Genomic DNA, 72089 nt, shown 5'->3' on the forward strand with positions numbered 1-72089 from the left:
TTCCATTGCAAACATTGCCAGTCTATCATACTTTAAGGCATATTCAGTCACTGACAAACTTCCCGGAAATAGCTTGCTGAACTCTTCAGCTTTTGCAGCTGTGATGGAATCATTATAGTACTTTTCGTTGAACAGAGTCTGAAACTCTTCCCAACTAAAGGCATTAACATTTCTACTCTTGGATATCACTTCCCACAAAATTTATGCATCCTCTCGAAACATATATGTGGTACAAGCCACCCTCTCATTACCAGACACCCTCATAGAGTCTAGGATGGTGGTAACCATGCTCATCCACTGCTCGGCCTTTGCCGGATCTGCACTACCCTAAAAAACTGGAGGGTTCTATTTCATGAACCTTTCATAAAGAGGTTCCCATTTATTCCTAGCCTCTTGTAGCTGCTCAACTATTGGCACTGCTATAGGTGGTGCCTCTAGCAAAATGTTCGCTGCAGGAACCTTTGTTGTCTAAGGAGGCATATTTCTTCTTCCCGCCTCATTACCTTGGCTTGCAAATCAACAAGCAACTGCTGGCAGTTTTCAGGAGCTGACTGAGGGGTCTGACCTTGGTCATTATCCTGAACTTGTCTATCATTCTGGTCCTGATCTTCCTTGCCAGCCGATGAATCTACCTGTCTTGGAAGCATACTTTCAACTTATACCTTGCTGCAATAATCAATACGACCAGTTAGGTAGTGATAACTAAACCTTTTGCCGTCTCACGGTCCAAGATCAAGTAGAAACTCATTCCCGTTCAATAGTGAAGGTATTAATTGTTAACACTTAGCAGTTAACAATTAATGATGCTAATAAGCATGTTCTTGCAATATCAGTGCTAATAAGCACATTCTTGCTCATCATGCAGCAGTCAAGGGCCAGCCCAATCAATGTATCTCATGCTTACAGGTAAAGCATTTATATTCTATTTAACCAGCCAAACACATAACCACATAAATAGTTAGTGAACTTTGACTCGAGCTTGTCTTCAGTGGCGAGTGTACATGCCCAACCTGTCTACAGGAACCCTAAACCTTGGCACGCTATGATACCAAGTTGTAATGCTCTAGTTAGCCAGGAACGTCACACTGTGTACTTTAAATAGTGATTAACTCGCTAAACGAGTCATTAGGCCATAAACGTGCATCTAAATGTTATTAATGGGCCAGGGTTAAAATCTCGATCAAAAGGAATGGATATATTTTATTTAAAATGTTAAACTATGCATGAGATCCCATAAAAGTGTTTACAAAGTTTTTTACAATACAAAATGGTCATTACAATTCAAAAGTTACAATCCCGTCGACCTAAGCAGTAAAAATAGGGTTAAACCCTAGTTCCCCTGAGAAACACCTTGGCGTTGGTGGTCAAGCAGTTATGTGTACATGTCACCACCTAAGCTCTCCACTCAAGTCTAGGTATGCTTCTCTTTCCCTTTACGTGCACCACATAGCACCCGTGAGCCAAGGCTCAGCAAGAAAACTAATTACTACATGTATACAAGTATTAATAAATCATGAAATAATTATGGGCTTGCAGCCCTAATCAGATGATGACTGTCAAGTCATTCTAGGGTCCAGTGCCTTGAAAAGATTACTAATAAGACATCCTGGGGTCCGGCGCTCTGAATAGATGACTCATAAGACATCCTGGGGCCTGCTCCCTAAGTCATGTGACCATCAAGTCACCTGAGCCTTTTAGCCCTGGCTTTGAGTAACTAGCCATAGACTAGCCAAGCCCTTTAGTTTTCTTCGACCAATAAGTCAGACGAGCATATAATGCTCTTGTTGATTAGATCTAATCATATCGACCATTGTTCAATGTGCTATTGTGGCACTTTACTCATAAGTCAATTCTAGATGACCAGCGCTCAATAGTATTGCCGATCCTGATTGATAAGTCAAAGCTTCATGACCAGCAATTAACACCATTGCCATTTCAAACTAATAAGTTAGTGCGTTGCTCAGATAAACAATGCATTCAAGCATTCATAATGAAACAAATATCCAAATATAGAGAAATCAACATGCTTCAACAATAATCATGCATGTCACATAATGGGTGCAATTTTCTTACCTGAGACTTGAGCGTAAAATAAGTTAAGAACGACCCTTGAGAATGATCCCAACTTTAGGCCCTTAGCGGTCATGTAATCATAACCAAATATGATATCCCATCAATAAAATGAGTAATAAAAGATCCCCATACCAAGTCTTAGCCCCCGGGACCTCGAATCCTACCAAACGGTTAGTAGATTTGATCCTGAGCCTTAAGGTTCGAAAACTTGCGCTTAAAGCTAAGTAAAATCAAGCTTGGATCAACAAGAATAGGAAGGCTGCGACCTACCTCCAAGGGCTGCGGCGCGCCTCCCAAACAGACAAGCCCTCCTGTCTAGGTGCTAGGGCATGACTAGCCCTTGAGGGTCGCGGTGCGCCTGTCAGATAGAGCCTAGTGAAAGCTTTGGGGTTCACTCAAGTCACGACACCCATGAACTTGGTCGCGACTTGACCTTGTGAACCCAGCTCCCCTGCATTTTCTCAATTCAAACTCAGCCAAAAACACAACCCAACAATCCCAATATCAAAACCAAACCCAAACAAAACATAACCACCAATTCAGCCATAAAACCCAAGCTTAGAAACACTCAATACACCATCAGATACCAAATTCTAAGATCAAACTCCCAATGTTATAAACAACCTTAAAAATAGAGTAAAACTAGTCACAAACAAAATTGAATACAAACCTCAGCTATAAACTGAATAACTTCAGTTGCTGTAACCGAATCTTAAAATCTTAAGCCTCAAATCCTCAAGCTTTAATCTACTAGATTTGCCATAAAAACTAAACCGACCGAGAGAGAAATGAAGTGGACGAGAGAGAAGAGAGAGAAGCTCTATTTTTGTTGCCTTGGTTCCTTCAACAACCTATCTTGGTTAAGTCATCGAATGTTGACGGTCAGAACTCGTCAACTATGTCAAGTTAGAAAAATCAAAGTGCAGTGCTTATGAATGAAGAACGTCAAAAATATAAACAGAAACTTAGAAAATAGTTGCAGAAGAAAAATGGGAAAAAGAACTTGTATTTCTCTTTTTTGTCCAGCTACATTGTTTTTTCCAACCCCTTTCCATGTGGAAATGGGGTTCCTTTTATAGTGGGCTCTAATGGCCTCTGATACATTATCGTCCAGGGGACTAGATGGTACATAAGTACATTGTCAAGAGAGTGGTCTCAGGGGTAGTGGTATTGGCTCCAATACATGGTCAGATTTTGTGGGGATGTCTCCACTACTTATTTAGTACGAGTGTCAGAGGAGTAGCACCAGGATTAGTGGTGCTGGTGGTGGTGTCGACTCTGACATCTGGTTAAAAGCATACAAGCCATGTCCCCTCTCCTATTTGGATCAGACATAGGAGGTCTTAAAGGTCGTACCCCGTATGAGCTCCGTACTTGTACGATCTTTTTGAATTATACTTGGTCTTTTACCTCTAAATTTTGGAGTCTCTGTAGGTCCTCATAGGAGACACCATCTTGAAGTGCGAGGTGTGAGATACCTGATGCATGTATGGGTCATGGCACATGATGGGGCTCTTGGGCCCTTGGTGCAAGACAGGACCCTTGTCGCGACACGCCCGAAGAACCTCAAGGCTACCCATGAGATGTGGGTGATAGGTGTGCGAGACGGGTCTCGCGAGGGATGCTTGCATGAGGCGTGGCATCGTTGGGTGCACTGAGGGGTGGCATGCGTGAGACGGATCTCGTGAGGGATACTTGGGCGAGGCGTGGCCTTGCTGGGTGAGCGGAGGGATGGCAGACGTGAGACGGTTCTCGCGAGGGATGCTTGCGCGAGGCGTGGCCTCACTGGGTGTGCGAGGGATGGCAAGCGCAAGACGGGTCTCGCGAGGGATACTTGCTTAAGGCGTGGCCTCGCTGGTGCACCGAGAGGTGGCAGGTGCAAGACGGGCCTCGCCAGAGGCCCTTGTGCGAGGCCTGGCCTCGGTGGGTGCGCTGAGAGGTGGGAGGTGCGAGATGGATCTCACGAGAGGCCTTTGTGCGAGGCGCATGGGTGCTAGGCACGCCGAGAGGCTCTGTCAAGGTTCATGGTTGCTAGGCACGTCGAGAGGCTCTATCAAGGTGCATGGGTGCTAGGCACGCTGAGTATTTAGGTGGCCAAAGGGCTTTGCGGCACATACATGTATTTAGGCTGTTATGGGACTTTAGCATGTGTTTTGGACCTTTTACAAGCATTGATTTTTGAGCATCTACATCCAATATCCTAAAATGACAAAAATTCCCCTAGGCCAATCTAATCCTTCAAAGCCACCCAAGGGATATTTTTTCCTTTCCACCTACCCCGTTAATCAAAATTAACGTCCTCCAATTCCTGTTACTCCCAATATCCTCAAATACTTACCAAATCATATCCCATTACCCGCTCAATCCAGGTAATATACTAAGCACCAAATTACCCCTGGGCTCACCTCGAGCCCGGTAATTAACCCCTTATGACAAAACCGCTAACTTGCTTCCTAAGATCGTCTCATGCCAAATAGCTCAAATATAATCATATAATAATGTGATCTCATCATATATCGCATACATGCACAAAAATATAAAAATTTAGCCATATAATAATACAGTGCACATATATATGCATATAATCATATAATAACGAATTAAATCAATTATGTCTCTCCTGGCCCCCTAATCCAGACACTAAGCCACATTAGGGAATTTGGGACATTACATCGGCCACTTCTAAATTATGGACCCTAAGAAATAAATTTACTAACATATTAATTCCTCGTGACTCCACTAAAGACTCAGAATTGCACTCTTGCATTCATTAAATGCTTTAAAACCAATATAGATACGTTATTTGTTATCCATTGCAAAACCATAATTGTCACTCAATCCTTTATATACGGTCTACAATGAGATGGGACTAAAATACCGTTTTACCCCTCATTGTATTTTATCCATAAAACACTTAGTTCCTTGTAAATGATATTTTAGTAAAATAATATTAATTACTGAAATGAGACTACTATCATTTAGCACCTCGAACCAAACTATAAAGAAACCATCACTTTACTTCTTCATCAAAAGCTACAGATGTTCATATCTATGACTAACACTTCCACTCAATCATATTACCAAGTTCCCAAGATGAAAGTATGGGCTAGTCCGCAGGGTATGCTAGTAACGAACAAGTCAAAGAAATGAAATAATACAATCAGTTAGATTACTAACCACTTAGAACTGAGATTGAATTGACCTATGGTCATCTATATGATATGACTAGAATAGATAATAACGATATGTTTACTTATCCTATCTATTGTCAATATCGGTCCAGTCCAATGTAACAAATATATCCGATCATATCTACTTTGTTAATGTTTTGGAAAAAAACATAACACTACAATGTGTAAGTAGATTATATCGTGGATTGGCAAGTCAGTGTAAATCTTGTGCACTGACTAATCTTAGGACTAGCTTATTTTTGAACATATAATCATATTTATATTCCACTGTCATTTCTTCACTATAAATATGATTAGCTATAAGCTCGAGATTTAATAGAAGTTCATATTAAACAAATAATCATGAAAATAAAACATGTGAGCAAAGTGAATGACCAAGTCAAAAATGATTTTTATTCTTTGTTTGATAATAAAATGAGATTACAAAGAAATTGGGTTTTAATTAGGACATAAAACCCCAATAGTTTTGTCCCCCATTTATTGGTTCATTAATTAGAGCTACTCAAGATTTTCATTTTACCATTCTAATTATCTCTTGATCCTTAAGTATAATTAATTCACTAGCGAATAATTAATCTATAATCAAATTATAGATTTGAGCTCAATAACTATTCAATTACAGATTAACTCTTAAGGGAACCAATATTCGATCCATTAGGAAAGTATGGATTCAATTATTGTAAATGATGTTCCTAGCCATTCATGATATTGAATCTCCAAAACAAAAGTCATTAGCCTCATTATACTAAGAAACGTTAACGAGTGAATCAATAGATCAAATAAACAGAATCAGAAGTTCATGAATACTCAGGATTTATACTGATCTTGAAATGATCATCTATTATGATAAGAATTAAATCTTTATGTCAAAAGACAAGTTTATAAAGATAATTACTTCTCACCGGTCATGTCATATATCATCTCTATTATATACATCACATTTTCTAACATGTTTATTCACATCAGTAATATGAATCTAGATCACTTGCATCTCGTATGCTTAGTACACCGCACTACTAACCATTCCTTAAAGACTCATTACTTAGTATTTTACTTACTATTTTATTCATTATATATGATCCTAATTATCTCGTACTAATAAAAGATCATATTCTCATGAATGAATAATGAATTTTCTTGATATTAATATATAATTAATTCAAACAATAATTTTAATATTCAAATATAATAAAATTGTACTGTTATTTAAATCAATAAAATGTCTTTACACACTTTTAGCGCATTAATCCTAACAATCTCCCACTTTCCTTTAAAGCAAGTGAGAAATATCCATTAATCCCATGTTGTATACATGACCCATAAACGACTTTGGAGGAAAACTCTTAGTAAACGGGTCTGCCAGGTTCTGTTCCGACACTATCTTCATAATAGTCACATCGCCTCTGTGTACAATCTCTCTAACAAAATTATATTTTCTTTCTATATGCTTTCTTGTCTTGTGGCTTTTAGGTTCCTTAGAATTAGCTAGTGCTCCACTATTGTCATAGTACAGGATTATTAGCTTATCCATATTTGAAACTACTTCCAAATATGTGTAGAACTTCCTCAACCAGACCCCTTCCATTGCTGCTTCAAAAGTAACTATATACTCGGCTTCCATGGTTGACTATTCTATACTAGATTTTTTAATACTTCTACATACTACGAGTCCTCCACCAAGAGTGACTACTGACCCAGAAGTTAGCTTATGATTGTGTTTGTCGAATTGGAAATTAGAATCAGTGTATCTAGTAGAGCTTAACTTACCCCCTGAATACACAAGCATATATTCTCTCATTCTCGTAAGATACTTGAGGATGTGCAATCTAGTTCTAAAACTCGATTTGATAGATAACCACTCACAATCCCTACGGCATAACATATGTCAGGCCTACTACACAACATAGTATACATAAGACTCCCAACTACTGCAGCATAGGGATAGTTTCTCATGTCCTCTTCCTTCTGAGGTGTCTTCAGACATTGCTCTTTGGAAAGAGTAATTCCATGTATGCTCGGTCACTGACCTTTCTTGGAATTCTCCATAGAGAACCTTTCAAACACCTTATCTATATAATTAGCTTGAGAAAGTGCCAAGAGCTTTTTCTTCGTATCCTTTAGGATTTGGATTCCCAGAACATAGCTCGCCTCGCCCAAATCTTTCGTTTGGAACTTTTTGGCTAACCACTTCTTTAAGTTTAACAGTGTCTCTACATTGTTGCCTATGAGGAGAATGTCATCCACATAAAGAACTAGGAAAACCACCACTTTTTGTAACGCCCTAGATAACCAAGACCGTTATAATGTGTGTTTAAAATAGTGCAAGACTTGCTAATCAAGTCATTTAAATAAAAATGTGAATCTAAAGTCATGAACAGGTTAGGATTAAAAGATTTTGGTCATAACTAGGACGTTTTCATTAAAAGATTTTAGTACATGGAATCCCAAAATAGGGTTTAAAGGACATATTTACAAAATTTCCAAAAGTTATAAATAATCAAGGCCACTCTAATGGAAAAATACACATTTTAGGTTTCCATCCCTATACAATCCCTCGATCGTGGCGGCCGAGCAGTTGACAATGTACACCTCGCCCCAGAGCTCTCCAACCCATGGTTGAACCATCTCACCCTTTCCTTTACCTGCACCACGTAGCACCTGTGAGCCGAGGCCCAACAAGGAAGTCATAACATCATAGCATAATCAATATCGATAACCAAATAATTCATAAAACATTAACCAGATATTCAGCAGTCCATAGCATTCACATAATCAGTGATAACAATTTGACAAATCAAAAATCTATCATCCAAGTATTCAATATGTCGTAATCATCAGATTAACAATAGTAGACATATCATACAATATTCAGGATTGACGCCCTTAGGCCGCACCCTCTGTTTAACCCACTATCTTTGGCTCACTTAGGCCGAACCTAACATTTAACCTACTGACTCTGGCTTGCTTAGGCCAAGCTCAGTGAATATTTAATTAACCTCAACTACCAGTGCCCGAGCTGCGTCCTGTGCGCAAATATATGTTTTGGCACTCTTAGGTTGTTTATTTCATGCTCACATGGCATAACACATTCATACAACATTGTATACAAATATAGGGAATCATAGTCCCAACACAGCCACACAAACGAGTGCAATTTTCTTACCTTTAATTCCGAGCGGAGAATGCGAAATGATTCCGAGCACAGTCCTTAGCCTCAAGCCTTCACGAAAAACCTAGTCACATGGCCATAGATATCTACCAACTAGCCATAAAAATAAAATATCTAGGAAATGAAAACAAGCCTCTAGGACCTCCAACTCTACTAAACCGGTTAGTAGAAATTATCCCAAGCACCTAGGATTAAATCCCCGAACCTAACCAGTTCTAGAAATAATTCTAACGCAAAAATTCCCAAGCAGGTCGCGACTTTCCCCAAGTCAGAGAGCATCCCATGCCAGAAGGGCCATACGCACCACGGTGCCCCCTGGCCATGTTGCGGCGCGCCCTTCGAACCCAGAGAAAACATGTGTTTTCTCCTCCTTCTCCCAGCCAAGAATACTCAAGTTCTACCCATAATTTTCCCCTCAATTTAACACTAAACCAACTATGAATTTGAACCCATAGTCACATATTTTCATCCTATAATTCCCAATAATATAAACAGAAACCAACACCTGAATTAAGCCACAAAAATTACAGTAATAACAATGGAGATTTCTACTCAACTCATTAATCAAAACAGAACCAACCCACACTTATAATTCCATCCAAATTCAGCCAGAACTTTAAAGATGATGCTCTAAAATCTTACCTCAATTTGTAGCTCAATTTCCCAGCTGAATTTTAACCCAAGTTCCATCTTGAATTTCCCTTCCAAAACCCCAACTTCCTTCAGCAATTCCAGCCTTCCTTTTCCTTCAATTTCCTTCAACCCAAGCTTAGTTTGTACCTCTTTTTGGCCCTTAGCTTCACAATTCATCAAGGAGAGAGAGAGAGAGAGAGAGAGGAATACGTGAAAGAGAAGGGGCAGGGAGGTTCTACTCCTTTCTGTTTTATTCCTAACTAAATCTGAATATATCCCTTTTGGAAAAGACCAAATTGCCCTCACACATAACATTTAATTCTTTAGTCAAACTAAGGGTAAACTAGTCATTTGCTCCCCATTCCCGCTAATTCCTCAAGTGTTCCTATCATTTACTAATTAATCCCATCATCAAATTAACTTTCAATTATTTACCCAAATGTCTAATAATCCCCGATATATTTTCTAAGTTCCCAAAAATACCGCTAGGCTCCCCCAATAATTCCCCAGGACTGTCTCGAGCCATATGCTAGATATATATCCACATAATCATGTGGTCTCAACAATTTATCACACATAATTACATTTATGCCCTCAACGGCCAAAATTACAAATATGCCCTTAAAAGCTACATAGGGCCCACATGCATATTTAATACTCATAAACATGCATTTAATCATTTTCATATAATCGTAAAATCATTCATGCCACATAATCATGCATTTTATCATATATTCACATAAATACCAATTATGCCCTCTGGCACACTAATCAAGGCCCTTAACACTTATTAGCAATTTTGGGTCGTTACACCTATCCCCTCCTTATAACAATTTCGTCCTCAAAATTTATTCGAACACATCAGGTATTAAATCCCATACCTCTAACCATAATTCTAGAGCACAACTCTTTACCTTGTATCCTTCAATAACACTCTTACTACAGTGCAATCTTGCTTCGTAAGGTCTCATCTTATGACTATAATTGCATTCACCCTTCCTTGCACAATAACTCTACTGAATCCCCAGGGTCCGCTTATCTCATCAGTGGTCATTTTTCCATCTTTTCATTGGCGCCAGTAATACTCATAAGCCACCACCCATACAGGGGTAAGGCTAGCTTGTAGGCCCTAAGCCTAAACCTTGGTACAATCTCAGAACTCTTATCGAATCGGGAGCCAAAACTCCCCTTTCTTCCCTAGAATATCATACTCTTTCTTGTCTGCAATACTTGGAGAAATACAGGTCTCTCATCATGGAACTTCGTGTTGCAAAGTATACAACTTGCGAACTCTTATGTCCTTTCAAATTGGCAGATACTTCTGCCTTAAGAATTCCAACAACTTCATTGGTCTTCCCCCCGAAGCAATACTGAACCATAGTACCCACTGCCTTTCATTTCTTTACTTAGAACTTGTACCCCTTGCATTCCATCTCACCATATCTTATGTCGTGTCACCTTAGCTGTAATCCAACATTCATCACTGTGACTATTTCATCAAGGGACTATACTTTCCCTAATATCCCACACATTTGCACATTCAATACATAGTTCCTTAGAACCACCATTAATTCTTTAGATTGTCACTCTATCTGTAGATAGCTACTGATTTTAGGTTCCAACCTTATTCCCCTCGTTCTATAATTTCTTTCTAGAACTTGAAAAATTAAAGGGTCTCAACCCGACACTATCAATTACCATGCCACATCACATATTCACATGAACTAAAATGTGTTAACTCAATCTATTGAGTTGCAACCTTCCATGTTACAGGTGTTGTGAGTTGGGATAGAATACCATGCTCCAACATGAAATCTTCGAATTCTAAATCCAAATCTTCACCGCCTTGATATGATCGAAGTGTTTAAGAGTCTTACCTAATTTCTTCTCAACCTCAACTTTGAATTCTTGAAACTTACCAAAGGTTTCAGATTTCCTCAACATTAGATAAGTATGACAATATCTTGAGTAATCTTCAATAAAAATGACGAAGTAGTCATACCCACCTCTTGCTTGTTTATTGATTAGACCACAGACATTGTATTGTACAAGCTCAAAAATTTCTTTAACTCTATTTCATTTTGCTGAGAAAGGACATTAGTTAATTTTTCCTTCTAGATAAGAATTACAAACTGGAAGAGTTCCAACTCTTAGCTCTCTCAAAGGTCCATCTTTTGTTAATTAATTTATCCTGTCTAGTCCTATATGACCAAGTCTAAGATGCCAAAGATATGTGTCATCCTCATTTGAAACTGTTTTTCTTTTGTTTCCTTGCGATTTTGCTACTTTTAATAATTTTGAGTTATTTAGCTTTTGTTCAATAAATGAAAGGTTAAAGTTCGAATATTAATTTTCATGTCTCAAGAAAAAAATAAGAATAATCAAATTATAAATAAAATATTTTATAGTGAATACATGCAATGCAATTCAAAAATACTAAAAGAAAAAAACTAAAACATTGTTCAAACAACAATAAAGTTTTCTTTTAATAAGAACTAAAGAACTTTAAAATAAAAGGACTTTCTTCAACGCTTTCTTGAACTAGACACTTTCTCTCTCTTATTTCTAGTCTTTTTGTCTCCATCTACAAGTTCCTCTTGATTGCTCAAGTGTCTGTAAGGAATAACAAAAATATGATTAGTGGTTTCTAAATAAAAGATTCAAAATGATACATTATAATCCACTATTAAGCTTAAGGTAAAGGTAAATCATATTTACCTTTTTCACGGATGTGGTCTTGTCTGTATATCCTCGTAGAAAACATCTAACATATCATGGGCATATTCAATATCTTTGAACTTTTTCCTCGTCTTTTATTCCATGGTGCTAAAAATATAAAATCTTGCCATGTGATTTGATCTCATCCAATAAGCATATTTTTCATGTTCCTCTTTCTTTGAATCCCATGAAGGCATAGGAGGAGCTCGCCTTTTATTAAAATATGTTTTAGATATTTGGCCAAAAAAACAAATAAAGTTGAATTTATCCATCCTCATAACCATCTTTAGTAAGTTTAACTTTGCTTATATGATCATCAATCATTTGATGCATGACTGGGCACATAATGGGAAAGTGATTGGGTGGCAACATTTTATGACTGAAAATAAAAAAAAATACAATAATATTACTATTTGAAAAATATCAATTATTTGGAAAGTATATATGATGCATGAATGCAATCAATTAAAACACATAAATTAACATTTACTATTCCACGATAAAACTACCCAGCAAATATAGTGCCGCCTTATGGTTGTTCAAATTTAATTCAAATAGCTTATAATAAAATCTTATCTTCAGTAATTAAAACTTTAAATAAATCTTTATTTTCTGTTTTAAAAATAAAGTACCGCTGGTTTGTTCAAGGTGTAATTATCCATTGCATAAGCTTAATAGCATCTTTGTAAGTGTAACCCATTATTTTGAAATTCATGACTTAACTTAGAGAGTGCCACTACAAGAAAAAATGCTTTTAATAACACCAAAAATGTGTTATCAAAACATACCATAACAGTTTTTGATGTGTTAAGACCGACTATGTTATCGTAGGTCAGGGTACTTTACATAACACTTTATCATTGTTATACAAATGTGTTATTATACTGTCAATGATAACACACTTTCTGTGTTATTTTAATAAATAGATAAGTGTTTAATTATATTATTTATAGTCGATTATATAACATTTCAATACCGTGGAACACATTTTTTGTGTTATACTACACTTTTGTATAACACTTTTTTGTGTTATACTACACTTTAGTATAACACTTTTTTGTGTTTTATAATGAAGTTTGCATAACAAATTCTTTACTTATAAAAAGTGTTATTGTAATAGATATTATAACACATTTTTCATATTATTTTAATATTTAAATTAGTTTAAATTCTCATTATATATTCATTTATATAACACTAATTTATTCTATTATATTTTTATTTTTTATTTATATAATTAAAATTAGCTTTCTAATATATACTAGCATCATCAAATGAACTTGATTTTCAAATAACAAAAAGTAAAAACATTCAACATTGTATTAACAATCCACAAATTAGTTTAAAACATTCAACACAACAGTGTACATAAATAATGCTCTCTCTTTAACTCCAACCTCTACAACTCACTGAACTCTCTGTTTCTCTATTCTTTTTCTCTTAGTGCTCTCTAAATCTGTGTACATAAATAATGATGAAAGGTTCACTTATATTGCTTAGCAATGATAGCCACAATCAATTGCTTAGCATCTGACTCGGGTACACCTTTACCAATGATAGCCTGAAATCGAACGGTTGGCTGCTTTAGTGCAGACATTGAAGAGGCAACAACACTGAAAATGAGAAATAAATAATGCATGTTCATTAAAAAGTACTTGTGTAGGAGTTCAAAATACCAATTGTTAATGAGCATAACAAGTACCCACCTCCTAAGTGAAGCAAAGTTGATAAAGACATCAACACTAGGGTGTGTGGCACAAGCTGCTTCAATGCTACATTTATTCAATTTATGACTGTCTAAGAATCAAATCAAAGCAAATAAAGATGTATGAAACATGAAACAGAAACAAAATTTTAGTTTGTCCCCAGAATGTTGTGTAAGCAAACTAGAAGGATAGTTTTAGGCATAACCATATAAAATTCTTATCAGTTACATAAATGCAGATAGGAGGAGAACACAATATCTGAATGCTAACATGATAAGGATCTGCAAGATAATATCTAAACAAAAACTAGAAGGTTCTTCAGATCAGCAACACATAGTTTTTCTTCAATATTCTTCAACAATAGCTTAACCCAATCATTGCTTACAAAGGCCTGTAAATATTTTGAGCTGAACTTAGTGCCTCAATTTGTAAATCTCTTCAGTTTAAGAAACAATTAAAATAACTAAGACATAGAGAGATGACCTTGTATGTGTTAAATATAATCTCCCTGAACTTTACCTTATCTTTCAGAATTTTCTGCTTCTCGTAACCGCATTTCTTGGCCAACTACAAAGTTGTTTCTACACCTTCAGCACCAGTGTTCATAGGCAGCACCATGTCATATCCGAGCATTTCTGTTAGACGCTCAGCAAATATTGGAAATTTATCATTATGGAATGCTCGAGAGCTAAGGGTGGGCCTTTATGCTTGTTCTTGTAATGCTTTCATGATTTTTGGATGACAATGTCCCTTCAGAAAGAAGTTATGAAATCAAAACCCATAAAAGCTCATATGAAAGCACAAACGGGCACTGGTCATTCATATAAATTCGATTGAATTGAATATCAGTAAATTTCCTGCCTTACATCTTCTATGAATTTTCATTTCCTTCACATAGAGAAAAAAGAGCAATTGTCACAGTAATATGCAAGTTGGAAAATGGAAAATCATTGAAAAGAAAAAAAGAAAGAAAATTGAAATATGAATAGATAAAAAGCTGCATCAGTGGCTCAGATAGAAACAAATTCAGTCATCAAGTAACAAATATATACATGAAAACACAATTTCCCAACATTTTCTACCTGATTAACTGCAGAATAAGCAGAGAGAAAGTCTAGATACCATTTGCCTTCAGGATCCCATATACATGATCCCTTTGCCTGAGAGAACACAACTGGTATTGGGTGATAGCTGCATTTCAACAGCTAAAAACTCTTAGACAAGTACTGTATTAGCATTTAGAAACTGCTGCTCATTAGGTTGCTCTAGCAGAAGAAATTCAATACAAGGAAAACTATACACGAGATAATGAAAGTGCAAACTTCAGAACATCAAAATGACACAAGTTGAAGAACATCAAAAGTAAAGTTTCTCTCTCTATCTCTCTCTCTCCTCAAAGAAAGATTTGGCACTCGTACAAATAAAAATTACAAAAAATCATATATTTGTCATCACTTGCCAAAGTGAATATCTTAAACATAAGAGAATTACCTCACTTCATCCAGCAACTAAGTGGCTATTCATTTACTTCTGTTGACAGGAGACACCAAATTGCTCTAATGCCACAGACAGCCGGCACTACTACCTCCTCGCAAACAACTGTGCTACCAAGGTCTCCATCCAACAGGTTAGTATTACTAGCAGAATGAGATCTTTTCACTGTCTCACTCTGAAAACTAATATCCCCAATATGGAGGATGGTTGGTTTGGTTCTTTGTTCTGTTGTGTTAATAGCATCAATATCTGCTGAATTTGAGATGACTTTGAATGCATTCTCTATTGGTTCGGCAATTAGGCATCCAACTACCTTATTGGATAGAATGAACAGTAAGACCTGCAAGAATAGTAAAATAAGTCTAATTTCATGTTTAAACAAAACAACTCTAATTGCACATATCACTGACATTGAAGATTTCTTAAAAAAAAATCAGAGAGAATCCAAGTGCATTATCATGAACTTCATGAAATAACTTCTAGACATCTTTATGATTTATGATATGGAATGAAAAGTGCATCTCCCATGGTAGCAACACCATTGGTTGCAAAAAGTAGACAATTTATTTTAAAATATTAGCTTTTTTAAAAAAAATAAAATAAAGGGTTGGCAAGGTTGCCCAGCAGAGGCAACGTTGGTACGCAATCTTCATATAAATATTATTTATGGACCCACTGAAACCTTGCAACTGCAGTGGTTCTACCGCTGCATATGTTCTAAGAATCCAAGTGCATTTGACATAAAAATAAAGTAAAAAGACTATTCTAAACAGACAGTAAAAGTGGGAGGATATCACTACAAAACTTAAGGAAAATAAATCCACTTTCAAGCTCAATCCCCATCATATTCATAGATTGCACAACCTGCAAGCCATAATGTTTCATTCAAAAAATGTCACCTTTTATTAAATGAATTAAATACCCCTTAAACTCACTATTCCCTACAATTACATAAACATTTATTTGACCTGAATGAAAAATAGATATTCAATCCAGACCTTCTTCTTTTGGGCAGTAGAATCACTATCCAACACCATAACAATCCGACCACCTTCAATGGTAGGCATCTGAATAACCCTTTCAGTAGACCAACCCTACAAAAATTAAATATCAATAATATTGATATATGCAATAATCAAATTACCACAACAAGCGCATTTCAAAATAAATTTCAAAGACTTATACCTTAAACCGAATTCCATGGGTATAGTTCTTATGAAATTCCTTATGAGCCTTCTCATCACTTTCATCCCCAGGAGAATACTTAAAACCACATGTGGAACAACTATGAAAGTTAAAATCAGACTGACCCAAATCTAAATGGTACTGGGCATAACTTCTCTTGTTTTTCACCATATCAATGAAAACAAATGTCAGTGGTGAAACAACAATGTTTAACTTACAGAATTCCCCAAAACTCAAAACTAAAATGCAAATCAACAATTCCAATTTCACTTTCTGTAGCTTTACTTATATATACATCCATATATAATATATATAGAATAACATATATAAATTGGTTTTTAATTTTCATTCTCTTCTTGTATTTCTATTGGGAAATATTTTCAAACACCTTGAGTGCATGAGAAATAAAATACTGACTACCCAGCCAAAAATGTCTCAGAATTACAAAGATCAATCATAAATGGATCTAGCAAAAAAAAAAAAAAAAAAACAGTAGTAAATTAACTACATTCATAGAAGCTTAGTTTCATAAAATTGAAATCAAACTCTACAATAAAAACAAGACAGACCCCAAAAAGACAAGAAAAGAATGAAAATTAAAATGAAATCAAACTACATTCATAGAAGCCTAGTTTCATAATATTGAAATCAAACTCTATCAAAGATTGGTATGACAATCATACGAACAGAGGAAATGATCTACATAGAATTTTTATGAAATTTCAGGACTGATTTGCATGTGACATTGCTACAACTATCACTAAATACAAGAATTGACACATACTTTAGTACCTATTTTTATTAATAATATACAAATTTGCATATCAACCATAACCAAATTACTTCTTTTACTAACTACAATAAAACCAATTTGTGCATTCAAAAAAAAAAAGACAGATTGTTCTACATACATTTCCATATTCATGCATAGTGTGGGATCACATAGCCAAAGCATCTAAAAGTAAATAAATATAAACATGCCAGCATACAGCTACAACTCAAATGAAGTTAACAACCTGCCGAACTTGTACAGCTTCCAACAACTTTTCCTCAGGAAGAAAATTACAATAACCCTGCAACCACAATAGATAATGATGATAAGGAGAAAGGATAAATCATCTCCAGAAACATATGAACAGCCACCAAAACTAATCATGATTCAAATGTGGGTGCATTTAACTAACAAAAGTATCAATCTTTTCTTTTCTTGTCTTGGTAAGACAGGAGAAGGAAATAAGATTGATGAAGTTCGCAAGTGGAATTTGAGTTCGCCTCGAAAAGAATATTCTACTTTTCTATAGCGTTTTCTGCAATTATATAGTATACTATTATACCCACTCTCTTCATAATAAGTATCTATCAAGTTTAGGCACATACATGAAATCCCATATCTAAGACCATCATATATGTCTCAAGTGACCTATTGTCTACAAAATATGCACATAAAATATGATAGGAAAAGAAAGATAATGATATTCTAATCACAAATTAACCTCAATTTTTGTTTTTGATCTCAACAGTAGTAAGTTAATATTCATGACCTTAAAGCAGCATACTAATCATGGTGTTGCAAACTTGAGTGTAAAACTTACAGTATGAACAAATCAAAAAAATTCTAAAAATCAAATCCCCAACAAGCTACTATGTAGGAAAAAAATCCTACTACTAGATGATAATCCATCACAACATATATAATCAATACAATCAATTTATGAAGAGATTAAAATAGTTGATAAGTGTCCTGCTAAGAAGAAATGCAATGAGTTAGAACAAGCTAATCTGCAGTACGAGTCTACCTCGATCATTAATATTGCATCATCTGTGCTTGCTAGCAAAAAGTCCAACTTGGAGGCTTCCATCTCCTTTGTTATTGGATTGATGATAAACTTATCTCCTACAAGGCCAATCCGAACTCCAACAATAGTCTTTGCATTTGGCACTTCCGATAAAGCGCTGTGGAATTTATATAATCAGGCTAAAAAAATATGCTAGTCTATCAAATTCTAAATGTGATATCGAAGTGGCAGTGCATGATAATTAAAAAATTAAAAATTAAAAAAAAAGATGAAAAAAAAATATACTGTTATTCCTGCAGCTGTGATTGCCAAAGCATCTTGAGAATGCAAACCATCATAACTCAAAACCTACATGCATAGGAAGATCATGAAATTTCTAGGAAGTGTGAAGCATAAATGTAGAAAGACAACTCTAACGTACTGACCTGTTCAGAAAATAAAAGTGTTACTCAATTATCAACACATAAAAAGCATAGGACAGTAGGATGTAGCCAGCCATGAGGCTTTTCTTAGAGATTTAATACCTAGTTTGTTTGTGTAATCTGTTCCCTTTTTTCTTTCTTTGTATTAAATTAAGTACTTGTAATAATACATGTTGTGTGCCTATATTTGTTGCAATTACTAAAAGTAAATGCTAACGCACCCAAGAAAGTATCTGAGTTTCATGGTAGAAGCCTTTCAGCATTGTTGGACGCAAAGGCCTATCAATCAATCTACATATCAGAACCTGCTTGCAACAGCAAAAAAGAAAATAAAAATTGTTGTACAAATAATCATAGGACAAGTGAGTAAAGTAAAGGACAAAATTCCTTGAAAAAAAACAACAAACCAAACTACAAAACCTCATAGTTTATGTTACACCATTTCCTCATAACAAATATTAGAAAAGGGAGATCAGAGCAAAGAGTAAGGCTTCCTTCCTATTATAGACTGGAACATCACAAATACTTTAAGCGACATGAAGGTAAATGCCCATAGTAACCACATAAATCAAGAAAGTTTAAATATGTTCCGTTTTAATTGAATATTTTTTAAGATTTTAAACACTTGTATCAAAGATAGAAAGATACAAAATGTCTAAAAATATACATCACACTAAAGAAAATTACATCAGAAAACTCCAATCCCTGACTAGATCAGTAAACAAAATATCTTTAAACTCTTTTGCATCAAATAACCAAATACCTACCTAATTGAACTAGCAATTCAAGAACTTAGATAAAAAAAATGATTTTCAAATGTAATAAGTAATCAATGTGTGCTCTTTACAATATATATATACACATATGTGCCTAAATGTATATATATGTGTGTGTGTGTGTGAATATGATGAACTTTTAGGTTCACAAAAACCAAGACCCAATTAAAAAATGAAACAAGAAGGTTTTGAAACTCAAAAAAGAAACAGGAAACTATTACCTCATGATCTTTTGTCCTTCCTTCTCTTTTGAAAAACCCTCCGTTGTAACAGTAATACCATGAGCATGAAAGTCTCACTCAACTCAAGAAACAAGTGGACAAATAAAAAGATGTGGGTAGAAGAAAAACAGAACAGATACCTATTTCATCAGGAAGCTCACCTCCACCAATCTGGAAAGAATCCGAATCAACAAAAGTTGTAACAAAAAAATAACAATATCAATACTTACATAAATCTTTCAAATGCTTGTTCTGCCTATTTATTTAAACAAGTAAAAATGTATTCAAATTTGCAAGATTCAAGAGAGCACGGTTTATAGTTTGAGATTTACCAAGCAAAGTGGTTTCTTAATTTGAATATTAGAGGCCAGATGCATTCCACCAACTGCGATTAGAATATTATCGCCAAGCTTGAATTATAAAAACCACCATCATCAGCAATCATTCATGACCATGATATCACCCAATTTGAGTCATTTGCAAAAATGACTTCGATGAAAAAGTTATATCTGCAAAACAAATTTTCAAATAAAAGAGATTCTCTTTCTGTTCCTATAAAATATATATGGATATGTGCAGCATTTCGATAATAAATTAATGGAATTACACTGAGCGACCATAAAAGACCATCACAGTCCCTCAATTACACTGAACGAATGATAGTCAGCAAAATCAATGGGAAATTTGCTAAACTAGTAGGAGCAACCATAAAAGTTAGTTTGTTAATAAATATATAGTCAATTTTTTAAAACTCTCAAAATCAAAATCAAAATCAATGAGGTTGTTTTTGGTAAATTTAAAAACCAACCTTGCAGTAGCAACGACTGAGTCAATGTTGGGGAAAACGCTAGCTTCAGATTCTTTGAGAGAGCGATCAACTCGTAGCCAGAGTCGAGGATGACATGCCAAATAATAATAATGCCCAAATGATGCTTTAAATTTTGTAGAACCTTGCTTCTCACAACAACAAAGTTCTTTCCCCATGAAAATTGGAGTAAACAAAATGTGATCAAAGCAAAATGGGTAATGAAATCGATTATTTAAAGAATGTAACTTGACTGTCAGTAGTTTGAAGTGCTGCTATATACATACTATACTATACTGTACTATTCTATACTATGTATCACAGCATGTATATATGTGTCAATATCCTCACCAGCACCTCCAGTAAGATCTACAAGAGCATCCTGAACTAGCCCACCTTCTAGAGCTTCATAGGAGCCATGAAATTTGGCATATGCCTTCTCCAGTAAGGAGACCCATAGTTCTTTTCCCATCCTGCTAGTGGAAAATGCTGGCTTACCCAGCGATTCACATGGATTCCAATCATAAAAAACAACAGGAACCCACTTGCCCTTAATACGGAAACGAACAGCATAGATCCCCTCATCGTTGTACTCTGGAGTAATAATTACTTCTGATATTTGTGAAACTTCTGTTAAAACAGCAACAACACTCATAAACCAGCAATCACCCAATCCACCCTGTTTCAAACACAAATAAACCTATTATAGAAGAAGTTAAGCAAAGAAAAATGTCAGTGTCAAGTTGTAAAACAATCTGGACCTGACAAACATCAGAAGGATTGACAACCCCATTAAATAAGCATGGCCGAGCATCAAGCCAACTCTCCTTTTCTATATCAGTAGGCCTCATCCAATCAGAAATAACCTAGATAACAAGAAAATACAAAAATTAGAGATTAAGAAAATAGATTCAAAGTACCAAAAAAGAAAAAGGAATATTTTTCATAAACTTTCCTGTAACTTTTGAGGGGTATTGTCTGGATCTACAAATAATGATTGATCACTTGGAGGGAGCTCGTGGTCAGTAAAATGTATTTCGCCCCTTGTAGTAAGGGCCTCTTTGACAGCCAATTCAACTGAAAGCATGCGCCGATTGATCTCTTCTTCTGTTTCCATTCAAGGCTTCCTAAACCTTCTCGCAAAGGAATCTGGATGGACCATGTCAATCATCAGAGAGAGAGGCAGAACGACTGGAAATGAAGTGAATGAGAGACGGAGAAAGACGACAGAGAGAGAGGAGATTTGAAGTCGAACGACTGGAAAAAGTAAGGGATTGACTTCCGAGACCCCGTAGCCAAAGAAGAAAACGGGAGAGTTCGAACAATGTAATTAAAAAGGAATTAGCTAGGAAGAATAAATTACCGCCATTTTTTTCTTTTACCACATATATTTATATATATATAAATAAATAAGTATATCATAATACTTTTTGAGTAGTATTATATTCTTATATTATGAAAAGGGGTATTTGGTATAGTGTGCTGCCATAGGGTCGGTCAAGCCTAATATACATCACTCCTTCCTATCTTCTTAAGATGCAAACCTTGACATTAATATGTCTAGAAACCTTCCTTAGGGGGGTGGAAACAAAGCCTCCTTGAGACCCTATTCATATCTCACAGTGTTGTACTAATAATGGAGACCATAGGTCACATTGAGATGTTCACCTTCTCCAACTTACTATTTTAGAAATAATGTGTTCTATTAATCTTATCAATTAATTCTAAATTAATCACAAGTTAATTAATGACCCTATGAATGTAAATAAATAAAAAATACATTCAATTATAAACAAGTTTGTTTCTACAATTAATGTGATCTAGATAACTACCCATTACATTCATCTAACTTTACGAAACACTTTTTAAATAAAGTCTATTATCTTAAAGGCCTATAATAACCATTGCCTTTGCATGGACCCCATATACCTATGATATTTGTTCTGAGGGCTAGAGATCTATTGCAAGGAGGTTGCATAGGATTCTTAGCCAATGTGGTTGACACCACTCAGGTCATGCTAGTGAGACCAGAGGAGACCTGACTAGTCTGTGAATTTCTGGATATGTTTCCAGAAGATTTACCAGGGTTGCCACCACACAGAGAGATTGAATTTGTGATAGAACTGGCACCAGGGATGGAGCCAGTGTCTAGAGCACCTTACAGAATGGCCCCAGCAAAGTTAAAAGAATTGAAAGTATAGTTGCAATAGCTGTTAGACTTAGGTTTTATCAGACCTAGTATCTCACCATGGGGTGCACCAGTTCTGTTTGTGAAGAAGAAAGATGGTTCTCTTAGGATGTGCATCGATTACAGAGAACTGAACAAGTTAACAATTAAGAACAAGTATCCTCTGCCAAGGATAGATGATCTGTTTGATCAGTTGCAAGGTGATAGGTTATTCTCAAAGATAGACCTTCATTTTGATTATCATTAGTTGAGGTTCAAGGAGGGAGGCATACCAAAGATTTCTTTTCGTACTAGATATGGGCATTATGAGCTCTTAGTCATGTCTTTTGGATTGACTAATGCCTCAGCTACTTTCAAGGATTTGATGAACAGAGTGTTCAAGGATTATTTGGACCAGTTTGTGATCGTCTTCATTGATGATATTTTGGTTTATTCTCAGTTAGAGTCAGAACATGAACAACATTTGAGATTGGTTCTACAAAGACTGAGGGAACACAAACTATTTGCAAAGTTCAAGAAGTGTGAATTTTGGTTATCTCAGGTAACTTTCATTGAGCACATTGTTAGTAAGGAGGGGATTAAAGTAGATCCAACCAAGATTGAGGCAGTCATAGATTGGCCAAGGCCATAGAGTTCTTCAGAGCTTAGAAGTTTCCTTGGACTGGTAGGTTATTACAGATGTTAAGTGGAAAGGTTCTCATAGATTGGTACTTCATTGACTGGGCTAACACACAAGAATCAGATGTTTGTGTGGTCAGACAGGTGTGAGAAAAACTTCCAAGAATTGAAGCAGAGCTTGATTACAGCTCCGGTTTTGAGTCTTCTAACATATCAGGAGAAGTTTGTGATATACTGTGATGCCTCACATCAGGGTTTGGGCTATGTTTTGATGCAGTCAGGGAAGGTGATTGCTTATGCCTAACGTCCGCTAAAAGAATATGAACAGAGTTATCCCACTCATGATTTAGAGTTTGCTGCCGTGGTGTTTGCATTGAAGGTATGGAGGCATTACCTTTATGGGGAGAAGTGTAAGGTCTACACTGACCAGAAGAGCCTAAAGTACTTCTTCATGTAGAAAGACTTGAACATGAGACAAAGGCATTGGCTGGAGTTTGTAAAAGATTATGATTGTGAGATCTTATATCATCTAGGAAAGGCCAACGTGGTAGCTGATGCTTTAAGCCGAAAGGGTCCGGGATAGATTTTCAGTACGAGGCTGATAGCCAACAGTTAGCAGAAGATATGACTAGAGCTGGTATAGAATTGCTAGTAGGCCAGCTGGCCAACATTATGCTACAATCTACGTTGTTGGAGAAAATTAAGGAAGGTCAGTTGGGTGATCCACAACTGATCAAGATTACAGAGGATGTTTTAGCTGGAGTGTCCAGAGATTACATAATGTATGAGATGGGCTTGTTGAGATACAAGGGTTGGATATGTGTTCTGTTAGACACTGCTATGAGGCGAGAGATTTGGAATGAATATCATAATACTCCTCATTCTTTGCATCCAGGCACCACGAATATGTATTAGGATATGAGATCACTTTATTGGTGGCCTGGGATGAAGAGGGATGTAGTGGAATATGTGGCTAAGTGCTTGACATGTCAATAGGTCAAGGTTGAGCATCAGAGGCCAGCAGAGATATTGCAACCTCTAGACATTCCAGAGTGGAAATGGGAAGACATCACGATGGATTTTGTGGTGGGGTTACCTAGGTCTGTTGGCCAACATGATTCAATATGGGTTATTATGGATTGCTACACCAATTCAGCTCACTTCTTACCAGTGAGGACTACTTATACAGTTGACAAGTACATAGAACTCTATGTGAGAGAGATCATGCGCGTCCATGGAGCACAGAGGTCGATCGTGTCAGATCGAGACCCCACTTTCACTTCCAAGTTTAGGGGAAGTTTACAGAAGGACATGGGAACACAGTTGAATTTCAATACTTCTTATCATCCTCAGACAGATGGACAATGTGAGAGGACGATCTAGATATTAGAGGACATGCTGCGAGCATGTGTGATGCACTTTGGTGGATCCTAGAGTAACGATCTACCTTAGATAGAGTTTTCCTACAGCTACAGCTATCAGTCGACCATTGGAGTAGAAACTTATGAGATGTTGTATGGTAGGAAATGTAGATCTCCCATTCATTGGGATGAGACAAGAGAAAGGAGATACATGGGTCATGAGGTAGTTTAGAGGACCAGTGAGGCCATTGAGAAGAATAGAGCATGGATGCTCGCTTCTAGGAGTAGACAGAAAAGTTATGCAGATCTGAAACGTAGGAACGTGGAATTCCAAGTGGGAGACTATGTTTTCCTTAGAGTCTCACCATGGAAAAAGGTGAGAAGGATTTTGAAGAAGGGAAAGCTGAGCCCTAGGTTTGTAGGTCCATTTGAGACCTAGAAAGGATTGGTCAAGTGTCGTACAGGTTGGCCTTACCACCGACATTGTTGGTTGTGCATAACATGTTTCATATTTCAGCTCTTCCGGGGTATGTATATGATGTTACTCATGTTTTGAGTTACGAGGATCTGGAGCTTGAGGCCAATCTCTACTGAGGAATAGCCAGTCCAGACACTAGACAGAAAGAACAAGGTCCTCAGGAATAAAACTATACCTTCGGTTAATGTGTTATGGAGGAACAGCCAGGTCGAGGAAGCGACCTGGGAGACGGAGTAAGATATGTAGAGTCAGTATCCTGAGCTGTTCAGGAAAATTTTGAGGACGAAATTTTTTTAAGGAGGGGATAGTTGTACTAACTCAAAATCCCTAATGAGGTTTAATGGTTGGATTAGGAGGTCGGGAGGGCCATAATTGATTTATTATGCAATTAAATGATTATATGTCTGATTATGTGAATTATATTATTATATGATGATAAATGCATGCATGTGGGTCCACTTTTCATTATAAGGGAATTTCGGTAATTTGGCCCTTTGAGGGCATATTTGTATATTTTCATGCATCTTGGTGAATTCTTGATGAGGCTACATTATTATGTGGATATGTTCGAGCTATTTCGCATGGACGATCTTAGAATGTAAGTTAGCAGTTTAGTCATAACGCGGTAAATTTCCAGGCTCGGGGTGAGTCTCGGGGTAATTTGATGCTTAGTACATTACTAGTCATTAAAGGGTAATGGGTAATGATTTTATTATTATTTGAGAATATTGGGAATAATCCCAATTGGAGGACGTTAATTATAATTAACGGGAAAGACGTGAAAGGACGATTTTGCCCTTGGTGGCTGTTAAGGAAATAAATTAGGTTTGGGGGCATTTTGGTCATTTGACCTTAGGATATATTTAACTAAGGAAAGTTGTAGAAGCTTAGGCACCAAAAACATAGCCCTTTCCTTCCTCTCTCATGATAATCATTCTCCTCTTTTCTTTCCATTGAATTTTGAAGCTAAAATTGAGGATTTGAGTTAGGAAATCAAGGTTGGAGCTTAGGACTTTAGTTCAGCCATTGAAGGGGATATAAACCTAAGTTTAAGGTAAGAATTCAGCCATGAATTTTCTGGTTTTTGCTCTGTTTTGAAGTTATTTTGAGCTAGAACTTTTGATTATATTAGTGATCATTTAAGGTGGTTTTTAATGATTCAATGCTTGGGTTTTGATGTCTAAGACATGTAGAACTGGTTTTTGGGTTCATTTGTGGGTTTGGTTAAGGTTTGGGGTCAGTTTTTAAGGTTTGAAACTCGGAGAACATGAAGAGAAAAAAATTAGATTTTGGGAACTTTGGTTTTGGTGCTACAACGCCTATAATAAGGCGCTACAACACTGGTCAGGGGTTACCAGCTCTGCCTGTAGCTCTTGGAAGGCAGCACTACTGTTTTTCCAGGGCATGCTTTTGGGTACTTTTTAGGGTTTTGGCACGAGGGCCCGGGGGACGATTCCACCACCATGTTTGGTGGAATTGAAGGTCCCAAGAGTGCGAGATTGGTTCCGGGATTAGGTTTTGGAATTCAAACTTATTGAGACACCATTTATTTTGTGACTAGGTGATCGCTAAGCGCTAAAGGATTGATCATTTTCAAAGGGTCGTTCTTTTACATTACAATGACCATTTTGGAGTGTAAATAACTTTGTAAACGTTTTTATGGGCCTATCTACAGTTTTATGTCTTAAATAAAATATATCCATTCCTTTTAATAGAAAATTTTCCAGTATAGTTTCTTACTTCGGCCATGTTCGAGGTTAATAGGGGTCTTTAATAGGCCGAAACAACAATACTAGGTTTGATTAGAGATAATGTGCGTAAAAAATGGGTAATTTTTTGAGTTTTGAAAGGGGATCACCTATGTATGCGTAGAAGTTTGAGGAGTATTAAGATCAGTTCTGGGTAGCTTAAAGGTTACAGTTCCCCGACCGGGTTGTCATTAAACTGCCTTCAAAAAGGTATTATGTCTGACACGCGAATCTCGATGTATCAGGGGATTTCCTGAGCTTATAGCGTGTGGCTATTGAACGTGCGTGGACACACGCGTTGTTGCTAGGAGATATCTAAGCTCGTGAATTTTTGAGTAAATCAAAATCAAACCCTTGAGTCACCGTACATTTATCATTGTAGCAAGGTTTTGTCTTAGGTCGTCTCTAACACTCCAGTTTGTCATCAGGTGAGTTAGATAATGGCCCGTCCGAAGAAGTCATTCATGAGCTTCTCTTCTTAAAGCAAGAATAAGGGCAAGCAGATTGTGTCTGAGACTGATATTCCCCAGTTCGGTCTGGTAATGGATATGGAGATCGTAATTGACCCCAACGCCTTTTTTGAGACTGAGGGCATCGAATCCTGATTAAAGACTCAGGGAAAGATAATTAAAAGTATTTTGAGCCACAGGATCCAATTGGGGTATGAAGGCCTTGTTTCCCGAACTCCATTGGAAGGAGAGCGGAGGTGCATTCCACTTCAGGATGACTTAGGCGCCTCGAGTGACGAGCACCTGAAGGTAGGTGCCTTTCTCCCTCTGGACTAGTACTCCATGATTTTTTTGAACTACGTTGAACTGGTGCCATTCCAGCTTCCCCCCAATTCATATCGACTTTTGGCGAAGCTGAAATATTTATTTTTGAAACATGAGTGGGAGGTCCCCACCCCTACCGACATCATGCACTTCTTCCGCCTCAAAGACAACCCTGAACAAAAGGGTTGAGGTAATGGTTTCTACTACCTCATCAGATTCCGCAATATGGCCTCTGTCTTTGACCTCCCCTACCATCCAAATGACTACATAGATCAATTCTTCATGTCAAATGGGTTTTTGAACTGCACCTATCGATATTTCAACCATCCTCATAAGTTTATCAGCTCTTCAAGTTTTTTACTTGAATTACTTTTTGACCAAGTTTAAACATATTCTAATATGTTTGTACTGCTGGAGTTCTTGCCACAAATCACCTCCTACCGTGATCCCTGTCCTCATTCCCATGAGCTTGAAACTATCATCATCATCCCTAGCTTGTACTGCTGCATTGGTGAACCTGCCCATATATGCTTCCAGGGACTCACCAGGTTGTTCTTTTATGTTAGCCAATGAATCGGCCTCAACACGAGTATCCTACAAAGCTCAGAACTGTCTCTTAAATCGGAAGAGAATTCTTCCACGAGGTGATTGAATGTTTTTTGTACATGTTGAACCACAATCTGGCATGTCCGGTCAGAGTTGCAAGGAACAACATACAACAGAGGTTAAACCTGACATTGTGGGCCATCATTAGTGTATTGAATGTTCCGAGGTGATTGGAAGGGTTAGCGTTTCCTTCATATGTGGGCATGGTCGACATCTTGAAGCTAATAGGATACGGAGGTACTATTAGGTTTGGAGAAAAAGGCTCAAGCTTCTCAGCGGAATCACAATCATCGACTCCTTTTCCAGATATGAGTCTCTTCATTTGTTCTTCCATCAAGGCCAGTTGCTCGAGGGTTGGATCCTTTGCCTCTAGTTTATTTGGGAGCTAATCACCAGTCCCATCATATTGTATGCATTAGATAGGTTGTTTTCCCTCCAAGCTTAAGATTGGTTAGGTGGGACATTCCCATTGTTGCGTATGATAGACGGATCTCACCAATGCTGAGTATAACTATAATCATCGTGGGGAACTAGATACCTCATTTGTGAATTCAAATGATCATGTAGGTCAGGATGTGGGTCGGAGTGAAGACTTTGTGCAGAGCTCAAATGATTCCTCATGTCGCTCTCAGATCTGTCTGCACGTTGGCTCTCCATCTAGTAACTTTCGTTCGCAAAACATACAACCTGTTGCTGGGATCAAGGACGTGGATTATTAGCGCGATGTCGTGGGAAAAATATGTCTTCTGAGGGAGGAGGATTTCTTCTACTATCCCATTTGCAGGCAAGGTGGTTTCAAATGTCGAATCGGTGACGAGGGGTGCATTATCGGTGAAGCTATCCTTATTCCACCAGGGCGCACTAGGTTAGCCCATCTCTGTTCTACCCTGATCTCCTGGGTTTGAAAGTAGAACTTGTTCATTTCTCTATGTCGGAGGCTCTGATCGTGGCACAAATGGATTTATAGGGGTGTTTTGTCTCCTTGAATTGGTCCCAGCTTGCTCTGTTGGGTTGTTCTTAACATTCCTTGAAATCTGCTCAGAAAGCGCAAACCTCGAGGTCACAGTTCTAACCGATCAACTGACATGGGTTCGATGGCTCCTATGAGGATTAGCAGGTTGAGTATTATGTTGATTCTGCTCTGGAGGTATGGAGCTTGGTGTTGCAGTTCTGACAAAGCATCTGAGATTGGGTCAGTTATTCATGTTGGACCTATGGGACTTAGTTTGCCTCGTTCTCATATTAACATCAGTTGTAGGAAGGGATAATAACACCAAGATATCCTCGATCTTCTTGTTTGTCCTAGCAAGATGGCTCCTTCATTCGACATTTTCCATCTCAATGGGTGTCAGGTACACCAGATGGGTTTGGTGGGCGTTATGCTGAGTTTCGGGTATTGTCTTGGCCCACATGTTGCTTTCAAGGGCCTTTCCAGCAGGAACGACTGATGATGCGCCTCCTGATCACCAGGTTATTCCATTTCGTTGTCATGCATAGATTGAGTGACCACCATGGTATGTTGGGTGAAATTTTTGTGGGAGATTAAGCACTAATATGATCTCCATGAAAGCAACAATCTATTTTCAGATTTCTGAATCCATTGTTGGTGAAAAACCACGTCAATAAAATTGATTTCTCTGAAACAATTCATATAAATAATTAAGACAATTGTAAATAATCATGTTTCTAAAAGATGAATGATTAATGAGAAACTGTGTGGGGCTTCATGAATGTCATGTAATTGACTAATGCATGATCATGTTATCAATCAAATATTAAATAATATTTATTTTAAAAAATACAATAAATAAACAATAAATGATTAACTGAGTACTATTGTGTATTTCTAAATTTACAATCTTTGAAAGAATAGAAATAAAATTACAAAATAGCCTTTAAGTTGTTTGGAAGACTCTAAGAATGCTTTTCCTCTATTTTAGGCTTTCTGGCTAATCCTTAGGAATTTGATCGGCCCAACTAATTAATTAGAAACTAAATTTGTAACAAATTTATGTAATTAAAAATAAGTTTTAAATAAATAACCATTTTTTGTCATTTTTTTTAATTTAATCAAATGCAAATAATTATTTAAACTTAAGATAGGATCTTAGCCAACTAAAATATATATTATTTTTCTAATAAATATAAAATTAGATAATTAAACTTTTAAATTCAAATATTAAATAAAAGATAATTACACAAAAATAGGATCTAACTTTGGGACAAGGAATGGTGCCCTAGAGTTACTAGGGTCAGCGACAGAAGGGGAGCCAAGGGCTCAGCATGCCTCAGCCGCAGGGTCATTGCTTGGGACCATGTGCGCATAGGTAGGCAAGAGGTTGGGCACGCAGGCAGGTGCAGGTCGCTGGTGCTCGGTGCATAGGATGTGCGCAGGGGGCTGAGGAAGCGAAGGCTCTGGCCATGTGCCTGGGAGCTGGTGCGCAGAAGCCACAGGGAGCACGGGCTCTCCTGGTGTGTGCAGCTAGGGCTCTGGCCACGGCTTGGTGGCTGCTGGCGGTTGCTTGGGTCCTTCTTTCTCTTTTGTATAGAATTTTCATATCTTAATTGAAAAAATAAAATTTACAAAATCCTATGTCCTTTATGCCTTACACAAGATCTAGAAATTCAAATTCCTAACCCAATAGCGCCATATATTTAACGATCCATTATTCAGCCATATATTATAAAAAAAATCGATCCATTCAATATACATATAACAAATGGAAGAAACGCACAAAACATTTAATATATATAGACATGTAGACTGCTCTCGTACAAATTGTTGGTACTAAAAGTATAAATCAGAGTTAATCAGCGGAATGGGTCTTTTTAAAAAATATAATAATACTAGTCAGGATCATACATATATATATATATTAAATCGCATACAAATAGATTACAGATTACCTCTTGTAGTCAATCAAGTATCCTCGAATCTTTTTATATTAAATCAATGATCTTCCTATCCAGATTTTGAAAGCTGACACCTTGATCTTCTAGGCCAATTTACAAGAACGTGTGTGGGCGCATAGGACTCAAAATATTGATTTAGGAGTCTATAGATGTACGAAATACATGGGATCTAGAGAGGTTTGATTGAGAGAAGATGTATTGAATAGTTTTTCATGTTTATTATGCTAGTCGGACTCTAAATGATTCTCAGCTGAATTATGCTACTATAGAAAAAGAGTTGCTAGCTATTGTGTTGGCTTGTGATAAATTTAGACCGTATCTGATTGGTAACAAAGTGATTGTCTACACTGATCACTCTGCCATTAAATACTTGATGTCAAAGAAAGATGCCAAGCCCCGCCTGATTAGATGGATTCTTTTGCTTCAAGAATTTGACATGGAGATTCGTGACAAGAAGGGCAGCGAGAATGTGGTAGCTGATCATCTCTCTAGACTTGAGGTGGAGGAGACTGAAAATAAGAAAGCAGTGCAAATCAATGATCACTTTCCTGATGAGCAGTTGTTGGGGGTAAGTGAAACTTTAGCTGTCCCTTGGTTTGCTGACATAGTGAACTTCTTGGTTGCCAAGATTGTGCCTCCTGAAATGTCAAAGCAGCAATTAAAGAAATTCTTTTCTGAGGTGAAACACTACTATTGGGAGGAACCTATTCTCTATAGGCATTGTGTTGATCAGATTATCAGAAGGTGTGTTCCTGAAGAAGAGATGCAGTCCATTCTTAATCACTGTCACACCCAACAATGTGGAGGGCACTTTGGAGCATTAAGAACAATGGCCAAGGTATTACAAAGTGGTTTCTATTGGCCTTCATTATTCAAGGATGCCAATGTTTTTGTCAAAGCATGTGATAGGTGTCAGCGAACTGGTAATATTTCGAGGAGAAATGAAATGCCTTTACAGGGGATTCTTGAAGTGGAACTGTTTGATGTATGGGGCATCGATTTCATGGGGCCTTTTCCACCATCTTACAACAATGAATATATTCTATTGGCAGTGCATTATGTATCCAAATGGGTGGAGGCTGCAGCAACTAGAGCCAATGACGGTAAAACTGTGCTTAATTTTCTGCATAAACATATTTTTACTAGATTTGGCACTCCCCGAGCTCTGATTAGGGATGAAGGGAAAAACTTTGTGAATAAACAACTTGATGCATTGCTGGCTCGTTATGGAGTATATCATCGAAAAGCTTTGCCTTACCATCCTCAATCAAATGGGCAAGCTGAAGTTTCAAACAGAGAAATCAAAAGCATCCTTGAGAAGACCGTTGACAGTTCGAGGAAAAATTGGTCGAAAAAGTTAGATGATGCGATTTGGGCTTACAGAACTGCATTCAAAACAACAATAGGCATGTCTCCTTATGTAACGACCCAAATTCCCTAATAAGGTTTAGGACCTTGATTAGGAGGCCGGGAGGGCCATAATTGATTTATTGTGTTATTATATGATTATATGCATGATTATGTGGGTCATATTATTATATGATGATAAAGGCATGCATGGGGCTATATACTCTGCTGTGAGGGTAATATGGTAATTTGGCTCATTGAGAGCGTAACTGCATACTTGTGTATATATTGGTAAGCTAAAGTTGAGACCACATTATTATGTGGATATATCTGTGATCTGCGACTTGAGACGATCCTAGTGAGCAAATTAGCGAAAAAGTCATGGCGGGGATTTATACCCGGCTCGGGGTGAGCCTAGGGGTATAAACGAGAATTCAGTGAGCATATTGGAGTCTATTTTTAACATCGAGGAATATATTTGGAGATTAGTTAGGTATCGGGAATTAAGTGGTAAATATTTAAGACACTTGAGGAATTAGTGGGAATCGGGAGCAATGACTAAAATGCCCTTAGAATGTTTAAAGGTTTAGTTATTATTGGGAGGGCAAGGTGGTCATTTGGCTTACTTAAGGTTAGGCTATGTTCTGCTTTTTGATGTTAGTGGAGGTTGTAGATAAACTTAGAAACTTAAGGAAAAGAAAAGAAGAAGGAAAGAAAGGAAAACAGAACACTTAGATATCTCACTCTCTCTCATTCGGCTGGGGCATCTCTTCACCATTTCTTGTGGGTTTTGGAGCTGGAATTCTAGAGCAAGCTCAGGATGGAGCTTGGGGCTAGGGACTTTGGTGAAGCTTGAAGAACTAGCAGAATTAAGCCAGTCAATTGAGGTAAGTTTTAAGGTTTTCTGATGTGAATTTCTGGGTTTTAATGAGATAGTTTTTAAGTTTGAGTTTTGGATGGAATAAAGGGATATGAACCTGAGGAGTTGAAGGGCTTGAAGCTGGTTGGATGCTAGAACGATTCTACAGCTGATTTAAGGATTAATTTGAAGTTTGATGGTTGAATTTGAGAGTTTTCATGGCTAGTTTTGAGTTTGTGGGTTTGAAATTTCAGAAGTTGGAGTTGGGATTTCGGTGAGTCTTAGGCTGGATTTTTGGTTGGGTTGTGTTGTCTAAATCATTATAATGTTGTTATTATTAATTGGTTTTGAGTTGGGGGCTTTAGGATGGTTTTAGGTGAGGTTTAGAGATTGAAAATGGTGGTTTTTTCTGGGTTCGAAGGGTCGGGCCGCGGCATGGTTCTTGGTGAGCCGCGGCCCTTCGATGTTGTAGCATGCTGAGGAAGGAGGGCGGGCCGCGGCATGGTCCAAGCAATGCCGCGGCCCTTACCTGTTTTTGTGCCCATGGAGGGTTCTGTCAGGGGCCATGCCGCGGCATGGATTGCCCATGCCGCGGCGCTTAAGGGATTTTGGGAATTTGAGAATTTGGGCTTGGGAATTTAACCTAGGGTGCTCGGGGTTGAGTCTTTTACCATATTTGGTGAAGTTCAATGTTCCGAGGACTAGAACTTGGTTTAGAAGCTCATTTAAGATTGTTAATGGTAACCTTTATCTTGGTTGTGACTAGGTGCTAAGCTAGGGCTCGGGGATCGGATCGCGCTCAAGGAACATCGCTTATAACTAGCTCGTTTGAAAGCCAAAGGTAAGAAAGTTGCACCTGATTATGTGGCTAGGATGGGACTAAGTGTTCCCTATGTTTGTATGCATTGTTATGTGAATGTGATTAACCATGTGGACACGATGGGACTAAGAGCTCCCTACATTTGTATATCATGTCATGAGATGGTGTTATTATGCCATGGGACATGCGATTACCAACCTAAGGGTGTCGGAATCAATATTTGCGCACTGGGGCGCGGCTCGGCCACTGGTAGCTGAGGCAGCTTATTTATCACTGAGCTCGGTTAAGCTGGCTGGAGTCAGTGAGTATTACACTGGGGGCGGCCCTAATGAGCCGAAGACAGTGTGTTAAATAGAGGGTGCGACTAAGGGCGCTAACCCTGAATATCATGTGATGATGTGATAATCTGTTGATTATGATCGTGAGTATTGTGCTTTGAACATGATTTGTTGGCTGTTTGGATGACAAACTATGAATCTGTTGTATGTTATCACTGATTAGATAAATGTTCTGAAATGTTGAATTCCTGGTTGTGCATTGTGGGATATTTGATAAATGATGTTGATCTTGCTATATTATCATACTTTCTTGCTGGGCCTTGGCTCACGGGTGCTACGTGGTGCAGGTAAAAAGCAAGGGTAGGCTGAGTCAACCATGAGTTGGAGAGCTCTGGGGGCGAGGTGTACATTGTCAGCTGCTCGGCCGCCACGGTCGAGGGATTGTACAGGGACGGAAACCTAAAATGTGTCTTTTGTCATTAGAGTGGCCTGAATTATTTGTGACTCTAGAAATTTGCTGTAATTAAGTCATCTAAACCCTGTTTCAAGTTTCTATGTATTAAACCGTCATTTTAAATGAAAACAGCCTGTTTGTGACCAAAATCTTTTATTCTTAGTCTGTTGACGATGTTGAATTCACGCTTTGTTTAAATGACTTGATTAGCAAGTCTTGCACTATTTTAAAACACACAGTGTAACGGTCTTGGTTATCCAGGGCGTTACACCTTACAGGTTGGTGTTTGGTAAAGTGTGTCATCTACCAGTTGAATTGGAGCATAGGGCATTCTGGGCTATGAAAAAGTTGAACTTTGATTGGAGTGCAGCTAGTGAACGAAGGCTATTGCAACTGAATGAACTTGACGAGTTCAGAAATGAGGCTTATGAGAACGCCAAGATTTATAAAGAGAGAACAAAGGCTTGGCATGACAAGAACTTAATCAGGAAAGAGTTCCAACCAGGGCAGCAGGTACTTCTTTTTAATTCACGACTGCGACTGTTTCCTAGCAAATTGAAGTCAAGATGGTCAGGGCCATTCACTGTTGTTCAAGTTTTTCCTTATGGTTCTGTAGAAGTTCAGGGCAACTCAGGTGATTCCTTTAAAGTCAATGGTCAGAGATTGAAGCCCTACTTGGGTGGTAGTTTTGATCAAGCAAAGTCTATCCTCCTTCTGAAGCCTCTCTGAAGAGGGGTTCAGCGTCTGGCTAAATGACGTTAACGACAGCGCTTGTAAGAGGCACCTTATGTTTTACTTGTTATTTATTTTACTTTTGTATTTGTAAACAATGGATATTTGGTTTATTTTTGGTCTTTTAGAATCGTGAAAAACGTGAAAAATAAAAAAAATGTCAAAAAAATAAAAAAAAAATGGAGAATCCTTAAGGGCCGCGGCATAGCCATATAATGCTGCCGCATTGAGGGTTCCAGAGGCCCACGAATTTTGAAGTCTAGGGGCGGGCCGCGGAATTGAAACCCAGTTGTTGTCAGAAAAGAGAGGCGGGCCGCGGCATAGATACCATGATGCCGCGGCATTCTAGGCTGGAAATTTGATGCGGGCCAGGGCATGGTCAAAGTAATGCTGCGGCCCGTGCCTGAAATCTGGGGTAAAAAGCCCTAAATTAGCCATCATTCTCAGTCCCTTTCACTTTCACAATTTTCCATCCTACTCAAACCTCCTTTTCTCTCTCAATTCTTGAGACTTCCATCAGCCAAAGAGACAAAAAGAAGAAGTCTTGTGCCATTCAAGTAAGTGTCTCATATCTATTCTAGTGCTTTTGATTGGAGAATAGATTACACTGTGGTATTGTGGACTATGCTATGCTTTTCTTGTGAGACATTTAAGGGGTTTGTCAATTGTTTTTCTGGGATTATTGGTTGGGCTGTTGATTTTGTTACTCAGAAAGTTTTGGGGGAGTGAAACCAAGGGGAAGTTGTACTCAAGTTCTTGAAAATCAATTTGGGGGTTTAGTTTGTTCTTGTATTGAAAAACACAATGGGTCCTAAGAGAAATCCTCCGAGAGGTACCTCCTCAAAGAAAGCCTCCTCATCCCGCACTCAACCACCACCAACACCACCTCCCCCGGCTGATTATGACACGCAATTATTTGTCAATAAGGAAGCAGCTGACTTGTTTAAAAAGATTCATAAGAAATCTGTGGTAAGGGAAAGGGGATTTGAGCTTCATGAGGCAACCGTGGTACAAAACCCTGCCTATGATATCATCAGAGTTGAAATATTGCGACGTAATTGGGGTTTCTTCTGCGACTCTACCTATGTGGGACCGGCCAATTACTCTCAGATGTTTGAATTCTTTGCCAACTTCCCATATCTTGATGCAGAAAAGAACAATTTTGTAAGGGGTAAATTGGTGCCTACGGAATCTTATTCATTTAACCAATTACTGGACCTCCCTTCCTTGTCTGCACAAGAGGACGAACATTGGTAGTTGGCCCATTTTGATGAGCCAGACTATGATGCTGTGGCTGCAGTTCTGAGTGTGGATGGCGCACGGTTCAACTATCATAATGGAAAGCCCAAAGACATGAACAGGTGGCAGCTCAATCCAATTGCGAAGGCATGGGTTTATTTTGTAAGTTCACGTTTATTGCCGACCTCTCATCTTTCTACTGTTGATATAGAGCGTTGCTTGTTGGTTTATGCTATCATGACCAAAATGAAAGTTGATGTGGGCTGAATAATTCGCAATAGCATTCGCAACATCAGCAGATTCAATACTACAGCTGGTGTTTCCCATGGTACTTTCCTCTCGACCCTATGCAACACTTATGAGGTACCAGTCTACCCAAGTGATCTAGTCCAGAGGCCAATGGGGGCAATCAATCAAACTATGTTTACGGCATTCCCTTCGGCCTCTCTTACGCCACCTGCCTCTAGCCAGCATAACAAGCGTAGCCGGGCTGATGAACCAGTGGACATTGATCCAGCTGAGGAGGAGGAAGCAGATGAAGCAGGTCCCAGTAACCCACCTTTGAATTTGGAAATTGGTGGACATATTGATGCACACACGCAGCGCACGCATGATCGATTGGATTACCTTATTCAGCAAAATCAATACTTAATCCAATCGCATCATGCGCAAAATCAGCATTTTAATGACTTCATGGTGCAACAAAATGAGTATGGGCCGGTTCACATTGAGGAGTTGAATGCCTTAGTAATGAGGTGGACTATGAGTTCTGCTAATGAGAATTACTTCACTCCTCCGCCACAGTACTCTCCATACTAGTGGCCGCCTCCATCACCTCCTCCGCCATACTGATGTGGCGTCAGGTAAGTTCTCTTCCCTTGTTCTTTTCTTTATCACATTGGGGACAATGTGCATCTTAACTTTGGGGGGGAGCTTATTTTGCTTTATTTTTGTTTTGTATGTTGTTTAGTTTAGCTTTTAGTCTGTTGTGTTATTTTCTGTGTTGTTTAGTGTAACTGTTAAGCCATCATTCTTGTCTGTTGTTGCTTTGTCCTTGCTCGTGAAAAGGAAATTAAATTCAACTGTGTGCTTGGTTCAATTGTTTTAGAGTTTAATTTAAAAGTTTTGTGGGAAATTTTTAATATGTTTTGAAAATGCAACATTTTGGATTTCATTATATATGTTTGACTAGGGTTGGTGGTATGACAATTTGAATCTAATAGAACTTGCATTATTTGGTCTTTGAGGCGAAATCCTTGATGACATGCGTTTTGAAAAGTGATTTAGGCAATTTTATTGGATCGATTGTGCCTTTCCAGCTAACTCGTGAAAATTTATCCTTAGTTACCCTTTTTGAGCCTTAAACTTGGTTTTTGTTCTTGATTATACTATTTGAGCCTAAATTTCCTAACTTCATTATTTTTTTTCCTTTTCCTTTGTTATCATAAGCATATAATTTGTGGGAAAGAAGAATGGAAAATAGTGAGGTATTAGTATAATTTGAATGTAGTATGATTGTACAAAAAGAAGAGAGAGAGAAGTTTTTTTTAGATTATAAAAAAAAAAAAAATCACTTTGTCACACTCCTTGATTTTATTTATATAGAAAATATTAAGTTTGGGGGAGTGTAATTTCAAAAAAAAAAAATGATATAAAAAGAAAAGAAGAAAATGATGAAAGTGTTGTAATCTCTCTCTCTCTAATTGTATAAAAGGGTGATTTTTGGTGTGGTTAAGAGAAATTTGGCTGGTTTCAAGGTTTTTATGCTTATGGTAACGATTGAGCCTAAATTACAATTTCATCTACCCTTGCCTAAGCCTAACGCTATAACCTGTGAAAGTCCTTTTGATTTCAAAACACGTGTTATTGACATTAGTGGAGAAGGTCAAGTAATGCAAGCATATTGAAAAATGGGTTTGTGGAATTGTCTGGAATGAGTTGAGCATATATGATAGAGTCCAAGTGTTGTAGTCATTTTCGTGATATATTATTGATTTCCCTAATTGAACTTTACAAATTGAACTTTAAGGCAACTGAGCTGAAATTCTGGTTATTATTATTGCAATAGAGATTTCATGAGTCTTGGCAAAGCAGTGTAGATGGTAATGATGGTTTAGCTTGTTCATTCTGTGTTTGTTTCTTTTTGTTAGTTTAACTTGGTCTTTACTCGAGGGCGAGTAAAGGTTAAGTTTGGGGGAGTTTGTTGAGTCTAGTTTTTGTCATGTTTAGGTGATGTTTTTAGTAGTCTTTTATTTTGTTTTTCTTTCATTTAGTGCGGGTTTATGCTTTGTTTGTCTGTCTTTGTGAATATCAGGAAGAATTGAGCACTTGGAAGAAAATATCAAAGAAAGGGAGAAATAACCAAGTTTTTCATCATATTTCGAGAAAGAATGGTTCTCAACATAATTTGGAAGTGTTGGTGAATTTTTGGGAAGAAAACTTGAAAAATTGATAAATCCCTTAAGAGCCATGGCATGAGCAAAGTAGAGCCGCGGTTAGGTGGGAAACAGAACCACTGTTTTGAAGGAGATCCTCGGGCCGCGCCATGGCTAGAGAGGGCCGCGGCATTGATGGGCATTTCGCCCAGAATTCTTCGACGCGGGCCGCGACATGGCTACATAGGGCCGCGGCATGGAAAGAGCTTTTCGCCCAAAAATTTTGACACGGGCCGCGGCATGGTGTACATAGAACCGCAGCCCGCTTCATTAAAAATCGAGTCCTAGGTTTTAATATGGCGAAAAAGAGAAGAAAAAATACGTACAGACGGGGAGAGAAGTTCTGGTTTTGAAGTCTCAGGCTTAGAGTATTTTTACATGTTTTTCTTCCTCTTCCTAATGTTATCTTTAATTTTTGTTGTGATTAGCATTATGATTATGAACTAATTTTCTGTTTAGGATGTTTAATTGAATCACTTGAAACCCTGTTATGAACTAATGCCATTTCAATTTTCTTCTTCTTCAATCTTCTTCAATTCCATATAACCTGTTCTTATAGATTGATTATTGATTGGCCATCTATAGTCATATACATATGTTTTTAAGTCAAAATCTGAGAAGTGAGATTTAAATCTGCTGTGGTTATATTGGACATAATTCTAATTTAGAACGAAAGTATCTGAATTAATTGTGTAACTGTTTATTAAGTTGTCGAGATTAATGCTACCTTTGTGGTTCAATTTACCATAGAAATATAGGAAATTGTCACTTAGGTTGAGTTTATAATTCATAGTATGATTATAGGCTGCTGTATCAACTTGTTAATTGAATTAGGTAAAAAGAAGAAGAACTCATACTTTGCATTAGGGAATAATAGGGAGGATTGTTGATGAGATTAAATATCCTATTTGTTTCTTCAGTGGTTAAATTAAAAGTTTTACTATTAGTTGTTATTCCATTTATTTTTCAATTATTGTTTCTGCACTTTATAGTATCTTTTGCTGTGTTTATAAAAATCAAGAATTTTAATTTATCAAATAGAACAAGAAATTAATTGATTGGTAATTGATAAATCAGTCCTTGAGGACGATACTTGGTTTTACCATTTTATTACGAATTGCGACTGTGTGCACTTGCATAGCAAAAATATCGCAACATCGATCCTAGGCACTGGATACTTATTCTTAATGGTTAACTTGTTCAGCTCCCTGTAATCAATACACATTATCAAAAGATCCACCTTCTTCTTGACGAACAACACTGGAGCACCCCATGGCAAGAAACTCGGTCTGATGAACCCCAAATCCAGTAACTCCTGTAACTGAATCTTCAACTCTTTCAACTCTGCCGGAGCCATTCTGTAAGGTGTCCTGGATACTGGCTCGCCCCTGGTGCCAACTCTATAACGAATTCAATCTCCTGTTGTAGCAGCAACCCTGGCAGATCTGCTGGGAATAAATCTAGAAACTCACATACCAATATGGTCTCTCCCGGTCCAACCGACACAACCTTGAAAATATCCATACCATTCGCTAGGAATCCTATGCAACCTTCCTACATCAGGTCTATAGCCTTCAGTGCCGAAATCATAGGTACCCGCGGTCCACTAACCATTCCCACAAATACAAAGGGTACCTCCCCTTCTGGTTCAAAAATTACCATCCTTCGCTTGCAGTTAATCGTTGCCCCATACATCGATAATCAATCCATCCATATGATCATATCAAAGTCATCCATTGTAAGCTCAATCCAATCAACAGACAATTCCCTTCCATCTACCTCTACTGGTAATGCTCCAATCCTTCTCCTAGAGACTACCAGTTCCCCAGTTGGCAACAAAGTCTGAAAACCCCTAGCATACAAAGCACTAGGTCTACACAACTGATCTATCACTCTAGCAGACAAAAATGAATGGGTAGCTCCTGAATCAATCAATGCAGTACACAAATAACCAGCACTAGAAATTTGACCTGTCACAACTGAGGGGCTAGCCTCTGCCTCAGTCTGAGTCAAAGTAAACACTCTGGCATGAGCGAGACTATCACCCTGCTTCGACTCCTCCTTCCTGGCTTGTGGGCAGTCCTTCTTCAGATGATTGGCATTCCCACAGATAAAACAGGCCCTAATCCTGCACTCACCCTGGTGTCGTTGTCTGCACCGAGTACACATTGGAAAACTCCTCCAGTTGTCACCTCCGCCTTGACGTCCACTAAATGCACCTCGTGCCTTCCTATCCCAACTGGGGGGAAGAAAGAAATCTTGGGCTTTCCTATTCTGCTCACTGGAGCCACTACCCCGACTGGATCCAACAAAAGGAGGCACTCTCTTCCTGGCATCCCATCTAACATCGCTCTCTCTCCAAATCTGGTCCTCGGCCCTCTCAGCTGTGAGGGCCATGTCTACAACCTGCGCGTAGGTAGTAGTCTCTAGATCCAAGGTGATTTTCACATTACGGGCGATCATAACATTCAATCCCCATACAAACCAGTCTCTTCTTGCCGCATCTGTCGGCACTAAATCTGGTGCAAACTTTGCCACTCGATCAAATTTCAAGTCTCTGAGTCAGGTTGATGAACTCGTCAGCCTTTGCAGCTCGGACTGCAACACTGTAATACTTCTCATTGAAGATGTTCCTGAATTCTTCCCAAGTCATAACTGCCACATTCCTTCTCTAAACCACTACATCCCATCAGATGCGGGCATCTTCTCTAAACATGTAGTCGGCACAGGCTACCCTCTCGTTCCCTTCAACCCTCATGAAATCCAGGATAGAGGAAACCATAGTCATCAATTTCTCTGCCCGCAGTGGGTCTAGTCCACCCTCGAAGGTGGGAGGATGTTGCTTCCTAATCCTTTCATACAAAGGTTCCCACCTGTTCTCCATAACAGGCTAAACTGACACTGGCGCCACACCCTGCTGAATCGGCAGCCCAGTGACCTATGGAGGGGCCTGCTGCCTCAACTGTCAGAGTTCTTCTTCTGTTCGTTGCAACCTTGCCTCCATTTCTGCAGACATCTGTTGCCAAATCTATGGGGCATGTGGAGGGTCCTGACCCTCGTTGTCATCGTCGGCCCGATTATCGCGGAGTCTAGATGATTGTCGGGGCATCTCAACAAATATGCCTGCAATCAACGACGCCGCTCATCAGGCATGATAACAACATCCAAACCCACCTCCCAATTACATCAGTCAACCATAAACAACAATTCACATAGCATACCAATAACATATAACACTCAACGGGCTATGCCCTGGCATCATGCATATGTTAACTCATTCAGCATTCTCTATATGAAATAAGTAGGCAAACAGGCATAAAAGCACATACTCAACATATAAGTCAATCATTACCAAACAACCCTGAGTTGAGCATGTCACCGACAGCGAGCGTACATGTTCAGTCAACCTCCAGGAACCATAAATCTTGGCTCGCTCTGATACCAAGTTGTAACACCCTACTACCTTAGAGCCATTACTAATTAAGTTTAAAATGTGCATTCAACTAGCAAACCAAGCATTTAACTCAAAAGTGTAAGTAAACTATATTTCAATCACATAATTTGAAAATGTAAACATTCATTGAAAATTATAAGTGTTTTACATTAGGGAGCCCGAAAATACTAGTTATAAATATTTATAACTCAAAATATGCTTTAAGTCGACTAAACGACAAAATAGGATTTTGTACAAAACATCTCCCAAAATTACCACTAGTCGTGGCAGCCAGGCAGACCAGACATGTACGCGTCGCCTCACGCTCTCCATGCTCATGGTTGGCTGATCTTCCCCTTGCCCTTACCTGCACCACAGAGCAGACATGAGCTGAAGCCCAGCAAGAAAAGTCCACACAAATAGATAACATATGTATATCAATCACTCAACATATAGTAAATCCGCCAATAGGCTAAACATATATGGTCGTGCCGTCCCAGGCGCTTTACCAGGCCCTGGGTTCGCGGTTCAAACCATAAGGATATCCCAGGTAAGCATTAGGGTCTTACCCTGGAAACTCGCACTCCGTGTGCTAAATTCTGCTCCCGGCCCCTTGCCGCTCTCGGCCTTCACCATTCACGGCTCTTACCGTTCTCGGCCTTCACCATTCTCGACTCTTGCCGATCATTCACAAATTTGCACACAAAGCATAATAAATCAAACACTTAAACATGTGTTAACATAATCAATGGGCTATACCCTGCACATAATCATATAGGGTCGTGCCCGGAAACACCGCAATGGGGCCTCGCCCTGCTCTATGGGTATAGGTGGTTTCTTACCTGTGCCCCGACCTTCTTGAGCATCGAAATCTCGAGCACGGTCTTCTAACCCAAGCCTTGCTGAACACCTAGTCACAAGACATACATGGCACTCTTATTACGAACCAATTTATAATCATCTCCAAGAACCGATCCTGAGCTCTCGGGACCTCCCGTTTCCCCCCGCAAGGTAGCGAAAGCATCCCCCGAGCCCCCTGAACAAAAACCCATAAATCACATTTTTTCCCCTGCCCAGAAATTAGCCTAGCGCCACGGCACTAACCCACAGGGGCCGCGGCGACCAGAATGATGCCCTTCCCCTGATGCATCCTAGCATTGTGACACGGAAGAACAGGGCCTCGGCGCCCATACGTGAACCCAGAAATTTGTGTTTTTCCCCAACATTTTTTCGAGCCAAAACTCTTCCAAACCAACCCCAAGACATACCTAAGTCCCAAATTCAATCAAAAACCCCAAATAGACCATAAAACAACCTAAAAACATCAATAACAACCCCATACACACATTCAAACTCATGATTCACAAATTGGTTAAAAACTTCATAAAACTTAAACCATAACTTACAAAACTTAAACCACCCATCAGAAATCTTAAACCACACCAGTAATCAACTTCAAAGATGCACGAATTTCTTACCTCAAACTGAAATTCGACTATGAGCTTCTTTCAAATCAAACTCCTAGCTTAATTCCTTTTATTCTCAAGCTGAATTTTACACTTATTAAACTAAAACCCATGTTTCAGTATTCAACCCAAACTCTAAAAGAACTTGCAAGAAAACTAAAATTTAGAGATGAAGCTTTACCTTTGAATTAACCTTGGCCTATGCTTGATTCTAGTTTCCTCAATTCAGCCTTGAATCCCTTCCTTAGCCTCAAAGAAATTCAGCTCTCTTCCACCTTTCCTTCCTAGCTTCTTGGTTCTCTCTAGCTTTCCAACCAAAATAGTCATATTATGCCTAAATGAAATAACATGAATGACTTTTTCTCAGCCAACATTATCTTCTCTGAAGGACAAATGACCTAATTTCTCTCCTTTCTAACTTGGATTCTAGCTAATCCTCAAGGGCATCCTAGACTTTTCCTTAATCTCTTTCAAAAATACCATTTTCCCACTTTAAACAACTATTCTCAAGAGTTACTTATAATTACCCACCAAAGTGACACTAATTATTCCTCAATAACTCCCACACTCAAGTTATAATATTCGCAAAATACCCTTAGGCTCCTCCCGAGCCGGGTATTTGTCCCCATTGTGACTTTTTAGCTAGCCAGCTCACTAGGACCGTCTCAGATCGTACACCACAATTATATCACCACCCACACGTGGTATCAATCACAATACACTTAAATATAACATTTATGCCCCCAATAGGCTAAAATTACAAATATGCCCCTAATAGCCAAATGGAACCCACATGCATATTTAATCGCCTAAACATGCACACTAATCACATATTAATTAAATTCACATATTAATACAATATAACAATTATTGCTCTCCAGGCAGCTAATCAAGGCCACAAGCCTCATTAGCAAATTTTGGTCGCTATAGTGGAGGTACGACATGGTACCATGGCTGGAGTACTTTTGCAGACCCCTAACAAATACTGGAGCCGACCACCACTCCTTCGACAACACTACAACCTGCAGCCTGGATATGCAGCTCCTTGTCTCTTCGGGAGCACAATGTACCAAGAGCCATTAGAGGTCACCTATATATAGAGCCTCACTTAATCATTGAAGGGGGTTGGAAAAATGATGTAACATTGGATTATTCTAAGAGCAATATATGAGTTCTCTTCTATTGTTCACTTGCAACTTCTCTTGAAATTTCTACAAGTTCTTTTGAGTTCATAAGTATTTGATTAAGTCTTTGAGTTTTCCATCCATTTTCTGTTGACGAGTTTCTGCCGTCAACAGTTTAGCGTCGTCTGTGGGAAGAAGAAGCATCAAGCCAATGTTATTTCATCACTTCCAGCAAGGAAAGATGCCAAGGCATTCAAAACACTTATGGTAACTACAAGATTTTGAGGTTCAGTTGGATTGAGAACAAAGGCTTCCAGGAAGGATCCTTCTCCACCTAAGCATGGAGATACGCTGGAGGAACGTCCTCCCCCACGGGAGGAGAAGGATGCATCATCCCCGGCTGTCTGGCCTGGCGGAGATCATTTAGATCCGCCAGCGCACCCACGTCCTCAGCCCAAAAGGCACCGCGCTCTGGCCACCATGACCTGGGTCCCTCGACGCACAGGCCAGGCAAGAGTCCCCGAGTACACTCGGTGAGTTCCAGCTCTAGGACTCGCTTCTATGAGGACGAGATTCGCGAGTTACACAAAAATAATCAAAGGCTAGAAATCAAGTTAGAGAACTTGCAGAAGGTTTTAAACAACCTTCTACAAGGAAATTTGAGCCTAGGAGCATAAAGAGAAAGAGTGTGAAAGAGGGGAAACCAATGTCCCCGTATACAAGGTGAGAACTTGAATTTCCACAAGCAACACTCCCCAGACAAAGTACCATGAGGGATCTAGGCCGGTGAAGTAACCCCAGGAGCAATGGCGGAGGGACGACAATGGTCGTAAAAATCAAGCTGAAGTCACCTAAAAAGAGGCGCCCCCTGGCCTAAGAGAAGAGCTTAATGGGAAGAGGTCAAAAGTAAGGAAGACACCTCCTATATCCCCTTTGAGGGGCAAAGAGAAGAGAAAGGCAAACCCTACTTAGCTGAGAGACTCCTTGAATAGGAGGCGAGAGGAGCTGGACACCGAGATGAGGAGTCTTCGAAAAAGCAAGATTGTCACAGCGTCTGGAGGGCACATTATCGATGAAGAGTTCGACTATGAGTCACCCTTCACAAGGGAGATCCAGGTTGAACAACTCCCCACCAGCGTCAAAGAGCCTTGCATGACTCCGTACAATGGTACTACGGATCCAAAGTATCACTTAGACTCCTTCAATAACTTGCCGAGGTTAAGCGCAGTCAACAACAGAGCAAAGTGCCATTACTTTGTCATTACACTTAAGGAGTTATGTACACGTGGTTCAAGAGGTTAAGGCCAAGAACAATAAAGTCATGGCAGCAATTCTCTGGCAAATTTCTTCAAGAAAACCATGCTGTTCGTGATTACGTTATGCCCATTACCAGTCTCGTTAACATAAAGCAAGGCAAGAATGAATGTCTGAAGAGATAAATCCATAGGTTCAATATGGAAGCAAAAAAATTGGAAAGTTCAACTAAAGCGGAGCTCAAGATGGTTGTTACAGCCGGAGTTCGACCAGGAAGCAAGTTATGGGGTAACATGCTCAGGAGAGAGGTTACAAACTTAGATGACTTCTTCGAAAGTGCGTAGAAGTATATACGTGTGGATGAGGGTGATAAGAACTTGCTTGTTGAGGGAAGCAAACCTTCTTCGAATCACCCTTCTACCAATACGTTTAATGATTCTGTGTAGAAGATAATGTCGTTAGAAAGGAATCGTCAGTCAAGTTGAAAATTGGAAGAAGTTTACAAAAAGGCTTCAAAGAAGAAGCTAGTAGAATTCATCAAATCATCACTAGAGATCCAGAAATGTCAAGGCATATCAGAGAGAATGAAAAACAAAGTACTTGGCAAGAAGATCCCCTAAACCACTTAGGAGGCGTTATACCCGACCTCAACAGGCACCTAGCCATGTACAAAATAGGAGCCTACCCTCGCGAGCCTCAATAGGCACCCAACCTTATGCAAAGTAGGTGCCTAGCCTCGTGATCCTCAACAGACACTTAGCCACATGTGAAATGGGTACCCAGCCTTGTGTGCATCAATAGGCACCTAGCCATGTGCAAAATAGGCGCCTAGCCTCATGAGCCTCAATAGGTCCTTGGCCAAGTGCGAAACAGGCTTCTGGCCTTCTGACATATATATAAGTACGTATGATACATATATGTGAAAGCAATGAACCTTATGAGACAACATTTTAATCTATAAGGACTAGCTACCCTTATAGAATCTAAAAAAGTCAAAAGGTCCCTAAAAAATGACCTCTTCACAAACAAACCCATCCTGCAAAGGGGCCACATCGTAGAAGACAAAAGGGGAACCCAGAGAGATCCCCAAGTCTAGATCAACTGAGTCACCTTACTAAGGGAAAATGGGCCTTTAAAATAGGTGTTCGCCAAGTCTCACAAGGACCATCACCCTATAAAGGTCCTGACTCGAGGGGAGATCACCGGAAAAAACCAAAAAAGGTCTCAGAGAAGACGCTTATAAAAAGGGTCTCAAAGAAGATGCTTATGAAAAGGGTCTCAAAGAAGACACTTGGAAAAATAGTACTATGCCTAATGACTAGAAGGACGCTTCTCGCAACAAATAAAATGTGCACGAAAAAATATATAAAAGGATAGCGCGAACCCAAAGGGTCTACACACAGACACGAATCATACGTAGTGGAGGGGTCCCAAAGGGAACCCTTTCAAAATAAAGCTATTGACCAAGAGGACTTGTGAAAGTCCCTCACAAAAGGAAAAGAAAAAAAAAGAATGGCTTATCAGAGTGCTAAACTAAAGAAAACAAGGCTTTTCAAAGTCTCACACCAATTAGAGAAAGACAAAGGGATTTACACTCACCTAATACTTGTGTGAGCATATAAAATTATCTTACGAACTGGTACATCTGAAAGGGTCGCAAGATAGGAGATCCTATTGTCGTAGCCCCATGGAAAAATGCGCCCGCATTGCAACGACACAATGAAAGTCAATTTCAGGATATCTTGACGCTTCCGCAATTGGAGGCCGCAATGAGGCACCCTTGTGTATTCATCTACTAACTTAGATGCGCCCGCATCGCTAGGTCACAAGGAAAATCAACTTCTGGATATCTCTTTAGTAATATCCATCTCACAAAACAAGAGGCATCTCGACTCATATTTTATCAAGTGTGAACGATGGAAATTCTCCCTTGCCTTTGGCTTCCAACTGAGTTCGCTTCTTACCTTAGACATTCCTTATAGCATCACCAAGTAAAGATGTCTAAAATGAATAGCTCAAGTCGACGAATGGACGAGACGCCTCACACCTAGCAAGGGGATCTCGCATAGCAAGGGCACCCTCCCTCGGCAAGGCTGCCCTCGACTTTATAACTTAATCGGGCTCCTTTCCTTCATTGGACATCTATGTAAACGCCACTTTAGAACATAAATGAAGAATGAAGTTATAGAAACACAAAAGAAGGTTGAGAGTCCTTGCACAGTGAAAGGGCCCTTGCATAGCGAGACTAACTATAGCCTCGTGCTTCCAAACACAATTTTCTAAAAGTTTAACGTGCCCTTAAGCCTTGTATAATCCTAATCCTTGGAAGGAAGGTTGATGAAGGTCTCAGGATGTCAACAAATGATGCATGAAGAAAAGGAGGCAAGCCTCACCATGGGAGAGGGTCTCGATGTGCGAGAGTGTTGACGGTGAGAACTCGTCAACGAAGTTAAGTTAGAAAAATCAAAGTCTATTGCTTATCAATGAAGAAATTCAACTATATAATCAGAAACTTAGAAAATAGTTGCAGAAGAAAAATGGGGAAAAGAACTTGTATTCCTTTGTTGTTTCAAGCTACAGTGTTTTTTCCAACCCCCCTTCCATGTGGAAGTAGGGTTCCCTTTATAGTGGGCTCTAATGTCCCCTGATACATTGTTGTCTAGGGGACCAGATGTACTCAAGTACATTGTTAGGAGAGTGGTCTCAGAGGTAGTGGTGTTGGCTCCAGTATCCGCGGGGATGTCTCCATTACTTATTTAGTGTGAGTGTCAGAGGAGTGGCACCAGGCATAGTAGTGGTGGTGGTGGTGTAGACTCTGACATCTGGTTAGAAGCATATAGGCCATGTCCCTTCTCCTAGTACTCCCACTACTTTTCTGGCGTGGGCCTTGTGTCCATGCTCTAGCTCCTCTCAGTTTGTTAGGGTGCTCTGTACTTCTTCTGACATTGCGTGAATCGCTATGAGGCTCCCCCAATTTTTCCTTAATTGTGTGTTAGAGAGGTCCTGTATCTTACTTCTTGTTAGACCCACAGTAAGAGTGGTGCCCCGTTGGTAGCACTTATCTTAAGGGGAGAGATAAGGCCCCTCCAACGAGGTGCACTACGTACATGACCCATAGTGGCGCGGATGTGACGAGGCAAGGTGGGGGCGTCTCTCATGAGGCCCATGGCATGACTGGATGCGCGGGGTGAGGCGAGGCGAGACAATGGTCTCGCGAGGCACCTATGGTGCGCAAGGCGAGGTGGGGGCGTCTCTCGCGAGGCATATGGCGTGGCTGGTGCGCGGGATAAGTTGAGGGCGTCTCTCACGAGGCACTTAGGGATGTGGCTGCATGTGCGGGGTGAGACGAGGTGAGACTATGGTCTCGCAAGATGAGGTGGGGGCATCTCTTGTGAGGCCCATGGCATGGCTGGTGCACGGAGCCAGTTAAGGGCGTCTCTCGCGAGGCCCTTAGGGACGCGGTTGCATGCGGGAGGGGAGACGAGGTGAACAATGGTCTCGCGAGGCGCTTGGGATGCGTGAGGCGACATGGCTGGTGCGAGGCGAAGAGGCCATGCGAGGCACCTGGGGCACGCGAGGTGACGTTTTTCGTGAGACGCCTGGGGCACGCGGGGATGCAGGGCTCGCGAGACGCCTGGGGCGCGCGAGGCGGTTGTGGGACATCAGGGGCGCACGAGACCCTCATGCACCTGCGAGGCCACACTGGCTCAAGGCGCCATATGCACCCGCGAGGAACTATATGCATCCGCGAGGCACCGTATGCACCCGCGAGGCACCGTATGCACCCGCGAGGTGCGAGGCGACGAGTCCCGCGAGACGTCTTGGGTGTCCGAGGCGAAGTGGTCATTTGGAGCAAGGTTGATTTGGGCATCCCTTTGGGGGATCAAAGGGATTTCAGACATGGTTACTTCGGACCTCCCAGGGACCTTAGGCATGAGATGCGAGACTTTTACTGGTGTAGAATTTTCAGCATCCACACTTGCCCCCCAGTCTAGTAGAGGGCCTTTAGGCGCTCTGGTAGACTCTTCGGTATGGTGTCTTGATAGCATAGGCGGTGTTTGTGATGATCCTTGTTATTACTTGAAATTTAATATGAGCCTATTACTTTGCATTGCGGACCCCAGTGTAGGTGCCAAGCTCCCTTCTTGACCATTGATCAGGCCTTAGGTTCGATGGTTAAGATGAGCCTGTGGCTCCTATAAATAAGCCTTCATATCTAGACTATTATTTACACCTTCCCTCTTCAGCTTAGTGGTTTTGAGATCGTTGCTCCTTTCAAGAGGTAAGGGGTTCAATCCCTCACAAGTTCACTTTGGCTATCTTTTCCTTTTTTTTTTTTTTTTATATTTGAGTTCATTTATTGTATGTCTATATCCATGCAGGTATTTGAGTACTAAAACACCTTTTTCCTTTGTTTTTGCAGACGCGTACTTTCGACCACTTGCCTAACTTTGACTGTGACGGTGCTTTTGGCCCTCGACCTCCTTTTAACCATGACAGTGCCCAATTTTACTTTCTTTAGGTATACTTTCTTTCTCCCTTATGTTTATTGGGTCCAAATTGGCGCCACTCGGGATAGGGTACTTTGGCCTGAGCTCGTCGTGAGTTAACCTAGTTGCATGCCCTCAATCATACCTCATAGTTGGTTATTTAGAGCGCTTGTGCCTAGAGGTTTTAAGCCCATTCCTTTGTGTTTGGTAGCAATCCCCTCATTTATACATGAACCCTATTTACTTACGAGATGAGATCTCATGGCATGTGAAGGATCATCTGATGTTCCTCCGGGGGTCGAGTTTGTAGACTTTTCTTCAGACTCGGAGTCTTCCAAATACAACTTTCACCAAGACTACGATACCTTGAGGCAGGCTCGTATTCATCATGTTGAGCACATGGCTGAATTTAGACGTAAAATCTTGGTGGTAGAGAGCGAAATAGACTCAGTTTTGAGGGGAAACAGAGTATCTTTTCCCCTTGACCTTAACGACCATATAGCGAACCTTAGGGTGACCCTTGTAGATTTGCAGATTGAGCTGGAGTTTATGGAGGGAAATCTCCCGCCTGAGCCTCCGACCCTGTTTTCCCCTAATGACTGTCATGAGGTCGTCCCGTCTTCTCCTTAACCCTTGTTCTCGGTCTACCCTTGCTTAGCGCTTTCACACTCGATGCCTCGGTGGAAGACCCTTGCTAGGAAGAAAAAATGGAGGGTAAAGTGCCCTGTTTCCACCTCACCCTTTTCTTTTGGTTTTGCAGATATGCCGAAGAGAGCACGACGACAGGTAGCCGCTGAGAATCAAGACACTAGCCCCCTTTTGGCATCCACACTAGTGTCCCATGTGTCTGAAATTAAATTGTTGGTATTAGCGGAGAACTACCATGTTAGCCTAGAATACAAATTATACGTTCCTTCGAACAAGTGCCAGGCTAATCGCCCAAGTCCGAGTTATGTGGCCATGAGCGAGAATATCTTGAAAGCGGGTGGCACAATCCCATTACACCCATTTTTCATCATGGTTCTCAACCATTTTGACCTTGCTCCGCTCTAGTTGGTGCCCAACAGATGGCTGACCTTGAGTTCCCTCTTTATTGCATATATGCACCGCTTCGGGCGTGCTCCCACGGCCCAGGAGTTTCATTTCATGTACAACCTCATGCCCTCTCCTAAATCCAAAGGCTTTTATTTCCTGCAAAAAGAAAATTCTTCTGTCTCCTTGATAGAAGATTCTGTATCCAACCCAGGGTCTTGGAAGCAGGACTTCTTCTTTTTGAAGGGTCCCGTCTCTATTCGTGAGCACTTCCGCTCAACTCCAAGTAAGTTCTTCAAGTTTTTTATTTTTTTTATTTTTTTTTGGGAACTTACTGTTTTGGAACTTATGTTCGTGTCGGCAACTATGTTGATTGTGTAGAGAATTTTGTCGTGCCTGAAGTTTTCTGGTCGGAGGCGGATGCAATGGATAAATTTCTCGAGGTTGACCCTGCCGAAAAAATGGTTGTACATCTCTTCACCGTGACCAAACTCAACCATTACAAGTTGTCCCCAGTTTCGGAGCGTGAGTTGTTGTGGACTATTTCTGGAACGCGAAAGAAAAAGGTTGTTTTGGTTGAACCTCACTCAGACGGGGGTGAGGCAGAGTGTGTGCCAGAGGGGGTCTCCCCAGGACATAGGCAACCCCATCAACCATCTTTGTCTCCTAGGGTGTGCCCTCCTTTAGCCACCTACAGACCATGACATGGCCTCCCACTCCTACGATCAATAGGCCATACCAAGCGGCTTCGTCTGTCCCTATTCTGAGGAATTTGATGCATTCCCTTAGACTCATGATCCCAGTCCATTAGGGGCTCATTTTTCCGATCTTCCTGCGCCTCCTCCTGGTCCATGAGAGGCTCATTTTTCCGATCTTCCTGCGCCACCTCCTCCTTCGGTGAGTGGGTCATCTGTCCCTACCCAGCCAAGCGCCCTTGGCTAGGAAGAGGCGCCCTGAGGGGGCCGCACGGCGGCCTCTTATGGGCAACGGTATGTCTAGGTCGCCATAGATCTGTCTGAGGCTGATTGGAGAGGTCTAGGGAATTTTTCCTTGTTGGGGAGATTCTTGTGCGTTCTGCCACTTGGGTGAGTTCATGCATCTTACGTCGGCCTTATCCCTTTTCTCTCTATATTTTTTTTCTTATCATCGTTATTCATATTTTTCTTGTGCATACCTATACAGTGGCTCAGCGATTTTCTGACTCGGCTCAGGACCTCTCCGCGTCGAATGCTGAAAGGATGTCTTACGGTCCAGGTCCAGGGGATTGAGAGGGAGCTTGCTGAAATGAAACTTACACTGGAGAAGGCCCTGGCGAAGGCATCTTCATCATCAAAAAAGAAGAAGAGGGCAATTGCCAAAGCCGTGATGCTGCAGGAGAAGCCACTTGCTTGGAGGCCGACCTTGAGGGTGCAAAGGCTACCATCGCGACATTGCAAGGGAGGGTCGCTTCCTTAGAGACGGATAAGGCTGACATTGAGTATAGATCCATAGAGCGCGCCCTCTGTGGAGTATGGAGGCAAAATCCAAACTTCAATTTTTCCTCCTTTGTTGAGCATGCCGTTGCCAGGGCGGCTGAGTGGTATGCATATGGCAGGAGGCCTTGAGATTATCATTCTGCGATTTTTGTCGTCTTAGTCAAATGTGGTTTTATGCTCATTTGAGCCTTATTTTGCTTGTAATTTCTCTAAGTCCTGTTACATTATCATAACTCTTTTTTTATATATATATACATATGTGATCATTCATCTTTATTCCTCTATGTTAGAGGTCCTTTTGAACCCACACAATGGGGTTCGATAGGTTCTCTTTTTTACTTATCAAGCTTGAGGTCCTTTGGAGCCCATGCGAAGGGGTTCAATAGGTCCCTCTATGGTGCCTCCTGATTGTAACTATAAGGATATATTGACCCCTTGTGTTCTAGTTATCCATTTATATATTTTTGCACGCGCTTATTATCTTCTGTGAGAAGCATCCTTCTTGTCGTTATTCATAGTACTATTTTTTCAAGGGCCTCTTTTAGGACCCTTTTTGGCTAGACGGCTTGGTGGCCATTCTAGGCTTATTGGTGGGTGCGTCTCCTAAGGCACTTCCTCTTATGGAAGCATTTACTCTTATTAGGATGCTTTTCTTGTAAGACCTTTTGACCTCCTTGATGTTCATAAGGGTAGCTAATCCTTGTGAACTCAAGCGATGCCTTACAACGTCTTCTTCTTTAATTGTAAGAGGGGGTCCTTTTAGGATCCTGATATAAGGGGTCCTTTTAGGGTCCTGATATAAGGGGTCCCTTTCAGATCCTCCTGAAATAAAGGGTCTTTTTAGGATCCTCCTGATATAAGGGGTCCTTTTAGGATCCTCCTGATTAGTGGTCCTCTTAGGATGAGGGATCCTTTTAGGACCCTCCTGATAGAGGGGGTCCTTTTAGGGTCCGCCTGACGAGGGGTCCTTTTAGGATCCTCTTGATAAGTGGTCCTCTTAGGATGAGGGGTCCTTTTAGGACCCTCCAAATAGAGGGGGTCCTTTTAGGATGAGGGGTCCTTTTAGGACCCTCCTCTTTGCTATATATTCTGCCCCCCAAGTGGTTGGTGAGATTTATCTTGGCAAGCACTTTGCTCATTCCATTCACACATCTCGATAATCACCTTGGTTAAATAAGAACTTTTACTGCATGTTTGTCTAATGTCACATCATATTCATTCGAAGCGTGTAAAATATATGGTAACTTAATGTTACTTCGTTCCTACAACATACTAAGGAATCTAATTTAGCCTCCTACGTCATAGCTATTACATTAGACTTGCATGCTAGAACAATAACACTCTTGCCTTAGACATGGGGGTCTCACTGATAATATTTTTTAGATGCTCCGTGTTTCATGCTCTAGGTACCATGGTATCATCCAAGCGTGTGAGCTTGTATGTGTTAGGGGGCACAATCTGAGCAACTTGATAGGGCCCTTCCCAGTTTGCTCCTAACACACCCGCACTCGGATCTCGGGTGTTGGGCAGGACTTTCCGCAACATGAGGTATCCAGCTATGAACGCTCTTTCTTGCACCCTCGAATTATAGTATCTCGCGTCTCATTTCTGATATGTGGCTAGCCTCAGTTGTGCCATATCTCTCTTAGCTTCCAATAGGTCCAAATTCCTCGCCAATGCTGCGATATTGGCCTGGTCATCATACGCTTGAGTGCGGATGGAGTTAATCTTCATTTTTATTGGAAGGACTGCCTCGCAGCTATAGGCTAATGAAAAAGGCGTCTCTCCCATGGTGGAACAAGGTGTGGTCCTGTAGGCCTAAAGCACATTGGGGAGTTCTTCGACCCATGCCCTTTTTAGCATTTCCAACTTTATTTTCAAATTCCTTTTTAGGATCTTATTGATGGCCTCCACTTGTCCATTGGCTTGTGGGTGTACCACAGCGAAGAAACTCCTCTTGATTCCTTTTTTCCTGCAATACTCCTCGAATACTCCTCCTTCAAATTGCGTCCCATTGTCGGAGACTATCTTGTACGGTACTCCAAACCTGCAGACGATAAATTTGTTGACAAAGGTGGTGATTTTCTTAGCTGTTATGTTGACTAGAGGTTCTGCTTCCACCCACTTAGTAAAATAATCAACTGCTACCACCGCATATTTGCTCCTCCTCTTCCTGTTGGCAACGCTCTAATCAAGTCAATCCCCTACACAGCGAAGGGCCACGAACTGGTCATGCTCACCATCTCATTTGGTGACTGTCTGGAGTAGTTTGCATGCCTCTAGCACTTGTTGAACCTTTTTGCAAAATCTCTTGCATCCTTTTCCATGGTAGGCCAATAGTACCCCTGGTAGATGGCCTTTTTTGCCGTGACTGCCCCCCAGATTGATTTCCACATTCCCCCTCATGTATCTCTTGCAGAATTTTTAAAGCCTCTCCCTTATTTATGCATCGTAGGAGCGGGGTAGAGAAGCCTCTCTTATATAAGACCCTGTCTACTAGGGTGTATGGGAAACTTTGTAACTCAGCTTGCGGGCATCTTTTTTTTCCAAAGGCAAGACCCCCTTACTTAAGTACTTTGTGATGGGTGCAAACCATGACTCCCCTAGGCTATTGGCCATATGGATAATTTCTTCGGCTATGCTCGGCTTGGAGAGGTATTCGACTGGGATGGACTCAAGCATGTCTTCGTCTCGAGTAGAGGCGAGTTTTGCGGGTGCATCAGCATTTTTGTTTTGCTCCCTTAGGATATATTCTATGGTGCATTTTTTGAACTGATCCAAATACCCCTTCACATGGGCACGAAGCGCCGTATGTACCCATGAGGTGCGAGGCGACGAGTCCCGCGAGACGTCTGGGGCGCTCGTGGGTGTCTGAGGTGAAGTGGTCATTTGGAGCAAGGTTGATTTGGGCATCCCTTCGAGGGATCAAAGGGATTTCAGACATGGTTGCTTTGGACCTCCCAGGGACCTTAGGTATGAGATGTGGGTCTTTTACCGGTGTAGAATTTTCAGCATCCATAGAGACAATCTCGTGTAGCGAGGTCTTCATCACTCAATAGTGCTGAATGACATTCGTCGCTACCTTATATGCCTCCAAGAATAGTGCAAGTATCGTATTCATGAAAAATAAATATAGCATCATAGTAAATCTACAAGGATGTTTAAAAACCTCCTCGTAGACTGAAGGGCAAGTGTGGATGCCGAAAATCAACCAAAGAAAAAATCTCTGATCCCTGGTTGAAATACATGGCGAAGGATCAATTAGTCATGCTATCGGGCTCAGGGTTATAGGTCACAAGAGACCATGTTCTAGCCAACACTCCCAACCGCTTTGCAGGACTCTGCCTTACCGAAGTTGCAAAGGCTCACGACACCCTTGTGCGTCTCGCGCCCCATGTCTTTACGAGACCCTATCCTCGCGCCCTTGTGTCGGGCGACCACGTGCCTTGCAGGACCCTTTCCTGGTCGGAGGCCTGAGTGCCAATCTCTTAGGACTCATGCTCCCTTGCACCTCGCGAAGCCAATTCCTCGCTAAAACCCAGAACGCCTCGCGCCAAGGGCCTTGTTCCATGACCTTACGTTGAGGGTCTCGCACCAAATGCACTATGTCCTCACTCCACGGTCTCATGTCGATAATCTCGTGCAAAGTGCCTCATGGCCTCGCACCATGGCCTCACTCCGAAGGTCTCGTGCCAAGTGTCGCATGGCCTTGCACCATGGCCTCATGTTGAATGTGTCACGCCAAGTGCCCCATGGCGTCGCACCACGGCCTCACGCTGAGGGTCTCACACCAAGTAGTTGATGGCCTTGCACCATGGCCTCACATTGAGGGTCTCACGCCAAGATCCCCATGGCCTCGCACCACAGCCTCACACCAAGGGTCTCACACCAAGTACCTCATGGCCTTGCCCCATGACCTCATGCCTAGGGTCTCACGCCAAGTGCCCCATGGCCTTGCACCACGACCTCACACCAAGGGTCTTGAACCAAACATACAATGGCCTCGCTTACGCTGAGCGTCTTGCGCCAAGAGCCTCATGGCCTCTCACCATGGCCTCATGCCAATGGTCTCGCACCAAGTACCTCATGGCCACGCGCCACGGCCTCATGTCGAGGGTTTCGTGCCTAGCATCTCGGCTAGAAGGCGTCTTGCATCAGGAGGGCCTTGTGCATGAAGGCTACCAGGCGATGGTCTTGTGAAGTGAGACTCTCATCTCACACGTGGGCATCATGTCTCATCGCATACACTGCATGCCTCATTGAAGAGGCCTTTTCTCTCTCCCCGAGATAAGTGCCACCAATGAGGCACCTCTTTCCCTGTGGGTCTCATGAAATGTAGAGTCAAGGGCCCCATCAACATGTGTTCGAGGAAGGTCAGAGAAGGCCTCACAACAATTTGAGATGAATTCAGAAGAGATATGGAATGCCCCTACAAACCAAGAGGAGTTAGAGCACAGACACGATGTCCATGTCAGACAAGTAGTGTCAGTACAAGAATGGTTCATAACAAGTTCCCCCCTAGCACACCTATGAAGTTCGTACCTAACTAGTAATGGAGCTACGACATGGTATCATGGCAGGAGTACTTTTGCAGACCCCTGACACATACTGGAGTCGACCACCACTCCTCCGACAACACTACAACCTGCAGTCTGGATATGCAGCTCCTTGCCTCTTCGGGACCACAATGTACCAAGAGCCATTAGAGCTCACCTATATATAGAGCCTCACTTCATCATTGAAGGGGGTTGGAAAAATGATGTAACATGAGATTATTCTAAGAGTAATATATGAGTTCTCTTCTATTGTTCACTTGAAACTTCAACAACCTATTTATTCTCTGATTAAGTCTTTGAGTTTTCCACCCATTTTTTGTTGACAATTTTCTGTCATCTACAACCTATTTAATTATTTAATTTAAATTGTATTTAATAGGAATAATTAAATAACTGATTAAAAAATAATTTTGAAATTCAAAATTCAAATCACAGGGATAGGAAATCCTTTTGTGTGGCACCACACTCACTGCACAATGAGTGTGACGACCACACCATTAGAGTTATCCTTAATTTTCTCATTTGTTTGTTTAATAAATTTTTAAGACAATATATTTATTCCAAAATAAATATCAGTTCATACAAAATTAGCTTTATCTATAAATATCAGTTTTAAATATATAAATAAATATCTTATTATACATAAGGTAACTATTAATCTCTCTCTTTATATTATTCAAAACATGACTAATATTTATTTTAACCTATAGTTTTTCAAAATAAAAAATACAAAGTTAAATAATTAATTAATTCATAATTAATCAATTGCCCAAAATTATGACATATATATTTTTTTGCCGCAGAAAATTAATTCATTTGCAATTAAGTCATTCTCTCGTCAAATCTTTCTTTTGACATGGGGACCATGGACCTATAATACAAAGCTCCAATAAACCAAATTATTAATTAAACTATGTAATCTAATAATCTTATTTAATAATTCTATGATGTCTCCACTATAAATATGAAATTGCACTATAAGTATTTATAGACTTACATATACAGAGTTTACTCTTGTAGTCCATTGATATAATCAATAAATGTAGTTATGTCCTCTATTTATGGGTTTGTTAATTAGAGCTCGTCAAGATTACCTTCTTACCCTTCAAATTACATCTTGATCCTTAAGTACCATTAATTCACTAGCGAATAATTAATCGATAATAAAATTATAGATTTGAGCTCAATAACTATTCAACTTCAAAATTAACCCTTACGGGAACTAATATTCGATCCATTAGGAAAGTATGGATTCCATTATTGTAAATCATGTTCCCCGCCATCCATGATATTGAATCTCCAAAAGAAAAGTCATTAGCTTCATTATACTAAGAAACCTTAATAAGTGAATCAAAATATCCAATAAACACAAATAGGAGTTCATGAATACTAAGGATTTAGACTAATCTACAAATGATCATCTATTATGATAAGAATTAAATCTTTATGTCAAACGGTAAGTTTATAAAGATAATTAATTCTCATCGCTCCTGTCATATATAATCTTTATTATATACAACACCTTTACTAAGATGTCTATCCACATCACTAATCTGAATCTAGATCACTTGCATCATGTGTGCTTAGTAAACCGAACCAGGAACCATTCATTAAAGATTCCTTTCTGTAATATGTTAAAGACTATTTTATTCATTATATATGATCTTAATTCTCTCATACTATTACAAGATCTAATTCTCATGAATGAATAAGGTATTTTATTGATATTATTTTATAATCAATTCAATCAATAATTATATCATTCAAATATAATAAAATTGTACTTTTATTAAAATCAATAAAATGTCTTTACATGCTTTTAGGGTATTAATCCTAACAATGCCTTCGTTAGAAACATTGGGTCCTCTTTGAGATCTCCATATTCTTATCAATGCTCACCATTTTTTACTATGCCAGACTGAACTACAATGATGATACCTTGGCTACAATCTTTAAGTCATGCCAGAAATTTCTTCCATCTCTACTCAAAGTGTCTAGTTTATTTGAGGACCATATTACACCTGCATAGTCACTCGTGTAGGAAGGAGGTTCAAGGCTTTTATTAGTAGTGTTGTGGTCCTGACATGATCTCTCATTCCAGATGAATGTAAATAACTTCATATAATTTTTTTTTATTAAATTAACTTATCTAAATAATTTTGTGTTCATGAAAATACTTTGTGAAATTGCAATAGAGATTGTGGAGTTTATATAATACATGCCTTTTCACTTTAAGGATATTTTGGTAATTTGAAATGTGAGGGAAAATTGGTAATTTTGTAACCTTGAGGGGTATATTGGTAATTTTAAAATATTGTGCTATTTGTGTTTGCATGATTATAAGTTGATGTGGCACAATATGTGGAAAATAATATTGTGATAAAATACCAACGGTGCTCCGGGTATGTTTAGAAAGTGACAAATCATGGTTCCTTAAAGTATTGGAGCATTATAGCAGAAAACAATTATGGAGATAGGTTCCAAAGTGGAATTTAATAATTGTTGAGGTCTGAATTGAAAAGGGGAATATTAATAATAGAGAATTGAGGTGAAATTACTTAAGTGATTATTAATAGTAGTGTAGTAAATTGTCAGCTAGGGTTTCACCATGAATATGAGAATATCATAAAGAGCTTAAGGATAGCCTTATAATCTGATTTTTTCTCTCATACACGTGATACACAAGAGAAGAACAAGCTTTGGTCAAACCCCACACTACTAGAAAAAGGTCATTTCACATTTGTCAAACGCATTAGTCAACAGAGTTCACTGATGTTGTTGATCATTTCTAGGCATTTGCATCATAGAGAACTGACACGGACAAATGATAATCAGTGTCAGAATTAAGCCTGACATGATTTATTTTGCTCATTTGTGTCATTTAGGCACTAGTACAAACTTGCAAATTTCAATCAGTGTGGCACTGACACTAAAGCAAATAAAAAAAAATGACATATGGGCTGAAGCCCATAATTTTGACATAATTCCCATTTTAATAACCCTACTGCCTCCGTGCCCTTCTCCTTCTCCCTCTCCCTTTCTCATCTGTCCCTTTCTCTTTGCCTCTCGATCTTTATTCTCTCTCTGTGTTGATTTATCACCCTCTCTTCACCATCATATCTCTTTCTTGTAATTTTCAATCTTGGGGGCTTCAACAGGCAGGCGACAGAGGGCTTCGAGAGGCAAGCAGTGAAGGGCTTCAAAACACAGGTAACTTTTTTTTTCCTATTTTTTCCCTTTTCTCTTTTTATTTTAGTTTTGGGTTGTTGTTTCATGAGGTGGGTTATGGGTTACGTGGTTGGTGATGGGGTTGGCATCACGGGATTGAGTTCGCTACTAGTGAGGACGAGCCTGGGGTCGTGGTGATAGTGAGCTCTGGGTTGCGGGTCTTAATTATTATTATTTGTTTGTTTTGAATGAATTTTTCTTGTAGATGGTTTGTTCATATTTTCTGGCATCTGCGTGTTTTTTTTTTGCAGGAGTTTCTAGGTGGTGGTGGTTTTAACAACACTTGTGGTGGCTCGGACAGTAGAGGAATTGGGTCTTGCATTGGGTTTTTTTTACATCAATTTAATTTTATTGCGACCTCTATTATAATTTTTCATGTTGTAATGATTTATTTTTAATTAATATCACGGTTTTAAAGTTGGATTTTTTCTTAATTTTTTAAAATTAATATTTGTGTCAGTCACAAACCTAGAAGGCATTTACGACAGTTGGCAACAATAACAAACTTGGCATTTGTGAGAGTTGCCAACTGTCGCAAGCGTCAATTTTCATAATATATGGAAGCAAGAGCAATACACAAAGGTTTTAGGCAATTAAGTTATAGTTATATAAGGCAACAATTGCAAATGTTATGGAGGAAGACAAGGCAATGTGATTATGCATGGACTATGGGAAGCTAAAAGGGAGTACAATTGAGAAAAATGTATCCTTTATCAAATGTCAATGATAAATTTGAAGAACGTCAAAGGAAATGACTGCAAATGTTAATAACTATTTAAGAACGAGTCACTATTTGCCCATGATATCAAGAAAACTACATTCCATAAATAGATTTTCATCTATGATTGGACAACATAGACCTTCAAATCAGAATAATTGGATAAACGCACCAATAGATTTGTGGACATAGCGAACAAGGTTTTAAGGCATAATTGATCACGTTCATTGTAGTGCTCGTTGATGATATCCTGGATTTCATTCAAGAAGAGAGTTGAATGTGATTAACATTTAGGAACATCTCATGAGACTGTTGCAACTAGAGAAAGTACTAAAGGGGGAATACAATGAGATCAACATGGAAGCTATTGTTGGGATTATGGATTTGAAGATCACAACATTAATATTGTAATTAAAGAAAATCAAACCTAATATAACAGCATACACAAAGGAAGAATAACACAAATTAAATATAGAGAAAGAGAGGACCATTAAAGAGAGAAACTCTAGTTGCACGAAATCATCAAGATCATGATGTTATGTAAATCAATGGAAATAACAAAAGGCTTGACACAAATAGAATTGTTGTCCAAAAATCTCTATTCCAAGCCACCTATAACATATTACTTGAAGCTACTACAAGGTGGAATGAGATTAAGATTTACAAGCCTTGGTCTTCAAATAAGTAAGCCTTGGTCATATAATGTATAATGTATATACTATTAAGAAGTTCATTTCTTACTTTTAATCTAATTTAAATACAATTAAAATTTTCTTTTAAAAAAATTTAAATAGGTTGTTATAGACCCGCCCTGATTTAGTCGGGGCGTGTCAACCCAACCCGCTCCAAGGAAATTATCAGGGTAGGGCGAGGTGGGGCAGGGCAGAAATGGGGAGGGGGAGACCCACCCTATTTACATGTCAACACATAAGCAATGGCAGGTAATACATCGCCTACATACCCCATTTATATGCCTACACATAAGCAGATGCCTTTGTAATGTCACCTCGTACATTGTCCTAAAATATCTCCAAATATCTCTTACAATTTAGGTTACTCTTATATACTCGAAAGTAACACTTTGGACCCAAAAATATAATTTTCAATTGCCTACAACAAAATTCAACCCGCTCATGTTGACTTTACTGAAATCGTAATGGTTTTTTCACCTCTTTGTGCTTGACTGATTTCAATATGCATTTAACCAATTCTAACATACCCCCACTTGGCTAAATACATCATCCATCTCTAGCTCAAATGATACTAATTCATAAAATAAAGTACCTTTCAGTTTTAACTTTTTCTTAGTTAAAATATTACAAAGTTTACCGGAATGCTTAGTAGTTTCAAAAGATTGAACCAAGCATTCCTATTGATAAACTGGTAATATCTCACACATGTTTTACTAATTAGTCATGTGTTCCCACTTTCCGTGCTCGAAACTTTTATCATCCATTTGTAAACAATCCAGAGAGAAAACTCCCAATCTCTTGAGAGGCGTCACCACCTCTAGGTTAACGTAGGTGAAATTCCTACAACATATTTGCTACATTTTAGAGATGTTTGTTGCACTCAACTGAATTTTATTAAAATCCTATGGCTTAACACTTATGTACGATAGAAATCAACATTAACTATTCTAAATGAGACTTTAATTTGTTAATGTTGTTATGTATTCCCATATCAACAACTTGTTCTTACCCTTCAAACTCTACACACGATGTATACTAGCTTTGAGTTGGGTTGCCATCATTGGGAAATCTATTTTTCTAGGAGTTTAATTCCATCACATTATTGGTAACACTAACCAAATCTTACCATAGAGGTTTGGTAAATTGATCCACTAATTTATCACAAAATTTGACATACAATATTGACATCACTCTTTCATCTATCAGTTTTCTACGTAGTCATGTCTTAGAATTATATTTCTAGACTTCCCCTTGCATATCTTATTAAGAGTTCTGATTAATGTGGCTTGATTATCAAATTGTATTTAGATCATCAATACATTAACCGCATTTAATGGTATCCCCATCATGAGATCTATAAGCCATTCAGCTGCTTTGCTAGTTCCCACTAAAGCGACAAACTCAGACTCCATGGTAAAGTGAGATATACATGTTGGTTTCTTAGATCTCCAAGAAACCATATCCCCACCGAGGGTGAACACCCAACTAGGTGTAGAGAGATTATCTCCTATAGTGGTTATCCAACTAGCATCAGAATATCTTTCAAGTATCTTTGTAAACTTTGAATATTGGAGGTATAGTTCTTTGGTCCTTTGGAGGTATCCAAAAAATCTTTCTATAGCCTTCCAATGTTCGAAATGTGGATTGCTAGTAAATCTACTTAGTTTACTAACCGCGAATGCAATATCTGTTCTTGTACAATGTGTGACATACATTAGACTCCCAATTGCATTTGCGTAATCTAATTGAGGCACTGCTCTCCCTTCGCCCTTTTCATGCTTTTGGCTTGAAGCAAAAGGCGTGTTTGCCTCTTTGAAATTAATATTACCAAATTGGTGAAGCATCTTCTCAAAATAATCTGCTTGACCTAAGGCATATCGACTCACATTTCTTCTTACTTTGATACCTAGTATGGTATCCATCTATTATGCCTTTATGTTAAAAGTAGTAGATAGAACAATTTTTGTTTCTATTATGCCTTTCATCTCATTACTTAATATCAACATATCATCAACATATAGCCACACTAGAATGATATAGTCATAACAAGTCTTAGAATATAAGTACTTTTCCGCACTATTGTAATGCCCTACTACCCTAGAGTCGTTACCACGTGATTTGAAAATGCAAATTAACTCGCTATTTGAGATTTTAGACCCAAAAGTGTGATTAAGTTAAAATAAAGAATCATTTAATGAAGGTAACTTACTTATTTGGTATCTTGTGTTTTTGAAAAATATTGTTTTGGTACTTTTTTTAATAATGATTATATGAGACCCTGTATTTTAAAATCCTTCATATTTGGTGCCCTAAACTCAGATATGATAAAAAAATTTTGTCAATATGACCAATCTGCCATCGAATATATGTAATTTAGTGATTAAATTTGAATTTGGAACTCATATATTTGAGAGTAGTTTGATTAAATTGGTAAGATTTTATTAATTAAATTTGAGTTTAGGGTACCAAATATGTACGAATTAAAAATATAGGGTGCCAAATATATACAATTTTAAAATACATGGTACAAAATGATAATTATTATAAACACAAGGTACCAAAATGATACTTTACAAATACACAGGGTACCAAATGGTTACGTACTCTTTAATAAAAATATCATAAAAGTGTTTAAACATTTATTAAAAATTATAGAAAAGTTACAGAAGATCCCAAAATGTTGTATAAGACATAATTACAACTCAAAAGTCCTTATACAGTTCACTTACGACACAAAATCGTTTATTTACACAGCGTTCCTCAAAACTACCCCAGTCGTGGCGGCCACGTAGGCCAATCATGTACGCACCGCTCCATGCCCTCCAACTGATGGTTTATTGAGCTTTTCCTAGCCTTTCCTTACACCTTAGAGCACCCGTGAGCCAACACCCAGCAAGAAAACTTCACAACACATCATATAATAATTTATTTCAATAAATGCATAACTAATCAAACACAACAAACAATCTACAAGTTTCTATTAGAATTTAAACCAACGGCCTAAGGTGGTCAGGGTGCGTTACAAGGAACCAAATTCATGGCCTTAACTGAGTTGGTGAGTATGACACCCTTAGGGGGTCTCGCCCTAGTGGCTTGCATTTAGCATGCTTTATGTCGTTCCAAGCCTTTGCCGCTCTTGGCCTTTGTCGTTCACGGCCTGTGCCGATCCCGGCCTTTGCCGTTCTCGACCTTTTCCATTCCCGGCATGTGCCAATCCTGGCCTTTGCCATTATTGGCCATTCCCGATCCCACCCTTTGCTGCTCCTAGCCTATACCGTTCCCAGCCTTTGTCGTTCCATCACAACACATGTATGACGTAATAGTTACAAACAATTACACATAAATCTAGGCATAATATAAGCACAGATGATTGGGTCATCCCCTGCACTACGGGCACAAACAATATTCTTACCTGAGTCCTAAGTGTACAACAATCAGACAAGAAAGCACGACTCCCGAGAATGATCCTCTCGCGAACCCTAGCAGTATCCTAATCACAACCAACAAATAAATTTCTAATTACTATTCGATTCCATAATTGAATCCCGAGACCAATCCCATAATCTCGAGACCTCCAATTCCCCCACACGGGTGGGGAAATCATCCCCCAACCCCCTGGGCCTAAGCCCTAAAAATACATAATTAAGGCCCCTGAAAATAGCCTAATGCCGTGACACAACCATACAGGTGACATGACACTCTTACGCAAACCTAGAAAAGCCGGGTTTTCCCACCATTTTTCCCGAGCCAAAACTCCCAAATCTCATTCTAAATGTGCAACAAGGTCCCAAATGAGTATAAAACCCTAAAAAACACATCATAAGTAGTACAAAAACCATAAAAACCAAACCCAATCTCTAGCCCACATCAGAACCCAACCTTGGTTTAAAAGTATGCTAAAACTTTAGCCTAGCCAAAATTAATCAGAAAAATAGGGCATAACCATAGATTACAGAAAAACCACGACCCTTATGCTGTTCCACTTCAATCCTAGCCTTAATCCTCTAAGTTTTGAGCCTTTCCTCCTAAAAATTCAACAAGAAACCCCCAATTGCTAACGAGAGAGAGAGAGAGAGAGAGAGAGAAGGACATGAGAGAATGTTGTTTTTTTTCTTCCTAAGTATTCTGCTGATGTCTAGAGCCTTAGTGTGAATGCCAAAAATTGACCAGAGCCATAGTCAACACTCGAGAGAAAAAGTGAGGTTTACCCTCATTATCCTCGGGCAAACCACGCAACCCAATGTCTTTCCCCACGAGAGACCCATGCCTCATAGGAGGCCTCAGCGAAAGTGCCCAGAGAGACCCGAGGGCCTCCCTATGTGAGGTTATTCGACATGCGCAAGTACCTGCCAAGGTTCCAAGGCCCTCGCCATGCGAGGTTGCCCACCATGCACGCGTGCTTGCTGAGACTCCTAGGGCCTCGCATTTCAAGGCTGCCCACCGTGTGCGCGCGCCTGCTGAGACTCCTAGGGCCTTGCTATGCGAGGTTGCCCACCGTGCGCGCGCTCCTGCCGAGATTCCTAGGGCACCGCTATGCGAGGCTGCCCACCATGCGCGTGCGCCTGCCGAGGCTCTTAGGGCCTCGCTATACGAGGTTGCCCACCGTGCGCGTGCAGCCATCCCACGCCAGCACCCGCATAGGCACCAAGGGTCCTGCCTTGTGAGACCCATCGCTGAGCCTCGTGAATTCATGAGTCACGCATGCGTACTCACCTAGGCACTAAGGGTCTCGCCTTGTGAATGCCCTAGTCACGCATGGGTACTTGCCTAGGCACCAAGGGTATCACCTTGTGAGACCCGTCCCCAAGCCTCGTACATGCCAATTTCTAGGCCTCGTACCTGGAAATAGGGCCGGGATAAAAGAAGTATGGTTCGACACTTACCAAAATATAAAAAAACCTAGAGAAGATACTTAGGTAAGGGGGACCACTAGGCATGAAATACATGTTCGAGCACAAGATGTACAACCTTGAAAAGAACAAAGGCAAGACCCTGACATCTATGTCTGACAAGTAGTGGTGGTATGAACCCGTACGAAGAGTGGAGGCACTACCTGAGGACCCCCGACCATGTACCAGAGTCGACACCACAACGTCCTGCATCACTACTCTAGTAGTGTACCTATGTACGATCATGTCCCCCGGGACCACCTTATATCAGTGGCCATTAGAGCTCATCAATAAATAGGCTTCAACTCCTCAAACTAAAGGGGGGAAAATTCATTGTATGTGGAGGCTATTAATATATATACAATTTTTACTCCATTGTAGTTCTGCATATATACTCTTTGAAGTTCTCTCCATTTTCTTCTAAGATATCTTTTGCAATACAGTCTCAGTTTTCTAACCTTATATCGTTGACGAGATTTCACCATCAACACTTAGCTTCAAAATTACCAAAATGTCTCTCGGTTAACCATTAGCCATTTAATGCCTCCAAGGGAAATCTCGTCATTTGCCCTATTCCTTCTAATCCCTTGAGTATTCCTTTCCATTCCAAATTAATCCTACAATGCCCAAATAACCGCTTAATAACTACCCATTACCCAGTAACCCTGAATACATACTACGTTCATAAAATATCCCTAGGCTCACCCCAAGCCGGGTATTTGGCCTATTTGTGACTATATCGCTAATGCGCTCACTAGGATCATCTCTGGCTACACATCTCAAATATATCCCCATAACACTGGGGTCTCACTCACAACACTTACATAATGCAAATATACCCTCAACATGTAAAAAATTATAGGTATGCCCCAATTTACAGAAATTGGCCCACATGCATATCTAGTCACAATACTACACAAATCATTTATGTCGGATAATAACACGTATATTCAACTAATTCCGTCCATAAATCTGATTATACCCTTCTGACACAATAATTAAGGCACTCAGCCTTAATACCAAAAATAATGGCTTCATCAAACTTTTCATGCCATTGTTTTGGTGCTTGTTTTAAACCATATAATGATTTAACATATCTACATACCTTATTTTCATTTCTTCTTAGAACAAACCCTTATGGGTGTTTTATGTAAAACTCCTTATGGAGGTTACCATTTAGAAATGTCATTTTGACATCCATTTTATGAACATATAGGTTGTGTATTGATGATAAGGCAAAAAATATTCTTATTGAAGTTGTTCTAGCCACCGTTGTATAGTTATCAAAATATTCTATGCCTTCCTTTTGTCAAAACCCTTTAGCCAACAAACTTGCTTTAAAGGCTTTGATAGTTCCATGAGTTTGATATTTTCTTCGAAATATGCACTTAAAACCAATTGGTTTTAATTATTGTTGTAGATTAAAAAATTTCAAACTATGGTTAGATAAAATTTAATTCATCTCACCATTTATTGCCTCCTTCCAAAATTTGGTAATTTTGAAGACATGGCTTCTTGGAAGGTTTTAGGATCATTCTCTATTTGAAGTACAATTGGATACTATTAAGTGTCTCATTTGTGATTACTCTCTAATAAGTAAAGTATGTCCACTTCTGATCATTTGTCTTGTTATATTACCTCTTTAAGCCTCTGGCATTTTCTAGTCAATAATGGTTTCTCTACAACTCTTGAATATAACTCCTCTTGAGTTCCTTCCAATGAGATAGGTTCTTGATGTTTGTTATCACTACACAATGAGTTCTCAAAGAACTCAACTTCTCTTGATTCAGTTATGACATTAGACTCCAAGTCTAATAGTCTATAAGCATTGTTATATAAGGCATAGTCTACAAATACACACCTTATAGCCCTAGATTCCAACTTGGTTATTTTAGGTTCTGTGCTCTTGCAATAAGCAAGACAATCCCACACTTTGAGATACCCTAGGTTAGGCCTGCTTCCTTTCCATATCTCATATGGTGAAGTTTGATTTCTCTTTAGAGGAATCCAGTTTAGAGTATGACAAGCGAAAACCAAGGCCTCTCCTCATAATGCATAACTCAAATTTCCATGTTAAAGCATTGTGTTTATCATTTCTTTCTCTCCACTATATCATTTTGTTGAAGATTATAGGGGGTTGTACATTCATGTATTACACCATGTGTTTCACAAAACAAGTTGAATTCATTGGAAAAATATTGACCACCCCTATCACTTCTTATTACTTTGTTTTTATTTTCCAATTTATTTTAAACCTTGACTTTATAGATTTTAAACATGCTAAAATATTGATCTTTATTCTTAAACAAATAAACATATGTCAACCTACAACAATCATCAATAAAAGTAACAAACTATCTATGCCCGCTTCTAGTTATTATTCCATTCAATTCACATAAGTCACTTTGTATCAAATCTAACAACTTAGTTTCTTTTTCAACAATAGGATAAGGTTTTTTAACCATTTTAGAGTTAACACATAATTCACATTTTTATGCTCAACATTGTCACACAATTAAAACACATTTAATTGTGCTATAATCTATATAATCAACTCTATTATGCCACAAACTAATAGAATTTAAAATAATTATATAACATGAAGAGGAAGCAATATTATAGTCAAATTTAGAGTCTTGAATATGCACTTTTACCATGCCATCACTAGCATATCCCTTTCTCAAAAGTAATTTCCCTTGGACAAGATTACCTTATCGGACTCAAACACCGCTTTGATGCTTGGTTTTCTCAATAAGTTTCCACTTACAAGATTTCTACCACCATCCTAAGTTACATGAATGGTTACACAAGTATCATACCACCATCCTTGAACTTTTCCTTGGATAGACTTTACTTCACTAAAGGTTCCAGCCTGCTCCACTTTGGTTATGTTGACCATGGATCCAAAATTTGTAGATTTTAAGAATTTGCATTCCCTAGCCAAATCACTATTCTTGCCACACAAAAAAAAAAACAAGGGCATTTGTTACCCTTGAATTGCCTTTCATTCTTCCTTGGGCGTAGGTGGTTTTGTTTCTTCAATTGGGGTTTCTTCTGAGCTTTTTCCTTTTATTGAGAGGGTTTCTCTATAGTATTAGCCTTGAATGTCCCTTTATTGGACTCCTCCATCCAATTGTCTCTCGATCAAGACACCTCTTCAATCCTAAGGTACTTTAGGATTTCTTCCAAAGATATCTCCTCATTCTTATCGAGTATCTTCTTCCTATAGCCCCTCCAAGATGTAGGAAACTTGGCTATTATTTCACCCACTGTAAAGCACTCTGGAAGGAATATCTTTAGAGTAAACAACTTATTCACAATCACTTACAACTCATGCACTAGAGGAAGTAGGGGTATTTCAATAAAAAAAACTTTAATTCCATGTATTGTGAGCTACAAGGAATTTCTTAGTACTCTCTTCTTCAACTTTGTATTTCTTCTCTAGTTCCTCGAAAATTTTCTTTGCTGATGTAGTTTTGGTATAGAGATTATAAAGGCCATACGAGAAAGAGTTGAGAATGTGACCATGGAATATGAGTTCATCTTCTTCGCGTTTCTTCATCTCCTTGATAACTTCTAGAGAATCATTGTCCTTGGGTGGACTTAAGGCCTTCATATCTTTATCTAAGATGTATTAGACCTTCAAAGTTGTGAGGAGAAACTTTATCTCATCTGGTCAATGAAAAAAGTTAGAGCCATCAAAGTAATCTAGCCTCAGAAGATCTTAAGACATGAACTTGAGGGTTGAGAATGAAGAACTTTCTTCAATGGTTTTTGAGGTTAAGGTTTTGAATATTTGGAACCCTAGGTATAACCAATTTAGGAATATAGAATCCTAGGTTTTTGGAGATAGAGATTTTTGATTGTTGGGATGATGGTTTAAAGATCACAAGATTAATATTGTCATTAAATAAAATCAACTCAATATAACAACATACATAATGGAAGAATAACACAAACTAAATCATGAGAAATAGAGGACCTTTGAAGAGAGAAACCATAGTTACATGTAATCATAAATATCATGATTTTATGTAAATCAATGGAGATGAGAAAAGGCTTGACACAAATATAATTGTTATCCAAAAATCTCTATTCATATCCTCCCATGAGAGATTTCTTGAAGCTATTACAAGGTGGAATGAGAGTGAGATTTACAAGCCATGGTCTTCAAACAAGTCAAGCTTTCTTGAAAGATCTTGGAGAAAACTTGTAATCTTTGTGAGTTAGAAAGAGAGAGAGACAGAGTGGAGAAAGATCAATTCACCAAAATCTCAAATGAGCCACTTAAATAGTGTAGGAATTGTCATTAGTGTTAACCAATGAGATTAGAGCATTTTAAAATAAATTTTGGAGCCAAAAAAATGTGACTATATGACCTCATGTGGACGGGCTACACGATGCATCACCTCTAACAAGAAAAGCAACACATATGCCTCTGCAATGTAACCCTTACATCGCCCTAAGATGTCTTATAAACTCAAAGTAACACTTTGGAACAAAGATAATTTTAAAATGCCTAAAACAAACGTAAACCTGCTCATGTTGACTTTAGTGAAATCGTAATGGTGTTTGCACCTCTTTTGTAACATCCCAAATTACCTAATAAGGATTAGGGCCTTGATTAGGGGGAGAGGATGGCAATTTATTGAATTATATGTTTATGAGAGATATGTTTGTGTGTAATTATGTGA

At 39.3% G+C, this 72089-nt stretch overlaps 2 protein-coding genes across 2 annotated transcripts; both read right to left on the reverse strand.

Moving 5' to 3' along the window:
• Positions 1–15006: 15006 nt before the first annotated feature.
• LOC133799856 (protein CHROMOSOME TRANSMISSION FIDELITY 7-like) lies at positions 15007–17558 on the reverse strand. Its single transcript, XM_062237848.1, has 5 exons — positions 17547–17558; positions 17186–17242; positions 16170–16382; positions 15983–16078; positions 15007–15324 (listed from the first exon to the last, which is right to left on the reverse strand). The coding sequence occupies exons 1-5, from the start codon at positions 17556–17558 to the stop codon at positions 15007–15009; spliced, it is 696 nt and encodes a 231-aa protein (XP_062093832.1).
• Positions 17559–20490: 2932 nt separating this feature from the next.
• LOC133799857 (calpain-type cysteine protease DEK1-like) lies at positions 20491–28618 on the reverse strand. The gene is made up of 5 exons (XM_062237849.1): positions 28500–28618; positions 27790–27872; positions 27563–27618; positions 20960–21055; positions 20491–20868 (listed from the first exon to the last, which is right to left on the reverse strand). Exons 1-5 carry the CDS (start codon positions 28616–28618, stop codon positions 20491–20493), a joined length of 732 nt encoding a protein of 243 aa, XP_062093833.1.
• Between the last annotated feature and the right edge of the window lie 43471 nt (positions 28619–72089).

This window comes from Humulus lupulus, chromosome 9 (genome assembly GCF_963169125.1).
Source record: "Humulus lupulus chromosome 9, drHumLupu1.1, whole genome shotgun sequence".
NCBI lineage: Eukaryota > Viridiplantae > Streptophyta > Magnoliopsida > Rosales > Cannabaceae > Humulus > Humulus lupulus.

Excerpts from the sequence above, each read along its gene's own strand:
- LOC133799856 (XM_062237848.1), bottom strand. Across the intron at positions 16,383-17,185 it reads AAGCTGTACAAGTTCGGCAG|TTAAACATTGTTGTTTCACC; the intron begins GTTGTTAACTTC and ends GAATTCTGTAAG. Across the intron at positions 16,079-16,169 it reads CCCATGGAATTCGGTTTAAG|GGTTGGTCTACTGAAAGGGT; the intron begins GTATAAGTCTTT and ends TAATTTTTGTAG.
- LOC133799857 (XM_062237849.1), bottom strand. The coding sequence starts at position 28,618 with ATGGAGAGCCAACGTGCAGACAGATCTGAGAGCGACATGAGGAATCAT. Across the intron at positions 27,619-27,789 it reads GACAGGGATCACGGTAGGAG|TCATTTGGATGGTAGGGGAG; the intron begins GTGATTTGTGGC and ends TGATCTATGTAG. Across the intron at positions 20,869-20,959 it reads GGGTTGTCAATCCTTCTGAT|GGTGGATTGGGTGATTGCTG; the intron begins GTTTGTCAGGTC and ends TGTTTGAAACAG.